The sequence below is a fragment of the Pristiophorus japonicus genome, unplaced genomic scaffold (assembly GCF_044704955.1).
Source record: "Pristiophorus japonicus isolate sPriJap1 unplaced genomic scaffold, sPriJap1.hap1 HAP1_SCAFFOLD_910, whole genome shotgun sequence".
Lineage (NCBI taxonomy): Eukaryota > Metazoa > Chordata > Chondrichthyes > Pristiophoridae > Pristiophorus > Pristiophorus japonicus.
Genome location: NW_027254836.1, coordinates 61,792 through 132,605, shown reverse-complemented (window position 1 = coordinate 132,605; position 70,814 = coordinate 61,792). Strand labels below are relative to the sequence as shown.

Below are 70,814 nucleotides of genomic sequence, written 5' to 3'. Positions count from 1 at the left end.
GACAATTACACTAAAATGGCGGCCGCGGCGGACGCCCTCCCCTTTAAGAGCGGACTGGGGTTTTATTGAGCCTTGTGAACGTCACATGACTGGCTACGCCGGGAAAAGCTGTCAGGGGGTGACCAAGCGGCGGCAGCTCCGCTTCCGCGGGGCAATTTTCCTTGCGGGGGCGGTAAGGGGTCGGATAGCCGTTTCCGTCGCCCCCCCCATCACATGGATGAACTTCAGCAATTGTACATCGCTGTCTGGAGTAAAAAGAAAACGGGGAAGGTGGCTCAACCGTGGCTAAAAAGGGAAATGAAGGATAGTGTTAAATCCAAGGAAGAGGCCAGAAAAAGCAGCAGACCTGAGGACTGGGAGAAATTTAGAATTCAGCAGAGGAGGACTAAGGGTTTAATTAGGAGGGGTAAAATAGAGTACGAGATGAAGCTTGCCGGGAACATAAAAACTGACTGCAAAAGCTTCTATAGATATGTGAAGAGAAAAAGATTAGTGAAAACAAACGTAGGTCCCCTGCAGTCAGATTCAGGTGAATTTATAATGGGGAACAAAGAAATGGCAGACCAATTGAACAAATACTTTGGTTCTGTCTTCACGAAGGAAGACACAAATAACCTTCCGGATGTACTAGGGGACAGTGGGTCTAGTGAGAAAGAGGAACTGAAGGATATCCTTATTAGGCGGGAAATTGTGTTAGGGAAATTGATGGGATTGAAGGCCAATAAATCCCCGGGGCCTGATAGTCTGCATCCCAGAGTACTTAAGGAAGTGGCCCTAGAAATAGTGGATGCATTGGTGATCATTTTCCAACTGTCTATCGACTCGGGATCAGTTCCTATGGACTGGATGGTAGCTAATGTAACACCACTTTTTAAAAAGGGAGGGAGAGAGAAAGCATGGTAATTAAAGACCAGTTAGCCTGACATCAGTAGTGGGGAAAATGTTGGAATCATTTATTAAAGATGAAATAGCAGCACATTTGGAAAGCAGTGACAGGATCGGTCCAAGTCAGCATGGATTTATGAAGAGATTGGTGTGCAAAATCAAAGCACATGGTATTGGGGGTAATATACTGACGTGGATAGAGAACTGGTTGGCAGACAGGAAACAGAGAGTCAGGATAAACGGTTCCTTTTCAGAATGGCAGGCAGTGACTAGTGGAGTGCCGCAGGGCTCAGTGCTGGGACCCCAGCTCTTTACAATATACATTAACGATTTGGAAGAAGGAATTAAATGTAATATCTCCACGTTTGCAGATGACACTAAACTGGGTGGCAGTGTGAGCTGTGAGGGGGACACTAAGAGGCTGCAGGGTGACTTAGACAGGTTAGGTGATTGGGCAAATGCATGGCAGATGCAGTATAATGTGGATAAATGTGAGGTTATCCACTTTGGGGGCAAAAACGCAAAGACAGAATATTATCTGAATAGTGACAGATTAGGAAAAGGGGAGGTGCAACGAGACCTGGGTGTCATGGTTCATCAGTCACTGAAAGTTGGCTTGCAGGTACAGCAGGCGGTAAAGAAGGCAAATGGTATGTTGGCCTTCATAGCTAGGGGATTTGAGTATAGGAGCAGGGAGGTCTTACTGCAGTTGTACAGGGCCTCGGTGAGGCCTCACCTGGAATATTGTGATCAGTTTTGGTCTCCTAATCTGAGGAAGGACATTCTTGCTATTGAGGGAGTGCAGCGAAGGTTCACAAGACTGATTCCAGAAATGGCTGGACTGACATATGAGGAGAGACTGGATCAACTGGGCTTTTAAACATTGGAGTATAGAAGGATGAGAGAGGATCTCATAGAAACGTATAAGATTCTGACGGGACGGGACAGGTTAGATGCGGGTAGATTGTTCCCGATGTTGGGGAAGTCCAGAACCAGGGGACACAGACTTAGGATAAGGGGTAGGCCATTTAGGACTGAGATGAGGAGAAACTTCTTCACTCAGAGAGTTGTCAACCTGCAGAGAGTTGTTGATGCCAGTTCATTGAATATATTCAAGAGGGAGTTAGATATGGTCCTTACGGCTAAGGGAATCAAGGAGTAAGGAGAGAAAGCAGGAAAGGGGTACTGAGGGAATGATCAGCCATGATCTTATTGAATGGTGGTGCAGGCTCGAAGGGCCTATTTTCTATGTTTCTATGAACTCGGCGGCAAATTCTGATGGGCCGGACCATCCACCTGCCCCCAGTCTGAAAGGACTCTTAGAAGTGGTAATGGACCTTAAGAGGGGAGCAATTTTAGCCCCCAGGAGTTTCATCATCATAGGCGGTCCCTCGAAACAAGGATGACTTGCTTCCACGCCAAAAAGGGATGAGTTCACAGGTGTTTCAATGAAGGACCTAATATTCCAGATCCCGAACAGCATCCTGAAGGGTGGAAGAAGCCTGTGGGTGGATTTTTTTAACATGGGGTGACCGTTGCACACCAGTCAACACACGGGGCTTGACAGAGCGAGGTCTTGGTCCAGTGGCAAGGGTTACCCAGTGTCATGTATTCAACTATCAGTATAACCCATGTATAAGCTGACCTAAGTTGTACACCTTGAAAACACTGACCACAAGGGGGCGAACTTGTGGGAGACACTCCTAACCTGGATTTCCCGGTATAAAAGGGGAAGCTCCACCCACAGTCTGCCTCAGGAGTTCTTCGTAATAAAGGTAACTGGCCACAGAGTGACCTTCTCTCAAGTATGGGCCTCGTGTGCATTTATACTGTATAGTAAGGACGTATCATTGGCGATGAGAAACTGGGATTTAAACCACACGAGCATGGCCACTAGCAGCACAGACGAGAGGTACTGTGTTGGTGATGATTGGGACGACTTTATTGAGAACTACAGCAAAGTTTTGTCACTAAGGAATGGTTGGGACAGGATTCGGCCGACAAACGCAGGGCTCATCTCCTGACGGTTTGTGGATCCAGAATGTACTCCCTGATGAAGGACCTTCTAGTGCCAGAGAAGCCGGTGGACAAGACGTTCGAAGAGCTCAGTAAGTTGATCGGGGAACACCTTAAACCGGCGAGCAGCATGCACATGGCGAGACACCGGTTTTACACGCACCGGCAGCGAAAAGGGCAAAGCGTTCCAGACTTTGTGGCAGATCTCCGGCGACTGGCGAGGCTATGTAAGTTCCCAGATGCAGAGCGGAGATGCTGCGAGACTTTTTTATTGAGGGCATCGGGCACGCTGGGGTTTTCAGGAAACTGATTGAGACCAAAGACTTGACCTTGGAAGCGACGGCTCTGATAGTCCAGACATTTATCTCAGGGGAAGAAGAGACCAGAATGATTTATGACAAAAGTCTTGGCTCAAATGCGGCAAACGACCAGGGAGTCAACATTGTTAACGCGGCACTCAGTTCTCTAGGCAGACAAGGGCAATCGGACATGCCCCAGCATGTAGTCGAGCCCAAAGGGGGAATTCAACAGAGACAATGGCTAGCTGAACAGCGATTCATGCCATCGCAATGGACAATGTGGCCAGTAATGGGACCCATCAACACCTGTTAATGGTGCGCTTAAGAACAGTTACAGAGACAGTCAGAGATGATCAACTGGTAATGGACCTTTTGTTTCCAACAATGGGGCCTCCAGCTCATGCTGGAGGTGTGGAGACAAACACACAGCCAGAGCTTGCAGGTATCAGCAATATACCTGCAGAAACTGCAACGTCAGCGGTCACTTGGCGCGTATGTGCAGGAAGCCTACAGCCAGGTTGATGTACGAGTAGGACGGGCCCGATGTAAGCCATACGAGGCCAAATGAATACTGGGGAAAATCGCTGGAAGCTGAAGTTCAGCGAGTTCATGTGGAGCACATATACAGTTCATATACCAGGATGCCACCGATAATGATGAAAGTGCTCCTCAATGGCATCCCAGTATTAATGGAGCTAGACACGTGGGCCAGCCAGTCCCTGATGAGTATCAAACAGTTCAAAATGTTGTGGGTGTCCAAGGCCAGGAGGCCACAATTATTGCCGATTGACGCACAGCTACGGACATATACAAAGGAGATCATTCCGGTGCTAGGCAGCGCCACGGTAGTCGTGACCCACAAAGATTCAGAGAACAGGTTGCCACTCTGGGTTGTCCCGGGGGACGGTCCCGCACTACTGGGGAGGAGTTAGCTTGCTGTCATGAACTGGAAATGGGACGATGTCAATGCAATTTCTTCTGTGAAGTGAATATCATGCTCACAGGTCCTGGACAAATTTGACTCATTATTTCAACCCGCCATCGGCACTTTCATGGGGGCCAAGGTAGTGATTCACATAAACCCGGACGCCAGACCAGTACACCACAAGGTCAGAGCGGTGCCTTACGTGATGTGGGAAAGATAGAAGGCGAATTGGACCACCTGCTGAGGGAAGGCATCATCTCGCCAGTCGAATTCAGTGACTGGGCGAGCCCGATCGTGCCGGTGCTCAAGGCGGATGGGTTGGTCAGGATATGTGGCGATTACAAGGCCACCATCAATCGGGTGTCACTCCAAGACCAGTACCCGCTACCGAGAGCGGAGGACCTCTTTGCGACGCTATCCGGTGGCAAACTTTTTTCAAAATTGGACCTGACCTCAGCTTACATGACCCAGGAGCTGGCGAGTGAGTCGAAGAAGCTGACCACCATCACGACACACAAGGGGTTGTTTGAGTATAACAGATGTCCGTTCGGGATTCGCTCGGCCGCCGCGATCTTTCAGCGAAATATGGAAAGCCTCCACAAATCAATTCCAAGGACGGTGGTTTTTCAGGACAACATCCTCATCACGGGTCGCGATACTGAAGAACACCTCCACAACCTGGAGGAGGTGCTACGCAGACTGGACCGGGTAGGGCTGCGACTGAAAAAGGTGAAGTGCATCTTCTTGGCTCCAGAGGTAGAATTCCTGGGGAGGAGGGTAGCAGCAGACGGGATCAGCCCTACTACTCTGGAAGCGATCCAGAGAGAACCCAGACCCCGTAACACGACGGAGCTGCGTTCGTTCCTGGGGCTCCTGAACTATTTTGGCAACTTTCTTCCCAAATTGAGCACGCTGCTAGAGCCGCTACACGTACTCCGACGCAAAGGTCGCGAATGGGTCTGGGGGGACAGCCAGGAAAGGGCTTTTGATAGAGCAGGCAATTTGTTATGTTCCAACAATCTGTTAACGCTATATGACCCATGTAAGAAATTAGTTTTAATGTGCGATGTGTCGTCCTATGGGGTCGGGTGTGTGTTGCAGCATGTTAATGCCAATGGTCAGTTACAGCCGGTAGCTTATGCCTCCAGAAGTCTGTCCCAGGCAGAAAGGGGCTACAGGATGGTAGAAAAGGAGGCGCTCGCATGTGTATATGCACCAGTACCTGTTTGGCAGGAAATTTGAGCTGGAGACAGATCACAAACCCCTAATGTCCCTTTTGGCCGACAACAAGGCCATAAATGCGAATGCATCGGCCCGCATACAGAGGTGGGCACTCACATTAGCTGCCTATGACTACACAATTCGGCACAGACCGGGCACTGAAAACTGCGCCGATCCACTCAGCAGGCTCCCACTAGCCACCACTGAGAGGGCAACTGAGCATGATGCTGAGATGGTCATGGCTGTTGAAGCTTTCGAAAGCGAAGGCTCACCTGTGACAGCCCGCCAGATTAAAGTCTGGACAAATAAAGACCCGCTACTGTCTTTAGTTAAGAAATGTGTCCTGAATGGGGACTGGGCAGCCACGTACAGGGCATGCCCTGAGGAATTTAAACCGTTTCATAGGCGCAAGGATGAACTCTCAATTCAGGCCGATTGCCTACTGAGGGGAAACCGAGTAGTCATGCCCCAGATGGGCAGAGAGGTGTTTATCAGAGAACTTCACAATGAACACCCGGGCATTGCCCCCTGATGAAGGCAATTGCCAGGTCACACGTTTGGTGACCAGGGATAGATGCAGACCTGGAACTTTGTGTTCGCAGGTGCAACACATGTGCTCAGCTGGGCAATGCGCCCAGGGAAGCCCCCCTTAGCTCCTGGTCCTGGCCGCTAAGCCATGGTCACGCATCCATGTGGACTACGCAGGTCCTTTCATGGGAAAAATATTTTTGGTTGTAGTAGATGCCTACTCCAAATGTGCCATTTTAAATTCAAGCACATCCTCTCCACAGTAGAAAGTCTACGGGCAATGTTCGCCGCCCATGGTCTACCAGATGTCTTGGTCAGCGACAATGGCCCGTGCTTCACAAGCACTGAATTCCAGGACTTCACGGCAGGCAATGGGATCAACCATGTCAGAACGGCACCGTTCAAGCCGGCCTCAAACGGCCAGGCAGAACGAGCAGTGCAGATAATCAAACAGGGGATGCTCAGAATCCAAGGGGGTTCCCTACAAAGCCGCTTATCACGCCTCCTGTTGGCCTATAGATCCCGACCACATTCGCTCACAGGGGTTCCACCCGCAGAGCTACTAATGAAAAGGACGCTCAAAACCAGGTTATCCCTTATACACCCTACTATGAAAGAAATTGTTGAGAGCAGGCGTCAGTCACAATGTGATTACCATGACAGGAATGCGAGGGCGCGATGTATTGATGTCAATGACCCTGTTTTTTCCTTAATTACACTGCAGGGCCCAAATGGCTCGCAGGCACTGTGATTGCCAAAGAGGGGAATAGGGTTTTGGTAGTTAAACTTACCAATGGACAAATCTGTTGCAAACACGTGGATCAAACTAAAAGGAGGTTCAGCAACCCCATCGAAGAAGCAGAGGAAGAACACGATGTAGAGTTTACTCCACCACAGGTGACCGAACACCGGAACCAAAGGGAGGAGAGCCCAGTCACTGTGGGCAGTCCGGACAGGCCTGAGGCACCACAAACAGCAGACACTCAGGCCAGCGCCCAACAACCGGAGCCCCAACTCAGGCGCTCTGCAAGGGAGCGTAAACCACCAGAGAGACTCAACCTGTGATCCCAATAAGACTTTGGGGGGGGAAGGTGATGTCATGTATTCAACCAGCATTGTAACCCATGTATAAGCTGACCTAAGTTGTACACCGTGAGAACACTGACCACAAGGGGGTGAACTTGTGGGAGACACTCCTAACCTGGACTTTCCGGTATAAAAGGGGAAGCTCCACCCACCTTCATCACTCGAGGCCTTGGTAATAAAGGTAACTGGTCGCAGAGTGACCTTCTCTCAAGCATGGGCCTCGTGTGCATTGATACTGTATAGTAAGGACGTATCACCCAGGACGACTGGAGACCAGCTCTGCTGCACGGACCTAGTGCACGCACATATCGCACAGTGTGGGCTGGGCCCGTGCTGCCCCTGGGTCCCTCGGCTCTTCTGGGCCCCGAACTCGCGCCTCTCCTGGGCCCCGGTCACATCCCTCTACGGTCTCTCGCCGCCCCTCCGCCCCGACCTGCAGGGCCATGATGGCCGAGCTCTGGAAGCGCAGGTCGGGTCTTGAAACCCTGAGCGATCTCCCGCACCGGACGCTGGAAGGGCAGCTTGCGGGCCAGCAGCTCGGTGGATTTCTGCTGGTGGCGGATCTCCCGTAGCGGTGAGGCTTCTTCACTTCCTCCCGGCCTGCTTTGGCCGCCAGCTGTTGGCGAGGAGCTTTCCCTCCGGTGGATTTGCCCGCTGCCTGCTTGGTCCTGGCCACTCTCTGAATGGATCTCAGCACAACCCTGGGGCACACGGACTGTTAATCCCCAGGAGTTTAGACCTCCACTGTCTTACCAATAAGTCCACTCTACATCTTCATCCCGGCCTGTGAGGAACTTCAGGCCTGAGGCTACCCCTCGCCCTGTGCTCCTTTTTTTTTTCTTTTTTTTTTCCGTTGCCAATCTTTCCAATTCTTTGTCAGATCACAAACGTCAGAGGTCACCCTGCACACATCAAGGATCACCCTGCGCCAATGCTCTTAGCCAAAAGGCCTAGAGCCCAAGCACCATTCCTGGAAGTACTGCAATACCAGGTTCGTGCCATGGAGGTGGATGGGTCAGGCCCCCCACACACCTCCGTGGAGGTGGATGGGTCAAGCCACCCCACCCACCTCCTATTTCCAAAAAACATAGGAGAACCACCTTCCTGGTCCAGGGAGAACCGCGTTGGGGTCATGGTTACTCCCCTGTCAGGTCAGTTACGCATGATCTTAGCCAAAAGGCCAAGAAGTGATCTCCCTTGCCACGGTTTGCCTAGTCGAAAGGTTGTAGACTCCCCCTGGCGATGTACCTCCACGAGCAGACAGTAACTGCGCGCTGTGCGCGTCACACCACCCACTCTATGCTTTGGCAAGGCAGAGTTGAAGTGATGGAGCAGGTATCTGCCAATGACAGCGTTGGGTGAAGATACACTTGGCACGTAGCAGATGGTCTGTGAAACCTCGTACCCTCTCAACTAACTCATTAACTTTCACTGCCCTTGCCTCAATGAGACGCAGCTTTATCCCACAGACATTTGTCACCCGAGCTGTGGATTTAATCTGCAAAATACTCCACAATTACACAACGACTCGCCAAGGCTTCTTCGGCAGCACCTCCCAATCGCGCCACCTCTACCCGCCTAGAAGGACAAGGGCAGCAGGCGCATGGGAACACCACCACCTCCACGTTCCCCTCCCAGTCACACACCGGCAACTTGCATTTATATAGCGTCTCTAACGTAGTGAAATGTACCATGGTGCCTCACTTTTTCCCCCTTGGTCCCATTGGATAGCGATAAAAAAATTTGACACCGAGCAGCTTAAGTAGAAACTAGCGCAGGTGGCCAAAAGCTGGGTCTGAGCGGTAGGTTTTTAAGGAGCGTCTTGAAGGAGGAAAGAGAGGTAGAGAGGTTTAGGGAGGGAGTACCAGAGCTTGGGGCCCAGGCAACAGAAGGCACGGCCACCGATACTGGAGCGATTATAATCAGGGATGGTCAGGAGGGCAGAATTAGAGGAGCCCAGACATCTCGGGGGGTTATGGGACTGGAGGAGATTACAGAGACAGGGAGGGGTGAGGGCCATGGAGGGATTTAAAAATAAAGATGAGAAATTTGAAACTGGGACATTGCTTAACCGGGAGCCAATGTAGGTCGGCGAGCACAGGGGGTGATGGGTGAGCGGGACTTGGTGCAAGTTAGGACACGGGGCCCCGAGCACAGGGGGTGATGGGTGAGCGGGACTCGGTGCGAGTTAGGACACGGGGCAGCGAGCACAGGGGGTGATGGGTGAGCGGGACTCGGTGCGAGTTAGGACACGGGGCAGCGAGCACAGGGGGTGATGGGTGAGTGGGACTCGGTGCGAGTTAGAACACGGGGCAGCGAGCACAAGGGGTGATGGGTGAGCGGGACTCGGTGCGAGTTGGAACACGGGGCAGCGAGCACAAGGGGTGATGGGTGAGCGGGACTCGGTGCAAGTTAGGACACGAGGCAGCGAGCACAGGGGGTGATGGGTGAGCGGGACTTGGTGCAAGTTAGGACACGGGGCAGTGAGCACAGGGGGTGATGGGTGAGTGGGACTTGGTGCGAGTTAGGACACGGGGCAGCGAGCACAGGGGGTGATGGGTGAGCGGGGCTTGGTGCGAGTTAGGACACGGGGCAGCGAGCACAGGGGGTGATGGGTGAGTGGGACTTGGTGCGAGTTAGGACACGGGGCAGCCGAGTTTTGGATCACCTCCAGTTTACGTAGGGTAGAATGTGGGAGGCCAGCCAGGAGTGCATTGGAATAGTCAAGTCTGGAGGTAACAAATGAGGGCTTCAGCAGCGGATGAGCTGAGGCAGGGGTGGAGACGGACGATGTTACGGAGGGGGAAATAGGCAGGTTTAGTTATGCTGCGGATATGTGGTCGGAAGCTCATTTCAGGGTCAAATATGACCCCGAGGTTGCGAACAGTCTGGTTCAGCCTCAGACAGGAGCTGGGGAGAGGGATGGAGTCAGTGGCTGGGGAACGGAGTTTGTGGTGGGGACTGAAAACAATGGCTTCGGTCTTTGCAATATTCAGTTGGAGAACATTTCTGTTCATCCAGTACTGGATGTGGGACAAAGCAGTCTGACAATTTAGAGCCCGTGGAGGGGTCGGGAGCAGTGGGGGTGAGGTAGAGCTGGGTATCGTCAGCGTACAAGTGGAAACTGACGCCGTGTTTCCGGATGATGCCACCAAGGAGCAGCATGTAGATGGGAGATAGGAGGGGGCCGAGGATAGATCCTGGGGGGACACCAGAGGTAACGATGCGGGGGCGGGAAGAGAAGCCATTGCAGGAGGTTCTCGGGCTACGAGTCGATGGATAAGAATGGAACCAGGCGAGTGCAGTCCCACCCAGCTGGACGATGGAGGAGAGGCGTTGGAGGAGGATGGAGTGGTCAACGGGGTCAAAGGCTGCAGACAGGTCCAGGAGGACGAGGAGGGATAGTTTACCTTTGTCACAGTCACAGAGGATGTCATTTGTGACTTTGATGAGAGCCGTTTCGGTACTGTGGCAGGGGCGGAAATCTGATTGGAGGGTTTCAAACATGGAATTGCGGGCAATATATCGGCCGTTCCTTCATCGTCGCTGGGTCACAATCCTGGAACTCCCTCCCTAACAGCACTGTGGGAGCACCTTCACCACACGGGACTGCAGCGGTTCAAGAAGGCGGCTCACCACCACCTTCTCAAGGGGCAATTAGGGACGGGCAATAGGGATGTAGTTGCAAGTTCACCTCCATGTCATAAATCATCCCAACGTGGATGTATATCAACTACCTGCTCTGTGTCCAGTCTCCAGAGATCAACACACCTGGGGCGAACTTGCCCTGTTTTGTATAACCCCCATTAGCGACTCCGGAGGGGGGAAACTGCCCCGGAGATTTGAGGGTCGTTGTGTCGTTAGCGCCGTGCCCCATAATTTGCGCCCCCGGGCTGGCGCACGTAGAACGATGGACGCCATTGTCGTGCGCGCCGACCCCTCACCCTCCCCGTGCCGATACCTTTCCCCGAGGATGGTGCCGGCCGACGTCGCGGCCAACTTCGCCACTGGTGCGTCCGTTAAAGAGGAGGCCGTTTGCGCCATTTTCTGTCGGCCCAACAATGGCGGCCCTCTTGCCTCGACCGGGCGCTCTGTTATGGGTGCCGGCCTGTCGACCCGGTTGACGGTGGTTCAGTGGGACTGCAGAGCGCACAGAGGCCCTCCCCTTTAATTGAAGGCAAGGGGCTTTGTAACGTGTCAGCCACGTTTCCTACATTACAACAGTGACCACACTTCATTGGCTGTAAAAGGTTTTGGGACATCCTGAGGTCATAAAAGGCACGATATAAGTGCAAGCCGATCTTTCTTTCTCCAGAGATCAATAATCTGTGTATAGTGTCAGGGTCAGAGAGTGGGGAATAACAGAGAGAGAGAGAGAGAGAGAGTGTCGGGGTCAGAGAGTGGGGAATAACAGAGAGAGAGAGAGAGAGAGTATCAGGGTCAGAGAGTGGGGAATAACAGAGAGAGAGAGAGAGCGTCGGGGTCAGAGAGTGGGGAATAACAGAGAGAGAGAGAGAGAGAGAGCGTCGGGGTCAGAGAGTGGGGAATAACAGAGAGAGAGAGAGAGGGAGAGCGTCGGGGTCAGAGAGTGGGGAATAACAGAGAGAGAGAGAGAGAGAGAGAGAGAGAGAGCGTCGGGGTCAGAGAGTGGGGAATAACAGAGAGAGAGAGAGAGGGAGAGCGTCGGGGTCAGAGAGTGGGGAATAACAGAGAGAGAGAGAGAGAGAGAGAGAGAGCGTCGGGGTCAGAGAGTGGAGAATAACAGAGAGAGAGAGAGGGAGAGCGTTGGGTTCAGAGAGTGGGGAATAACAGAGAGAGAGAGAACAGAGAGAGAGAGAGAGAGAGTCGGGGTCAGAGAGTGGGGAATAACAGAGAGAGAGAGAGAGAGAGAGAGAGAGCGTCGGGGTCAGAGAGTGGGGAATAACAGAGAGAGAGAGAGAGAGAGCGTCGGGGTCAGAGAGTGGGGAATAACAGAGAGAGAGAGAGAGAGAGAGCGTCGGGGTCAGAGATTGGAGAATAACAGAGAGAGAGAGAGAGAGAGAGTGTCAGGGTCAGAGAGTGGGGAATAACAGAGAGAGAGAGAGAGAGAGAGAGAGAGCGTCGGGGTCAGAGAGTGGGGAATAACAGAGAGAGAGAGAGAGAGAGAGAGAGAGAGCGTCGGGGTCAGAGAGTGGGGAATAACAGAGAGAGAGAGAGAGGGAGAGCGTCGGGGTCAGAGAGTGGGGAATAACAGAGAGAGAGAGAGAGAGAGAGAGAGAGCGTCGGGGTCAGAGAGTGGAGAATAACAGAGAGAGAGAGAACAGAGAGAGAGAGAGAGAGAGTCGGGGTCAGAGAGTGGGGAATAACAGAGAGAGAGAGAGAGAGAGAGAGAGAGAGCGTCGGGGTCAGAGAGTGGAGAATAACAGAGAGAGAGAGAGAGAGAGAGCGTCGGGGTCAGAGAGTGGGGAATAACAGAGAGAGAGAGAGAGAGAGAGCGTCGGGGTCAGAGAGTGGAGAATAACAGAGAGAGAGAGAGGGAGAGCGTCGGGTTCAGAGAGTGGGGAATAACAGAGAGAGAGAGAACAGAGAGAGAGAGAGAGAGAGTCGGGGTCAGAGAGTGGGGAATAACAGAGAAAGAGAGAGAGAGAGAGAGCGTCGGGGTCAGAGAGTGGGGAATAAGAGAGAGAGAGAGAGAGAGTGTCGGGTTCAGAGAGTGGGGAATAAGAGAGAGAGAGAGAGAGTGTCAGGGTCAGAGAGTGGGGAATAACAGAGAGAGAGAGAGAGAGAGAGAGAGAGAGAGAGCGTCGGGGTCAGAGAGTGGGGAATAACAGAGAGAGAGAGAGAGAGAGAGTGTCAGGGTCAGAGAGTGGGGAATAACAGAGAGAGAGAGAGAGAGAGAGAGAGTGTCGGGGTCAGAGAGTGGGGAATAACAGAGAGAGAGAGAGAGAGAGAGAGAGAGCGTCGGGGTCAGAGAGTGGGGAATAACAGAGAGAGAGAGAGAGAGAGAGCGTCGGGGTCAGAGATTGGAGAATAACAGAGAGAGAGAGAGAGAGAGAGTGTCAGGGTCAGAGAGTGGGGAATAACAGAGAGAGAGAGAGAGAGAGAGAGAGAGAGAGAGCGTCGGGGTCAGAGAGTGGGGAATAACAGAGAGAGAGAGAGAGAGAGAGTGTCAGGGTCAGAGAGTGGGGAATAACAGAGAGAGAGAGAGAGAGAGAGAGAGTGTCGGGGTCAGAGAATGGGGAATAACAGAGAGAGAGAGAGAGAGAGAGAGAGAGTGTCGGGGTCAGAGAGTGGGGAATAACAGAGAGAGAGAGAGAGAGAGAGCGTCGGGGTCAGAGAGTGGGGAATAACAGAGAGAGAGAGAGAGAGAGAGAGAGTGTCGGGGTCAGAGAGTGGGGAATAACAGACAGAGAGAGAGAGAGAGAGAGAGAGAGAGAGCGTCGGGGTCAGAGAGTGGAGAATAACAGAGAGAGAGAGAACAGAGAGAGAGAGAGAGAGAGTCGGGGTCAGAGAGTGGGGAATAACAGAGAGAGAGAGAGAGAGAGAGAGAGCGTCGGGGTCAGAGAGTGGAGAATAACAGAGAGAGAGAGAGAGAGAGAGCGTCGGGGTCAGAGAGTGGGGAATAACAGAGAGAGAGAGAGAGAGAGAGAGAGAGAGCGTCGGGGTCAGAGAGTGGAGAATAACAGAGAGAGAGAGAGAGAGAGAGCGTCGGGGTCAGAGAGTGGGGAATAACAGAGAGAGAGAGAGAGAGAGAGCGTCGGGGTCAGAGAGTGGAGAATAACAGAGAGAGAGAGAGGGAGAGCGTCGGGTTCAGAGAGTGGGGAATAACAGAGAGAGAGAGAACAGAGAGAGAGAGAGAGAGAGTCGGGGTCAGAGAGTGGGGAATAACAGAGAAAGAGAGAGAGAGAGAGAGCGTCGGGGTCAGAGAGTGGGGAATAAGAGAGAGAGAGAGAGAGAGTGTCGGGTTCAGAGAGTGGGGAATAAGAGAGAGAGAGAGAGAGAGTGTCGGGTTCAGAGAGTGGGGAATAACAGAGAGAGAGAGAGAGAGAGCGTCGGGGTCAGAGAGTGGGGAATAACAGAGAGAGAGAGAGAGAGTGTCGGGTTCAGAGAGTGGGGAATAAGAGAGAGAGAGAGAGAGAGTGTCGGGTTCAGAGAGTGGGGAATAACAGAGAGAGAGAGAGAGAGAGCGTCGGGGTCAGAGAGTGGGGAATAACAGAGAGCAAGAGAGAGAGAGAGCGTCGGGGTCAGAGAGTGGGGAATAACAGAGAGAGAGAGAGAGAGAGAGCGTCGGGGTCAGAGAGTGGGGAATAACAGAGAGCAAGAGAGAGAGAGAGTGTCAGGTTCAGAGAGTGGGGAATAAGAGAGAGAGAGAGAGAGAGTGTCGGGTTCAGAGAGTGGGGAATAAGAGAGAGAGAGAGAGAGAGTGTCGGGTTCAGAGAGTGGGGAATAAGAAAGAGAGAGAGAGAGAGTGTCGGGTTCAGAGAGTGGGGAATAAGAGAGAGAGAGTGTCAGGGTCAGAGTGTGGGGAATACCAGAGAGAGAGAGTGTTGGGTTCAGAGTGTGGGGAATAACAGAGAGAGAGAGTGTCGGGTTCAGAGTGTGGGGAATAAGAGCGAGAGAGAGAGAGAGAGTGTCGGGTTCAGAGTGTGGGGAATAAGAGAGAGAGAGAGTGTCAGGTTCAGAGAGTGGGGAATAACAGAGAGAGAGAGAGGGAGTGTCAGGGTCAGAGAGTGGGGAATAAGAGAGAGAGAGAGTGTCGGGTTCAGAGAGTGGGGAATAACAGAGAGAGAGAGAGAGTGTCGGGTTCAGAGTGTGGGGAATAACAGAGAGAGAGAGTGTCGGGTTCAGAGTGTGGGGAATAACAGGGAGAGAGAGAGAGTGTCGGGTTCAGAGTGTGGGGAATAACAGAGAGAGAGAGAGAGTGTCGGGTTCAGAGTGTGGGGAATAACAGAGAGAGAGAGAGAGTGTCAGGGTCAGAGAGTGGGGAATAACAGAGAGAGAGAGTGTCGGGTTCAGAGTGTGGGGAATAACAGAGAGAGAGAGAGAGTGTCGGGTTCAGAATGTGGGGAATAACAGAGAGAGAGAGAGAGAGAGAGTGTCGGGTTCAGAGTGTGGGGAATACCAGAGAGAGAGAGAGAGAGAGAGTGTCGGGTTCAGAGTGTGGGGAATACCAGAGAGAGAGAGAGAGAGAGAGTGTCGGGTTCAGAGAGTGGGGAATACCAGAGAGAGAGAGAGAGAGAGAGAGTGTCGGGTTCAGAGAATGGGGAATACCAGAGAGAGAGAGAGAGAGAGAGTGTCGGGTTCAGAGTGTGGGGAATACCAGAGAGAGAGAGAGAGAGAGAGTGTCGGGTTCAGAGTGTGGGGAATACCAGAGAGAGAGAGAGAGAGAGAGTGTCGGGTTCAGAGTGTGGGGAATACCAGAGAGAGAGAGAGAGAGAGAGTGTCGGGTTCAGAGAGTGGGGAATACCAGAGAGAGAGAGAGAGAGTGTCGGGTTCAGAGTGTGGGGAATACCAGAGAGAGAGAGAGAGAGAGAGTGTCGGGTTCAGAGAGTGGGGAATACCAGAGAGAGAGAGAGAGAGTGTCGGGTTCAGAGTGTGGGGAATAACACAGAGAGAGAGAGAATGTCAGGGTCAGAGTGTGGGGAATACCAGAAAGAGAGTGTCGGGTTCAGAGTGTGGGGAATACCAGAGAGAGAGAGAGAGTGTCGGGTTCAGAGAGTGGGGAATAACAGAGAAAGAGAGAGAGTGTCGGGTTCAGAGACTGGGGAATAACAGAGAGAGAGAGAGAGAGAGTGTCGGGTTCAGAGTGTGGGGAATAACAGAGAGAGAGAGAGAGAGTGTCGGGTTCAGAGTGTGGGGAATACCAGAGAGAGAGAGTGTTGGGTTCAGAGTGTGGGGAATACCAGAGAGAGAGAGAGAGTGTCAGGGTCAGAGTGTGGGGAATAACAGAGAGAGAGAGAGAGAGTGTCGGGTTCAGAGAGTGGGGAATAACAGAGAAAGAGAGAGAGTGTCGGGTTCAGAGACTGGGGAATAACAGAGAGAGAGAGAGAGAGTGTCGGGTTCAGAGACTGGGGAATAACAGAGAGAGAGAGAAAGTGTCGGGTTCAGAGTGTGGGGAATAACAGAGAGAGAGAGAGAGAGTCGGGTTCAGAGTGTGGGGAATACCAGAGAGAGAGTGTCGGGTTCAGAGTGTGGGGAATAACAGAGAGAGAGAGTGTCGGGTTCAGAGTGTGGGGAATACCAGAGAGAGAGAGAGAGAGAGTGTTGGGTTCAGAGTGTGGGGAATAACAGAGAGAGAGAGAGAGTGTTGGGTTCAGAGTGTGGGGAATAACAGAGAGAGAGAGAGAGTGTCGGGTTCAGAGTGTGGGGAATAACAGAGGAGAGAGAGAGAGAGAGAGTGTTGGGTTCAGAGTGTGGGGAATACCAGAGAGAGAGAGTGTCGGGTTCAGAGTGTGGGGAATAACAGAGAGAGAGAGTGTCAGGGTTAGAGAGTTTGAAAATAACAGAGAGAGAGAGTGTCGGGTTCAGAGTGTGGGGAATAACAGAGAGAGAGAGTTTCAGGTTCAGAGAGTGGGGAATACCAGAGAGAGCGAGTGTCAGGATTAGAGAGTTTGAAAATAACAGAGAGTCGATAACCTTTATTCGACAGTATTGGAGTCGCTTGAACTCTTTGCCCTTGGGGTGATAGAGGTTTACCTAGAATATATTCAAAATCTCACACCTGCGTGCACTTCCTATCAACTTTTTACAGTGTAACTTCCTGTGTCAACTTATAGGGCTAACTTTCTATGTAAACTTGTCACGCTGTAATGACACCCTCCCGCCAGTAAGGGTGCTGTGGACACACGGGTTTATAATGGCAGGATGTTCTTGCTTCCTTCATACGGTAGTGCTGTAATGTGTTAAAGTCCACAGCGGGTGGGTGGGACATTGGACAGCACTGCGCCTGATTTCCGTCCGTAAAACAGATGCAAAGATGTCCAAAATAGGGGGCCAAAGTCCTGCACCTGAATAGCATCAGAAACGCGTCTGCCGCCCATATGGGTTCAGGCGCTGTAGAGGCATCTCTGGCAGGTGCCTAAAACAGGCAACCTTGGGCGCGCTAATAAGGGGCTTAGTGCCTGATTTAGGACCCAGACCTGAAATTGGTTTAGGCTGAACGAAACAGGCATTGGGCCTACTGGGCCCTGGATCGCCAGGGCGACATGCAGCCTCAGCAGGGAGAGCTCCTCCGGGCTCCACGTTAAAACCATGGGCCACCGCCGGCCCACAGCTCCCCTCCTCACCCCCGCCCTCCCAATTCCTCCTCCCACCCCCTCCTGCTCTTCGGGAGGCTGGGACCTTGCACAACTCTGCCCCACCCCAGCCCCCGATCACCAGTAATGAGTAAAAGCCAGTCCATCAGGATGTCGCAGTTCTGTTGCCACCTTCGCTCTCTAGGCCTGTTCTTGTTTTTACCAGCGGTATCACTGTACCTCCCCTCACCCTGTTACCGCAAGCACAGCTACAAAGAACACAGGCCGAAAGTTCCTCTGAAAGAAAGAAAGACTTGCATTTATATAGCGCCTTTCACGACCACCGGATGTCTCAAAGCTGCTTCACAGCCAATGAAGTACTTTTGGAGTGTAGTCACTGTTGTAATGTGGGAAACGCAGCAGCCAATTTGTGCACAGCAAGCTCCCACAAACAGCCATGTGATAATGACCCAGATAATCTGTTTTTGTTATGTTGATTGAGAGATTGGCCCAAGAAACCGGGAAGAACTCCCCTGCTCTTCCTTGAAATAGTGGCCATGGGATCTTTTACGTCCACCTGAGAGAGCAGACGGGGCCTCGGTTTAACGTCTCATCCGAAAGACGGCACCTTCAACAGTGCGGTACTCCCTCAGTACTGCACTGGAGTATCAGCCTAGATTTTTGTGTCCAAGTCTCTGGATTGGGACTTGAACCCACAACCTTCTGACTCAGAGGCAAGAATACTACTCACTGAGCCAAGCTGTCAGGGTAATGTAGAGGGAGCTCCGTACTGTCAGGGTAATGTAGAGGGAGCTCTGTACTGTCAGGGTAATGTAGAGGGAGCTCTGTACTGTCAGGGTAATGTAGAGGGAGCTCTGTACTGTCAGGGTAATGTAGAGGGAGCTCTGTACTGTCAGGGTAATGTAGAGGGAGCTCCGTACTGTCAGGGTAATGTAGAGGGAGCTCTGTACTGTCAGGGTAATGTAGAGGGAGCTCTGTACTGTCAGGGTAATGTAGAGGGAGCTCTGTACTGTCAGGGTAATGTAGAGGGAGCTCCGTACTGTCAGGGTAATGTAGAGGGAGCTCTGTACTGTCAGGGTAATGTAGAGGGAGCTCTGTACTATCAGGGTAATGTAGAGGGAGCTCTGTACTGTCAGGGTAATGTAGAGGGAGCTCTGTACTGTCAGGGTAATGTACAGGGAGCTCTGTACTGTCAGGGTAATGTAGAGGGAGCTCTGTACTGTCAGGGTAATGTAGAGGGAGCTCTGTACTGTCAGGGTAATGTAGAGCGAGCTCTGTACGGTCAGGGTAATGTACAGGGAGCTCTGTACTGTCAGGGTAATGTAGAGGGAGCTCTGTACTATCAGGGTAATGTAGAGGGAGCTCTGTACTGTCAGGGTAATGTAGAGGGAGCTCTGTACTGTCAGGGTAATGTAGAGCGAGCTCTGTACGGTCAGGGTAATGTACAGGGAGCTCTGTACTGTCAGGGTAATGTAGAGGGAGCTCTGTACTATCAGGGTAATGTAGAGGGAGCTCTGTACTGTCAGGGTAATGTAGAGGGAGCTCCGTACTATCAGGGTAATGTAGAGGGAGCTCTGTACTGTCAGGGTAATGTAGAGGGAGCTCTGTACTATCGGGATAATGTAGAGGGAGCTCTGTACTGTCAGGGTAATGTAGAGGGAGCTCCGTACTATCAGGGTAATGTAGAGGGAGCTCTGTACTGTCAGGGTAATGTAGAGGGAGCTCTGTACTGTCAGGGTAATGTAAAGGGAGCTCTGTACTGTCAGGGTAATGTAGAGGGAGCTCTGTACTATCGGGATAATGTACAGGGAGCCCCGTACTGTCAGGTTAATGCAGAGTGTAAGTGGATTTGATCCTAGCCCAATTGTTGGACGGACGCTTTGAATCGTCCCTGCCTTACGAAAGTTCTAGACGCGGGAATTATTATTTAGAGTGTAAATGAAACGAGTCACAGACAGGAATGCTTTGGTGAAAAATCGCACTTATATTTATTTGGTCTAACATACACTGGCTAAAACATGCACTACTAAACGAAATCACTGTCTCTGTGGAGAAAAAAAACCCAGGTTACAAACAGCATACATACCGAACAGAAATGAGACCGAGTGACATGCAGTAATTCCCCCACCCCAACCAACGAATTACCCTCCCCAGAATAGCCCTGAAAAGCCTCACTTCTGAGAAAACCCTGAGCCCTTGTCCAGCTGGCCTGGGATATCTGGTTACAGGCTTGGGACACTCGCGACCATGCTCACCACCACTCCCACAGGTGGTGTCCTCGCTCAGCTCGGCTGTGGGAAGTCACAGCCATTGCTGGTCTTCAGTCTCGGTGGTTTCTTCTGTAGCTCCTTCCCACTCGTACATCGACGTTGGTGGAGCGAGAGCGCGAGGGAGAGAGGGCTCTCTCGAGCTGCAAACTCCACCCCAAGCTACAAGCTACAAGCTAAAAATAAAGTGGGAAGACCCTGTCTTTATGGGAGTCTTGCCAGCCCTACCTTTCCCGCCAAACTTTACTTCATCATCGTCATTAGGCAGTCCCTCGGAATCGAGGAAGACTTGCTTCCACTGTAAAAGTGAGTTCTCAGGTGACTGAACAGTCCAATACGGGAATTACAGTCCCTGTCACAGGTGGGACAGACAGTGGTTGAGGGAAGGGGAGTGTGGGACTGGTTTGCCGCACGCTCCTTCCGCTGCCTGCGCTTGCTTTCTGCGCGCTCTCGGCGACGAGACTCGAGGTGCTCAGCGCCCTCCCGGATGCTCTTCCTGCCATTAGGGCGGTCTGGTCTTTGGCCCAGGGACTCCCAGGTGTCGGTGGGGATGTTGCACTTTATCAGGGAGGCTTTGAGGGTGGTCCCTTGTAACGTTTCCTCTGCCCACCTGGGGCTCGCTTGCCGTGTAGGAGTTCCAAGTAGAGCACTTGCTTTGGGAGTCTCGTGTCGGGGCATGTGGCCCACCCAGCGGAGCTGACTGAGTGTGGTCAGTGCTTCAATGCTGGGGATGTTGGCCTGGACGAGGACGCTGATGTTTGTGCGTCTGTCCTCCCAGGGGATTTGTAGGATCTTGCGGAGACATCGTTGGTGGTATTTCTCCAGCGAATTGAGGTGTCCACTGTACATGGTCCATGTCTCAGAGCCACACAGGAGGGCGGGTATCACTACAGCCCTGTAGACCATGAGCTTGGTGGCAGTTTTGAGGGCCTGGTCTTCGAACACTCTCTTCCTCAGGCGGCCGAAGGCTGCACTGGCGCGCTGGAGGCGGTGTTGGATATCATCAGTGCCTGCTCTTGTTGATGGGAGGCTCCCGAGACAGGGGAAGTGGTCTACATTGTCCAGGGCCGCGCCGTGGATCTTGATGACTGGGGGGCAGTGCTGTGCGGTGAGGACAGGCTGGTGGAGGACCTTTGTCTTACGGATGTTGAGCGTAAGGCCCATGCTTTCATACACCTCGGTAAATACGTCGACTATGTCCTTTACTTAGTCAGTGATGGCCCATCCAACCCATGTGTATTGAAGTAATGGCCCTTAGTCTCAGCATCTATCTGAGTCTTTGTGTTGGGAAAGACCCAGCACCTCCTTGGCTGTCCAGGCCAGTGGGGTCATTGTTCTGTTTTCCGTCTGAGATGGAGGTGAGAGGAGCTTTGGCCTATTAAAGAGGCTTTGTCAGTGGCCCCCCTTCCTGGCCGACAGCTCTTTTGTCAATGGATGACTGACAGGTCTTTTGTCACAGCTAATTGCCAGGTGGTCTCCGGAGTTTTAACAAAACCAGTTTTTTTCACATATCTGCGCAGGGTGACCCCATCAAATCCACAAAATATTTTCGGCTGGGTCCGTTCTTTCAACAGAAACTTTGCGATCTCTTCAAGAGGGAGCTCTATACTGTCAGGGTAATGTAGAGGGAGCTCCGTACTGTCAGGGTAATGTAGAGGGAGCTCCGTACTATCAGGGTAATGTAGAGGGAGCTCTGTACTGTCAGGGTAATGTAGAGGGAGCTCTGTACTGTCAGGGTAATGTAGAGGGAGCTCTGTACTGTCAGGGTAATGTAGAGGGAGCTCTGTACTGTCAGGGTAATGTAGAGGGAGCTCTGTACTGTCACGGTAATGTAGAGGGAGCTCTGTACTGTCAGGGTAACATAGAGGGAGCCCTGTACTGTCAGGGTAATGTAGAGGGAGCCCTGTACTGTCAGGGTAATGTAGAGGGAGCCCTGTACTGTCAGGGTAATGTAGAGGGAGCTCTGTACTGTCAGGATAATGTAGAGGGAGCTCTGTACTGTCAGGGTAATGTAGAGGGAGCCCTGTACTGTCAGGGTAATGTAGAGGGAGCTCTGTACTGTCAGGGTAATGTAGAGGGAGCTCTGTACTGTCAGGGTAATGTAGAGGGAGCCCCGTACTGTCAGGGTAATGTAGAGGGAGCTCTGTACTGTCAGGGTAATGTAGAGGGAGCTCTGTACTGTCAGGGTAATGTAGAGGGAGCTCTGTACTGTCAGGGTAATGTAGAGGGAGCTCTGTACTGTCAGGGTAATGTAGAGGGAGCTCTGTACTGTCAGGGTAATGTAGAGGGAGCCCTGTACTGTCAGGGTAATGTAGAGGGAGCTCTGTACTGTCAGGGTAATGTAGAGGGAGCTCTGTACTGTCAGGGTAATGTAGAGGGAGCTCTGTACTGTCAGGGTAATGTAGAGGGAGCTCTGTACTGTCAGGGTAATGTAGAGGGAGCTCTGTACTGTCACGGTAATGTAGAGGGAGCTCTGTACTGTCAGGGTAACATAGAGGGAGCCCTGTACTGTCAGGGTAATGTAGAGGGAGCCCTGTACTGTCAGGGTAATGTAGAGGGAGCTCTGTACTGTCAGGATAATGTAGAGGGAGCTCTGTACTGTCAGGGTAATGTAGAGGGAGCCCTGTACTGTCAGGGTAATGTAGAGGGAGCTCTGTACTGTCAGGGTAATGTAGAGGGAGCTCTGTACTGTCAGGGTAATGTAGAGGGAGCCCCGTACTGTCAGGGTAATGTAGAGGGAGCTCTGTACTGTCAGGGTAATGTAGAGGGAGCTCTGTACTGTCAGGGTAATGTAGAGGGAGCTCCGTACTGTCAGGGTAATGTAGAGGGAGCTCCGTACTGTCAGGGTAATGTAGAGGGAGCCCTATACTATCAGGGTAATGTATAGGGAGCTCCATACTATCAGGATATTCTCAGGAAGGCTCCTGACCCAGATTTTAGCAGCCCGAGAATGTTTTGTGCCTTCTCTGCATGGAAAGACCCCGTGGGGACCTCCCTCTGCCTGAGAAACACAGACAGAGCGTCTGTCAGCATCGGTGTGTGTTAGTATTCCCAGAGTGTTCCCCACCAGCCGGCTGCAGAGGGAAGATCCATCGGCGGAGACTTGCAAGAGGGCGATAAATGGTCTGAGCAACACTGGCACGTGGAAGGGGAGGGAGTGGGGTAGGTTCACTGTCACACAACGCTGAAACATTCCACGGTGATGTTGGTGCAATACCTATAATATGGCAAGGTCTGGGCGCAAGAGCGGCCAAAGATTGCAGAGCGATGCGATTGGGGACCCAGGAGAGGCGCGAGTTCGGGACCCAGAAGAGCCGAGGGCCCAGGGCCCAGCCCACACTGTGATATGTGTGCGCACTGGGTCCGTGCAGCAGAGCTGGTCTCCAGTCGTCCTGGTTAACCGTTGCCACTGGACCAAGACCTCGCTCTGTCAAGCCCCGTGTGGTGGCTGGTGTGCAACGGCCACCCCACGTTAAAAAAATCCACCCACAGGCATCTTCCACCCTTCAGGATGTAGTTCGGGATCCGGAATATCATTGAAACACCTGTGAACTCATCCTGTTTGGCGTGGAAGCAAGTCATCCTCGATACGAGGGACTGCCTATGATGATGACGATGTTAATGATCGCGGTGAGGGTGTTTTAGGGGCACATTCCCCTCCGCCCCGCCCCCTCATTAAAAGAGGATCTGTGTATTCAAATCTAAAGACACTTCGAACTGTCGCACTTTCGATTAGGAGCCGGTCACCTTGCAAACAATACACAAAAGGAAAATGCGGGTAATTATAGAGCGGTTAGCCTGACATCAGTGGTGGGGAAAATGTTGGAATCAATTATTAAGGATGTAATAGCAGCGCATTTGGAAAGCAGTGACAGGATCGGTCCAAGTCAGCATGGATTTATAAAAGGGAAATCATGCTTGACAAATCTTCTGGAATTTTTTGAGGATGCAACTAGTAGAGTGGACAAGGGAGAACCAGTGGATGTGGTGTATTTGGACTTTCAAAAGGCTTTTGACAAGGTCCCACACAAGAGATTGGTGTGCAAAATTAAAGCACATGGTATTGGGGGTAATGTACTGACGTGGATAGAGAACTGGTTGGCAGAGAGTTGGGATAAACGGGTCCTTTTCAGAATGGCAGGCAGTGACTAATGGGGTGCCGCAGGGCTCAGTGCTGGGACTCCAGCTATTTACAATGTACATCAATGATTTAGATGAAGGAATTGAGTGTAATATCTCCAAGCTTGCAAATGACACTAAACTGGGTGGCGGTGTGAGCTGTGAGGGGGACGCTAAGAGGCTGCAGGGTGACTTAGACAGGTTAGGTGAGTGGGCAAATGCATGGCAGATGCAGTTTAATGTGGATAAATGTGAGGTTATCCACTTTGGGGGCAAAAACGCAAAGACAGAATATTATCTGAATGGTGACAGATTAGGAAAAGAGGAGGTGCAACGAGACCTGGGTGTCATGGTACATCAGTCATTGAAAGCTGGAATGCAGGTACAGCAGGCGGTGAAGAAGGCAAATGCTATGTTGGCCTTCATAGCTAGGGAATTTGAGTATAGGAGCAGGGAGGTCTTACGGCAGTTGTACAGGGCCTTGGTGAGGCCTCACCTGGAATATTGTGTTCAGTTTTGGTCTCCTAATCTGAGGAAGGACGTTCTTGCTATTGAGGGAGTGCAGCGAAGGTTCACCAGACTGATTCCCGGGATAGCTGGACTGATTCCCGGGATGAGGAGAGACTGGATCAACTGGGCCTTTATACATTGGAGTTTAGAAGGATGAGAGGGGATCTCATAGAAACATACAAGATTCTGACGGGACGGGACAGGTTAGATGCAGGAAGAATGTTCCCGATGTTGGGGAAGTCCAGAACCAGGGGACACAGTCTAAGGATAAGGGGTAGGCCATTTAGGACCGAGATGAGGAGAAACTTCTTCACTCAGAGAATTGTGAACCTGTGGAATTCTCTACCGCAGAGAGTTGTTGGGGCCAGTTCGTTAGATATATTCAAGAGGGAGTTAGATATGGCCCTTACGGCTAAAGGGACCAAGGGGTATGGAGAGAAAGCCGGAAAGGGGTACTGAGGGAATGATCAGCCATGAACTCATTGAATGGTGGTGCAGACTAGAAGGGCCGAATGGCCTACTTTCTATGTTTCTATTGTTTCCCGCTGGTTTTCTGACCCGCGGCTCAAAGTATGAATTGCATTTCTATAGCGCCTTTCATCACCTCGGGGCGTCCCAAAGCCCCTCACAGCCAATGAAATACTTTGGGGGTGCAGTCACTGTTGTAAAATCGGACACACGGCAGCCAATTGGTGCACAGCAAGCTCCCACAAACAGGATAATGACCCAGATCATCTGTTTTTTAGTGTTGTTTGAGGAATCAACAGGACACCGGGGAGAACGGCCCCTGCTCTTCTTTGCAACGGTGGGCCCGAGATCTTTTAAGTCCACCTGCAGGGTGTAGGCGGGGCCCTCGGTTTAACGTGACATCCGAAAGACGGCACCTCCGACAGTGCAGCGCTCCCTCAGCACTGCAAGGGGAATCTTTCACTCCCACAAAGGACAGACCCCCAGTGTTGGGGAGGGGGGTCCTCTGAGAGTGGGACCCTCACTCCCACAGGACAGACCCCCCACTGTTGGGGGGAGGGGGTCTCTGAGAGTGGGACCCTCACTCCCACAGATCAGACCCCCCCACTGCTGGGGGGAGGGGGTCTCTGAGAGTGGTACCCTCACTCCCACAGGACAGACCCCCAACGTTGGGGAGGGGGAGTCCTTTGAGAGTGGGAGACCCTCACTCCCACAAGACAGACCCCCAGTGTTGGAGAGAGGGTCTCTGAGAGTGGGAGACCCTCACTCCCACAGGACAGATCCCCAGTGTTGGGGAGGGGGATTCCTCTGAGAGTGGGACCCTCACTCCCACAGGACAGACCCCCAACGTTGGGGAGGGGGAGTCCTTTGAGAGTGGGAGACCCTCACTCCCACAAGACAGACCCCCAGTGTTGAGGAGAGGGTCTCTGAGAGTGGGAGACCCTCACTCCCACAGGACAGACCCCCAGTGTTGGGGTGGCTCTGAGAGTGGGACCCTCACTCCCACAGGACAGACCCCCAGTGTTGGGGAGGGGGATTCCTCTGAGAGTGGGACCCTCACTCCCACAGGACAGACCCCCAGTGTTGGGGAGAGGGGCTCTGAGAGTGGGAGACCCTCACTCCCACATGACAGACCCCCAGTGTTGGGGTGGCTCTGAGAGTGGGACCCTCACTCCCACAGGACAGACCCCCAGTGTTGGGGAGAGGGCCTCTGAGAGTGGGAGACCCTCACTCCCACAGGACAGACCCCCAGTGTTGGGGTGGGGGTCTCGCTTCCGCTGATAGCGATACTCTGTCACAGCCTCTACCTGCCCTCAGCCTAATGCCGCGCGCCCGGCCTGTGATGCACAGTTCCCCATTCCGTAACAAGCCCCTTGTCAGATTGCCGCAGGCTATTAAACTTTCATTACCCTGGCAATGTTGTGCTTTCAGGAAAGCTTTTACAGGATGTGGTGAATGCTCTGCTGGCAATTACCTCTTAAAATCTGTGGATTCAATTAGTTACATATCAATTAGTGACCATTGTGTAATGAAGTGCTGGCACTGGCCGGCCGGATCAATAACGCTAACTGTGTGCTCAACCATCTCGGCCGCTCTGTCACTTTCCCCGCTGGTATTCCGGGGCTTTTACATTGATTGAAAGGTTGCAGCTTGAAAGACCCCTGACCCCGTGCCACTCGGCTCTGATTTACTGACGCAGAGCGCTCACGCAAAGCAGGAAAGAATATGCGTCATCCACAACGCTACCCATCCCACGTCCCAAAGTGCCTCGCAGGCAATGAAGTCCTTGTGCAGCGCGACTGTTGTGGGAAAGGTGGTTTGACCTGGAGGGTGATGCACGGGGCAGTCCCGTGCAATCGGGTTTTTAAACCGGTTCATGGACTCCCAGGCCGCCTGCAATTTCTGCGGTCTGGAGCAGTCCGTGTTCCACGTCTATGTTCAGTGTGTCAGGTTGCAGCCCCTCTTCCAATATTTGAAGGGGCTGCTACCTCAAATTCTGGCTGCACTTCAGTCCCGCGCTCCTGATCTTTGGGCACCCTGTGCGGAGGGGAGCGGGGCAGGTCTGAGGGCCTCCTCGTAGGACTGCTCCTGGGGCCTGGCCAAGGGGGCCATCAGCCGGTCCAGGCAGCGGGCGGTCGAGGGGGTCGTTCAGCCCGACTGCCTGCCTCTCTTCCGCGGTTACATCCGAGCCGGGGTGTCCCTGGAGATGGAGCACGCGGTGTCCACCGGTACGCTCGCGGCCTTCCGCGAGAGGTGGGCGCCGGAGGGACTGGAGTGCATCATCACCCCCGGCAACCAAATTTTAATTTGATTTAAGTTATGGTTAAAAAGTTCATTTGTTTATTTGTCTGTTTTAGTGCCCCCAAATTAATAAGAGGGCACTAGATTTATGGTTTTACAAAATAGTTGTATTAAAGTGTTATGTATGCAGACTATAGATATACTCTCTGTGCAGTCACTGTATAGTTGCATAAGATGGAGACTTGTTACCTGATGTACAATCAATAAGGTTTACACTGTGTATATACCATACTGGCACCACTAGAGGGTGCAACTGGTGGAGACCGGGGTTTCCTGCCCCTGTGGAAGAGGCTGTTCACTAGAGGGCACTGCGGTGGGAGACCTGAGGGCCACCTGCATAGGTGAGCAGGGCCCAGTATAAGAGGCTGCCCACCCTGCTTGTGCCTCACTCTGGAGGTACGAATAAAGGACCAAGGTCACTACAGTTTGAGCACAACACATTGCCTCGTGGTGTCCATTCATAAGTGCGTTACAGACATAACAGAAAGGTGGCAGCCAATTTGCGCACAGCAAGGCTCTCACCAACAGAAAAGTGATAATGGCCAGCTCACCGGATCTTAGGTGTTGGTTGAGTGATAAATATTGGCCCAGGACACCGGGGAGAACTCCCCCTGCTCATCTTCCAATCGTGGCCGTGAGGTCTTCTACGCCCACCCGAGGGAGCAGACGGTTCCTCGGTTTAACGTCTCATCCAAACTACGGCCCCTCCGACAGCGCAGTGCTCCCTCGGTACTGGCACTGGGAGTGCCGGCCTGGATTGTGGGCTCGAGTCCCTGGAGTGGGGCATCACCCACGGCCTTGTGACACAATTGAAACATGGCTGGCACCCAATCAGGCGGGCTTTTGGTGCCCCAATGTTTCTAGGCTACACACGTTCGCTCGCTCAGCACTCGTTGGACCAGGTCGCATTTTCATTGGGGGGGGGCAGGGGGGGGGCATTTTGAACGTGACGATATTCAGGCAGATATTCTCGCTCTCCGCCCTCTCGCCCTAGGTCACCGTTCAACGGGTGAGGGCACAAGTTATACCCCTGGTGCCCCGTTAGCCGTCTCTCAGGTCCTGCTGACCCCACAGCGTGAAATCTGTTTTTCTTAAAACGCAGTAACTGTGACGGCAGCAAACGCAACCGCCAGTTTACACACAGCAAGATCCCACACACAGCGCTGAGATGGATGACCAGTTAGTGAATCTGTTTCAGTAGCGTGGTCAGAGGTCAGCCTGGAGCGTTTGATGGGACAGTGTAGAGGGAGCTTTACTCTGTATCTAACCCCGTGCTGTACCTGCCCTGGGAGTGTTTGATGGGACAGTGTAGAGGGAGCTTTACTCTGTATCTAACCCCCTGTACCTGCCCTGGGAGTGTTTGATGGGACAGTGTCGAGGGAGTTTTACTCTGTATCTAACCCTCTGTACCTGCCCTGGGAGTGTGTGATGGGACAGTGTAGAGGGAGCTTTACTCTGTATCTAACCCTCTGTACCTGCCCTGGGAGTGTGTGATGGGGCAGTGTAGAGGGAGCTTTACTCTGTACCTAACCCCATGCTGTACCTGCCCTGGGAGTGTTTGATGGGACAGTGTCGAGGGAGTTTTACTCTGTATCTAACCCCGTGCTGTACCTGCCCTGGGAGTGTTTAATGGGACAGTGTAGAGGGAGCTTTACTCTGTATCTAACCCCCTGTACCTGCCCTGGGAGTGTTTAATGGGACAGTGTAGAGGGAGCTTTACTCTGTATCTAACCCCCTGTACCTGCCCTGGGAGTGTTTGATGGGACAGTGTAGAGGGAGCTTTACTCTGTATCTAACCCCCTGTACCTGCCCTGGGAGTGTTTGATGGGACAGTGTAGAGGGAGCTTTACTCTGTATCTAACCCCGTGCTGTACCTGCTCTGGGAGTGTTTGATGGGACAGTGTAGAGGGAGCTTTACTCTGTATCTAACCCCGTGCTGTACCTGCCCTGGGAGTGTTTGATGGGACAGTGTAGAGGGAGCTTTACTCTGTATCTAACCCCGTGCTGTACCTGCCCTGGGAGTGTTTGATGGGACAGCGTAGAGGGAGCTTTACTCTGTATCTAACCCATGCTGTACCTGCCCTGGGGGTGTTTGATGGGACAGTGTAGCGGGAGCTTTACTCTTTATCGAACTGTTTATTAATTCCCCTCCCTCCAAAAAAAGATCGATGTTCTGTCTCGGGCTCCCTCCCCTCCCCTCCCCCACGTGTATCCATGCTGCGATGGTGATGAACGGTTCCGGAAGCTTCCCGACAGTCTGCATTATCGATCGGCCGGGTTCATGCCAGCATTGCGTTAAGCAATGGTCACTAATTAATATGTAGCTAATTGAATGCTCACATTCAGGAGGTAATTGGTAATTCATCAAGCCTGTAAAAGCACTTTTAAAAGCGTCAGTCCATGGAGGTAATGAAAGTTTAATAGGTTCAGGCACTGGTGGAGGAGATTTGTCAGTGTTACAGACAGAAAGCGAGAGAGAGAGGGAGGTGCAAGGCTTGCGCGGAGCAGGCTTAAGACTTTTGCTTGCCCACAGTCTCTGGGCCAAAAAGCCCAGTCGACCTTGCAAAGTCCTCCTGGCTAACACGGGGGACCGACGCCAAGGTTTCGGAGCGCTGTCCCGCAGACTTGCCAGGCAAGAGCCTGACCCGCTCATGGCTGACCGACTCAGGGCCTGCCAGGCCCAGGCCCCCAGTCCCCTCCGCCACCCTCCCTGGGGGCGGGGGGGTGGGGGGGCCGGGCCGTGAGAGGACGCGTACACGCATAGGGCGGGCGTGGGCGGCTTGCTCGGCAACTTGGAACATCGCCCCCCCCCCACCCCCGGCCCCACCCCGGGTATGTCCTGTCCGCAAGATTGCGAACCAGGAAACCGCCTGCCGTCAGGGTGAGCGAGGTGGTTTGGGCCAAAGCTCACACCCTCCCAGCGGCCAAACTGCGCGGCAGGCAAACGTTATGGTGTTCGGAATAACTCCACAAGGCTGTGTTGTAAGCTCAAACCATTGGCACCGTGGTCTCTTTAATGTAACTCCAAACAGCATGGTGAATCACCTGCTCGCCCCGGGGTGCACAGGTGACCCTAAGGTCTCCCACAGGTGTGCCCCCTGGTGGCAAGTCTTACATTTGGGTAAGGTCTACAGACATCATCATCATGGGCGGTCCCTCGTATCGAGGATGACTTGCTTCCCGCCCAAAAGGGATGAGCTCACAGATGTTTCAATGAAGGACCTAATATTCCAGATCCTGAAGGGTGGAAGATGCCTGTGGGTGGATTTTTTTAACGTGGGGTGGCCGTTGCACACCAGCCACCACACGGGCTTGACAGAGCGAGGTCTTGGCCCAGTGGCAAGGGTTAACCAGGACGACTGGAGACCAGGCTCTGCTGCACGGACCCAGTGCGCCCACACATATCGCAGTGTGGGCTGGGCCCGTGCTGCCCCTGAGCCCCTCGCCTCTTCTGGGTCCCCAAACTCACGCCTCTCCTGGGCCCCGAACTCGCGCCTCTCCTGGGCCCCGAACTCTCGCCTCTCCTGGGCCCCGAACTCACCCCTCCTGGGCCCCGAACTCTCACCCCTCCTGGGCCCCGAACTCTCGCCTCTCCTGGGCCCCGAACTCTCACCTCTCCTGGGCCCCGAACTCACCCCTCCTGGGCCCCGAACTCACGCCTCTCCTGGGCCCCGAACTCTCACCCCTCCTGGGCCCCGAACTCGCGCCTCTCCTGGGCCCCGAACTCACCCCTCCTGGGCCCCGAACTCACCCCTCCTGGGCCCCGAACTCTCGCCTCTCCTGGGCCCCGAACTCACCCCTCCTGGGCCCCGAACTCTCGCCTCTCCTGGGCCCCGAACTCACCCCTCCTGGGCCCTGAACTCGCGCCTCTCCTGGGCCCTGAACTCACCCCTCCTGGGCCCCGAACTTGCGCCTCTCCTGGGCCCCGAACTCACCCCTCCTGGGCCCCGAACTCACCCCTCCTGGGCCCCGAACTCTCGCCTCTCCTGGGCCCTGAACTCACGCCTCTCCTGGGCCCCGAATTCTCGTCTCTCCCTGGGCCCCGAACTCTCACCCCTCCTAGGCCCCGAACTCTCACCCCTCCTGGGCCCCGAACTCGCGCCTCTCCTGGGCCCCGAACTCTTGTCTCTCCCTGGGCCCCGAACTCTCATCCCTCCTGGGCCCCGAACTCTCACCCCTCCTGGGCCCCAAACTCACGCCTCTCCTGGGCCCCGAACTGACCCCTCCTGGGCCCCAAACTCATGCCTCTCCTGGGCCCCGAACTCACCCCTCCTGGGCCCCAAACTCTCACCTCTCCTGGGCCCTGAACTCTCGCCCCTCCTGGGCCCCGAACTCACCCCTCCTGGGCCCCGAACTCACCCCTCCTGGGCCCCGAACTCTCGCCTCTCCTGGGCCCCGAACTCACCCCTCATGGGCCCCGAACTCTCGCCTCTCCTGGGCCCTGAACTCACCCCTCCTGGGCCCCGAACTCGCGCCTCTCCTGGGCCCCGAACTCACCCCTCCTGGGCCCCGAACTCACCCCTCCTGGGCCCCAAACTCTCGCCTCTCCTGGGCCCTGAACTCACGCCTCTCCTGGGCCCCGAATTCTCGTCTCTCCCTGGGCCCCGAACTCTCACCCCTCCTAGGCCCCGAACTCTCACCCCTCCTGGGCCCCGAACTCGCGCCTCTCCTGGGCCCCGAACTCTCGTCTCTCCCTGGGCCCCGAACTCACACCCCTCCTGGGCCCCGAACTCTCACCCCTCCTGGGCCCCAAACTCTCGCCTCTCCTGGGCCCCGAACTCGCCCCTCTCCTGGGCCCTGAACTCACGCCCCTCCTGGGCCCCGAACTCTCACCTCTCCTGGGCCCTGAACTCTCGCCCCTCCTGGGCCCCGAACTCTCACCTCTCCTGGGCCCCGAACTCACGCCTCTCCTGGGCCCCGAACTCTCACCTCTCCTGGGCCCCGAACTCTCGCCCCTCCTGGGCCCTGAACTAGCGCCTCTCCTGGGCCCCGAACTCTCACCTCTCCTGGGCCCTGAACTCTCGCCCCTCCTGGGCCCCGAACTCTCACCTCTCCTGGGCCCCGAACTCTCACCTCTCCTGGGCCCTGAACTCGCGCCTCTCCTGGGCCCCGAACTCTCGCCCCTCCTGGGCCCCGAACTCTCACCTCTCCTGGGCCCTGAACTCACGCCTCTCCTGGGCCCCGAACTCTCGCCCCTCCCGGGCCCCGAACTCTCACCTCTCCTGGGCCCTGAATTCACGCCTCTCCTGGGCCCCGAACTCTCACCTCTCCTGGGCCCCGAACTCTCACCTCTCCTGGGCCCCGAACTCTCGCCCCTCCTGGGCCCCGAACTCTCACCTCTCCTGGGCCCTGAACTCACGCCTCTCCTGGGCCCCGAACTCGCGCCTCTCCTGGGCCCCGAACTCTCACCTCTCCTGGGCCCTGAACTCACGCCTCTCCTGGGCCCCGAACTCTCGCCCCTCCCGGGCCCCGAACTCTCACCTCTCCTGGGCCCTGAATTCACGCCTCTCCTGGGCCCCGAACTCTCACCTCTCCTGGGCCCCGAACTCTCACCTCTCCTGGGCCCCGAACTCTCGCCCCTCCTGGGCCCTGAACTAGCGCCTCTCCTGGGCCCCGAACTCTCACCTCTCCTGGGCCCTGAACTCTCGCCCCTCCTGGGCCCCGAACTCTCACCTCTCCTGGGCCCTGAACTCACGCCTCTCCTGGGCCCCGAACTCTCGCCCCTCCCGGGCCCCGAACTCTCACCTCTCCTGGGCCCTGAATTCACGCCTCTCCTGGGCCCCGAACTCTCACCTCTCCTGGGCCCCGAACTCTCGTCTCTCCCTGGGCCCCGAACTCACACCCCTCCTGGGCCCCGAACTCTCACCCCTCCTGGGCCCCAAACTCTCGCCTCTCCTGGGCCCCGAACTCGCCCCTCTCCTGGGCCCTGAACTCACGCCCCTCCTGGGCCCCGAACTCTCACCTCTCCTGGGCCCTGAACTCTCGCCCCTCCTGGGCCCCGAACTCTCACCCCTCCTGGGCCCCGAACTCGCGCCTCTCCTGGGCCCCGAACTCACCCCTCCTGGGCCCCGAACTCACCCCTCCTGGGCCCCAAACTCTCGCCTCTCCTGGGCCCTGAACTCACGCCTCTCCTGGGCCCCGAATTCTCGTCTCTCCCTGGGCCCCGAACTCTCACCCCTCCTAGGCCCCGAACTCTCACCCCTCCTGGGCCCCGAACTCGCGCCTCTCCTGGGCCCCGAACTCTCGTCTCTCCCTGGGCCCCGAACTCACACCCCTCCTGGGCCCCGAACTCTCACCCCTCCTGGGCCCCAAACTCTCGCCTCTCCTGGGCCCCGAACTCGCCCCTCTCCTGGGCCCTGAACTCACGCCCCTCCTGGGCCCCGAACTCTCACCTCTCCTGGGCCCTGAACTCTCGCCCCTCCTGGGCCCCGAACTCTCACCTCTCCTGGGCCCCGAACTCACGCCTCTCCTGGGCCCCGAACTCTCACCTCTCCTGGGCCCCGAACTCTCGCCCCTCCTGGGCCCTGAACTAGCGCCTCTCCTGGGCCCCGAACTCTCACCTCTCCTGGGCCCTGAACTCTCGCCCCTCCTGGGCCCCGAACTCTCACCTCTCCTGGGCCCCGAACTCTCACCTCTCCTGGGCCCTGAACTCGCGCCTCTCCTGGGCCCCGAACTCTCGCCCCTCCTGGGCCCCGAACTCTCACCTCTCCTGGGCCCTGAACTCACGCCTCTCCTGGGCCCCGAACTCTCGCCCCTCCCGGGCCCCGAACTCTCACCTCTCCTGGGCCCTGAATTCACGCCTCTCCTGGGCCCCGAACTCTCACCTCTCCTGGGCCCCGAACTCTCACCTCTCCTGGGCCCCGAACTCTCGCCCCTCCTGGGCCCCGAACTCTCACCTCTCCTGGGCCCTGAACTCACGCCTCTCCTGGGCCCCGAACTCGCGCCTCTCCTGGGCCCCGAACTCGCCCCTCTCCTGGGCCCTGAACTCACGCCCCTCCTGGGCCCCGAACTCTCACCTCTCCTGGGCCCTGAACTCTCGCCCCTCCTGGGCCCCGAACTCTCACCTCTCCTGGGCCCCGAACTCACGCCTCTCCTGGGCCCCGAACTCTCGCCCCTCCTGGGCCCTGAACTAGCGCCTCTCCTGGGCCCCGAACTCTCACCTCTCCTGGGCCCTGAACTCTCGCCCCTCCTGGGCCCCGAACTCTCACCTCTCCTGGGCCCCGAACTCTCACCTCTCCTGGGCCCTGAACTCACGCCTCTCCTGGGCCCCGAACTCTCGCCCCTCCCGGGCCCCGAACTCTCACCTCTCCTGGGCCCTGAATTCACGCCTCTCCTGGGCCCCGAACTCTCACCTCTCCTGGGCCCCGAACTCTCACCTCTCCTGGGCCCCGAACTCTCGCCCCTCCTGGGCCCCGAACTCTCACCTCTCCTGGGCCCTGAACTCACGCCTCTCCTGGGCCCCGAACTCGCGCCTCTCCTGGGCCCCGAACTCGCGCCTCTCCTGGGCCCCGAACTCTCACCTCTCCTGGGCCCCGAACTCTCGCCCCTCCTGGGCCCCGAACTCTCACCTCTCCTGGGCCCTGAACTCACGCCTCTCCTGGGCCCCGAACTCTCACCTGTCCTGGGCCCTGAACTCTCGCCCCTCCTGGGCCCCGAACTCTCGCCTCTCCTGGGCCCCGATCACATCGCTCTGCGGTCTCTCGCCACGCCTTCGCCCCGACCTCGCCATATTACAGTCATACTGGGGAAATCTAACTTCTGGTGGTCTCTGCAGACACACATAACACTGTCTGGGATGGATTCGGGCCGAGGTCCCCGGAGACGACGAGAGCATAAATTTCGATTTGGGCCTAAGCCGCAGATGTGAGTGGATACAGGGCTTGGATTTGGGCCCAGGCCCCAGAGGTGAGTGGATACCGGGCTGGATTTTACAGATGGTACCTGCAAGGGAGTTCTGCAACCTCTTGTGCAGCCCTGATTTCCATCGCCCTACTGCATTGGTGGCCGTGCCTTCAGCTGCCTGGGCCCCAAGCCCTGGGATTCTCTCCTCAAACCTCTCCGCCTCTCGCTCCTACTTGGAGACGCTCCTTAAAACCGACCAAGCTTTTGGTCACCTGTCCCAAAATCTCCTTTTTGCGGGTCGCTGTCAGATTTTTGTCTGATTGAGCGCCTTGGAGGACATTTTATTACCTTAAAGGCGCTGTTGTTTTGGGGTACGACCGGCCAGCGGAAATAGTTCGCTGCTCCAATGAAAAGAGGCCCAGCTCCCACTCACAAATAGAGCCCATCGTCCCCGGGTACCAGACCACCCGAGTGCGGGGATGAGGGGGCGGGAAGGGGCAGGGAGTGTGGTGCTCGTAGCGGCTGCCCGCAGCCTGGAATTTAGGCCCCGATTCCCGCTCCCGCACTGCCCCTGACAAGAGGACACGCTGGCTCGGTCCAACGTCGACGAAAGATTGACGTAAGAATACTTCACTGCAGCCGTCACTTCCTTTGGAACAGCTCGTGAATAACGTCATATTTAATATTTTGCCGACCATCGGCCTGATGGACTGCCCTGTCAGGCTCCGGCCGTGAATCAAGCCCGCTGTCTCCCAGTAAAAGCTTCCTGATCCACTTGAAGTGACTTTTACAGTTTTGGCACCACGGGTCCAGCTGATTAATGGAAACATGGCGTCACTTGGCAACGAGAACTGTTTTAACCCTTCAAAAGTAAAAGAGAGAACTTGCATTTATGTAGCACCTGTCGCCAGCTCAGGACGTCCCAAAGCGCCTCACAGCCAATGAGCTGCTCGTTCTGTGAAGTGTGGGTCACTACTGTTGGAGGCACAGCAGCTAATTTTGCGCACAGCAAGCTCCCACAATCATTAATGTGATAAAGAGCAGATAATCGGTTTTATTGATGTTAGTTGCGTGTGTGTGCGTGTGTGCGTATGTGCGTGTACACGTGCGTGTGTGTGCGTCTGTGTGTGGAAACACGGAACATCGGGCTCAGCTGTGATGCTCCTTGAAGTTGAATAGCCCCGCTGGCACTGACTGATTTAAGACACCTGCGCACTTGGGCAAAGTAATGAAGGACGCCGATTGCCATGGTTACCGTGCCCAAGGAAGGTCGTCAAAACTTTCAGGGGAGTAGAAATTGCATTTATATAGCGCCTTTCACGACCTCAGGACGTCCCAACGCGCTTTGCAGCCAATTAAGTACTTTTGCAGTGTGGTCACTGTTGTATTGTGGGGATCGCCAATTTGCACACAGCAAGCTCCCACAAACAGCAATCTGATAATGACCCGGATAATCTGTTTCAGTGATGTTGATTTAAGGAATACATTTTGGCCCCAGGACACGGAGGAGAACTTCCCCTGCTCTTCTTCCAATAGTTGCCGAGGTATCATTTCTGTCCACCCGATAGAGCAGACGGGGCCTGGATTTAACGTCTCATCCGAAAGATGGCCCCTCCGACAGTGCGCCGCTCCCTCAGTACCGCCCCTCCGACAGTGCGGCGCTCCCTCAGTACTGCCCCTCCGACAGTGCGGCGCTCCCTCAGCACTGCCCCTCCGACAGTGCGGCGCTTCCTCAGCACTGCCCCTCCGACAGTGCGGCGCTCCCTCAGTACTGCCTCTCCGACAGTGCGCCGCTCCCTCAGTACCGCCCCTCCGACAGTGCGGCGCTCCCTCAGCACCGCCCCTCCGACAGTGCGGCGCTCCCTCAGCACCGCCCCTCCGACAGTGCGCCGCTCCCTCAGTACCGCCCCTCCAACAGTGCGGCGCTCCCTCAGCACTGCCCCTCCGACAGTGCGGCGCTCCCTCAGCACTGCCCCTCCGACAGTGCGGCGCTCCCTCAGCACTGCCCCTCCGACAGTGCGGTGCTCCCTCAGCACTGCCCCTCCGACAGTGTGGCGCTCCCTCAGTACTGCCCCTCCGACAGTGCGGTGCTCCCTCAGCACTGCCCCTCCGACAGTGCGGCGCTCCCTCAGTACTGCACTGGGAGTGTCGGCCTGGATTTATGTGCTCAAGTCCCTGGAGTGGGACTCGAACCCACAACCTTCTGGCTCAGAGGCGAAAGCGCTGCCCACTGACACCACGGGTGATGGGTGGCGCTCTTTATACAGGATGTGAAGTGGCAGCTATTGAATTCCTGCTTCCTCCCATCCCCTTTTGACCCTCAACCAACATCACTAAAACAGATTATCTGGGTCATTATCACACTGCAGGTTGTGGGACCTTGCTGTGCGCAAATTGGCGATTCCCACATTACAACAGTGACCACCCTCCAAAAGTACTTCATTGGCTGTAAAGCGCTTTGGGACGACCCGAGGTGGTGAACAGCGCTACAGAAATGTGAGTTCTTTCTTTCATCCGATGGTTGTTTCTCCTCCAGATCCCCAGCTGAAGGGAATCGTCACCCGGTTGTACTGCCAGCTCGGCTACTACCTGCGGCTAGTGCCAGGCGGCCGGCTCGACGGCACCGAGGATGAGATGAGCACCTACGGTAAGTCGCAGAACAACTGCGCGGGGAGGTGTGATGGTGGCCCCCTGTGACACTCTGTGACCCGCTGTGACCTGACCCTGTGTGACCCCCCCGTTACACTCTGTGACCCTCGTGACCCTTGTTACATGACCCCTTGTGACCCTTGTTACCTGACTCCCTGTGACCCTTGTTATCTGATCCCTTGTGACCTTTGTTACCTGGCCCCCTGTGACCTTTGTTACCTGACCCCTTGTGACCTTTGTTACCTGACCCCTTGTGACCTTTGTTACCTGACTCCCTGTGACCCCTGTTACCTGACCCCCTGTGACCCTTGTTACCTGGCCCCCTCTGACTTTTGTTACCTAACCCCTTGTGACCTTTGTTACCTGACCCCTTGTGACCATTGTTACCTGACCCCTTGTGACCCTTGTTACCTGACTCCTTGTGACCCTTGTTACCTGACCCCTTGTGACCTTTGTTACCTAACCCCCTGTGACGCTTGTTACCTGACCCCTTGTGACTCTTGTTACCTGACCCCTTGTGACCTTTGTTACCTGATGCCCTGTGACCATTGTTACCTAACCCCTTGTGACCCTTGTTACCTGAACCCCTGTGACCCATGTTACCTGACCCCTTGTGACCCTTGTTACCTGACCCCTTGTGACCCTTGTTACCTGACCCCCTGTGACCCTTGTTACCTGACCCCTTGTGACTCTTGTTACCTGACCCCTTGTGACCCTTATTACGTGACCCCGTGACCCAATCCCATGTGACCCCTGATACCTGACCCTCTGTGACCCCTGTTACCTGATCCCCTGTGACGCTCTGTGACCTCCCCTGACCGGAGCCTCGATGACCCCCCCCCCCGGTGACCCTCTGTGACCCGACTCTCCTGTGACCCCCCCCCCCGATCTCCTGTGACCGGAGCCTCAGTGACCCCCTGGTGACCCTCTGTGACCTGACTTCACCGCGACCCTGTGACCCCCCCTGACCTCCTGTGGCCGGAGCCTCAGTGACCCCCTGGCGACCCGACCGCCCCCCCCGTCACCCTGTGACCGTAGCCTCTGTGATTGAACCCGCCCAATATCTCCTCATGTGGCTCGGTGTCAAATTTTGTTCGATGATACAGCTGTGAAGCACCCTGGGATATTTTACTACGTTAAAGGTGTTGTATGAAGAAAGACAAGTTGTCATTGGTGTAAATCGGTATGGTCCCCTCAACTTCCTTGGCCTTAAATGTGCGAGACAGAGCAGGAAGGATTTGCTCCCCAGTCTGTTCTGACCGAACCCATCACAGCCCGGGCGATGTAACGATTGACCTCTTGCAGTGAGGTCGAGGGGATCGCTAGCCAGGGGAGAATCCTGCTGGAAGGCGAGTGTGTGTGCGCCTGTGTGTGTCTGTGTGTAAACACGGAGCATCGGACTCAGCTGTGATTCCCCCTGAAGTCGAATAGCCCCGCTATTACTGAATGATTTACGACACATGCACATGCACTTGGGCAAGATAATGAAGGATGCCCATCGCCACGGTTACCGTGCTCAAGGAAGGTCGTCAAAGCCTTCAGGGGAGTAGAGATTGCATTTCTATAGCGCCTTTCATGACGTCCCAAAGCGCTTTACAGCCAATGAAGTACATTTTGGAGTGTAGTTCCTGTTGTAATGTGGGAAACACAGCAGCCAATTTGCGCACAGCAAGCTCCCACAGACAGCAATGTGATAATGACCCTATAATCAGTTTTTAATTATGTTGATTGTGGGATAAATATTGGCCCAGGACACCGGGGGTAACTCCCCTGCCCTTCTTCCAATAGTGGCCGTGGGATTTTTTACGTCCACCCGAGGGAGCAGACGGGGCCTCAGTTTAACGTCTCATCTGAAAGATGGCACCTCCGACAGTGCGGCGCTCCCTCAGTACTGCCCCTCCGACAGTGTGGTGCTCCCTCAGTACTGCCCCTCCGACAGTGCGGCGCTCCCTCAGCACTGCCCCTCCGACAGTGCGGCGCTCCCTCAGTACTGCCCCTCCGACAGTGCGGCGCTCCCTCAGCACTGCCCCTCCGACAGTGCGGCGCTCCCTCAGCACTGCCCCTCCGACAGTGCGGCACTCCCTCAGCACTGCCCCTCCGACAGTGCGGCGCTCCCTCAGCACTGCCCCTCCGACAGTGCGGCGCTCCCTCAGCACTGCACTGGGAGTGTCGGCCTGGATTTATGTGCTCAAGTCCCTGGAGTGGGACTTGAACCCACAACCTTCTGACCCAGAGGCGAGAGAGAATGCTGCTCCCTGAGAGAACTGGTGATGGAAGACAATTTAAGCTGATTCCTGTTTATGAGAGAGGGTTGGTTGGGGTGACCTGTTTACAGCAATTGTTCGGCCTTGGCTCCTAGGTGAAGTTGCCCTCTGCCTTCATCCCACGATCTCCATCCTGTATTGGTGAGGCAGCACCTGGAATACTGCGTGCAGTTTTGGTCACCTTACTTAAGGAAGGAGGGGGTACAGAGGGGGTACTGGCTTTGGAGGGGGTACAGAGACGATTCACTAGGCTGATTCCGGAGATGAGGGGGTTACCTTATGATGATAGATTGAGTAGACTGGGTCTTTACTCGTTGGGAGTTCAGAAGGATGAGGGGGGATCTTATAGAAACATTTAAAATAATGAAAGGGATAGACAAGATAGAGGCGGAAAGGTTGTTTCCACTGGTCGGGGAGACTAGAACTAGGGGGCACAGCCTCAAAATACGGGGGAGCCAATTTAAAAGCGAGTTGAGAAGGAATTTCTTCTCCCAGAGGGTTATGAATCTGTGGAATTCTCTGCCCAGGGAAGCAGTTGAGGCTAGCTCATTGAATGTATTCAAGTCACAGATAGATAGATTTTTAACCAATAAGGGAATTAAGGGTTATGGGGAGCGGGCGGGTAAGTGGAGCTGAGTCCACGGCCAGATCAGCCATGATCTTGTTGAATGGCGGAGCAGGCTCGAGGGGCTAGATGGCCTACTCCTGTTCCTAATTCTTATGTTCTTATATGAGCCATTAATAAACTGAAGGAGCTCGCAGGACTGTTTGTGTCCGACGGTGAGCAATTGCGTCTGTCACGAGACTCCCTACGCCATCGTAATGCTCTCGGCTCAGGACAAACGTCCGTGCATTACTGGCGTGGAACGCACGGCTGTGAACATCCGCTCACATCAAAGAGCGAGAGCCGGGGCAATCCAGACTCGGGTTTCCACACCAACGCCTCGGGAGAAGCATGGTCTCCCGGAGAGTCGGGAGCGAGGCTCGGATCTCAGTCCTTGCGGCGTGGAGGCCAGGGAAGAAGGGACGAAGCCTAGGAGAGGACACGTGTTCAGCTCCTCCCTATCTCCGTAACCTCCTCCAGCCCCACAACCGCCCCGTCCTCCTCCTAGACTCTCAGCGCCTCCAGCTATGGCCTCTGTGTGCGTCCCGTGGAGCAGCTGCATGGTGACGGTCACAAGACTCAATAAAACCCCGGCCAGTTGAGTTCAGCTTCCCCACGATGAGGCTCGCAGTTGTGAGCCTGGTGGATGAACTGGTCGTGTTCAGTTTGATTGTCAAACCTTGGCTAATAAACCAGCTAGTTCTGTACGGCAAATGTGTAGCTGTGAATTCTTAAGCAAAGAACCCGTGAAGCAAATACATTACAATCCCCTACTTCCCTACAATCCCCTGCCATTGGCGGACGTGTCTTCAGCCGCTGAGACCTCCCACTCTGCAATTCCCTGCCTAAACCTCTTCCCCTCTCTCGCTCCTCCTTTAATACCCTTCTTAAAACCTACCTCCTTGACCAAGCTTTTGGTCAACCCGCTCCCAATGTTTACTTCTTTGGCTCACCGTCCATTGTTGTCCGATTGTGCTTCTCTGAAGCACCTTGGACCCAAGTGTCAGCCAATGGCTCACTGGGCAGCACACTCGCCTCTGAGTCAGAAGGTTGTGGGTTCAAGTCCCACTCCAGGGACTTGAGCACATAAATCCAGGCCGACACTCCCAGTGCAGTGCTGAGGGAGTGCGCACTGTCGGAGGGGCGGTACTGAGAGAGCGCCGCACTGTCGGAGAGGCAGTACTGAGAGAGCGCCGCACTGTCGGAGGGGCAGTACTGAGGGAGCGCCGCACTGTCGGAGGGGCAGTACTGAGGGAGTGCCGCACTGTCGGAGGGGCAGTACTGAGGGAGCGCCACACTGTCGGAGGGGCGGTACTGAGGGAGTGCCGCACTGTCGGAGGGGCGGTACTGAGGGAGCGCCGCACTGTCGGAGGGGCAGTACTGAGGGAGCGTCGTACTGTTGGAGGGGCAGTACTGAGGGTGTGCTGCACTGTCGGAGGGGCAGTACTGAGGGAGCGCCGCACTGTCGGAGGGGTGGTACTGAGGGAGTGCTGCACTGTCGGAGGGGCGGTACTGAGGGAGCGCCGCACTGTCGGAGGGGCAGTACTGAGGGAGCGTCGTACTGTTGGAGGGGCAGTACTGAGGGAGCGCCGCACTGTCGGAGGGGCCGTCTTTCGGATGAGACATTAAACCGAGGCCCCGTCTACCCTCTCAGATGGATGCAAAAGATCCCATGGCCACTCATTCGAAGAAGAGCATGGGAATTCTCCCCGGTGTCCTGGGGCCAATATTTATCCCTCGACCAACATAACAAAAACAGATAATCTGACCATGATCACATTGCTGTGTGTGGGAGCTTGCTGTGCACATGTTGCTGCCGCGTTTCCCACATTACAACAGTGACTGCACCCAAAAAGTGCTTCATTGGCTGTAAAGCGCTTTGGGACGTCCTGAGGTGGTGAAAGGCGCTACAGAAATGCAAGTCTTTCTTTATGGGATCATGGTGTGACCGAGACATGCTTGTGAATGTGAAGGTTCTGTCTCATCGATGCGAGTGAGAGTGACAGATTAGGGGGAGGGGGTGGGTTTTCTGTCGGCGGGGGACTTTGTGGGGTGGGACATTTCGGAAAACGCTGGTGCTCAGACCCTCTCAACTCTTCATTCCCTTGCAGCACTCTTCAATCTCATTCCTGTCGGGCTCAGAGTCGTGGCCATTCAGGGAGTGAAAACAGGTCTCTACGTTGCCATGAACGGCGATGGATACCTCTACACCTCAGTGAGTAACTGCGTCAGGCCATGGGTTAAACACGAGATGTCCAGCCTCCAAACCCCCGGCCCAGACTGATGGGACAACGTCTCACTGAGCTTCGTAAACCTGTCCCCACAAAACAACACTGGCCCCGACTACATGCTGGGACAGTGTAGAGGGAGCTTTACTCTGTATCTAACCCCGTGCTGTACCTGCCCTGGGAGTGTTTGATGGGACAGTGTAGAGGGAGCTTTACTCTGTATCTAACCCCGTGCTGTACCTGCCCTGGGAGTGTTTGGTGGGACAGTGTAGAGGGAGCTTTACTCTGTATCTAACCCCGTGCTATACCTGCCCTGGGAGTGTTTGATGGCACAGTGTAGAGGGAGCTTTACTCTGTATCTAACCCCGTGCTGAACCTGCCCTGTGAGTGTTTGATGGGACAGTGTAGAGGGAGCTTTACTCTGTATCTAACCCGCGCTGTACCTGGCCTGGGAGTGTTTGATGGGACAGTGTAGAGGGAGCTTTACTCTGTATCTAACCCCGTGCTGTACCTGCCCTGGGAGTGTTTGATGGGGCAGTGTAGAGGGAGCTTTACTCTGTATCTAACCCCGTGCTGTACCTGCCCTGGGAGTGTTTGATGGGACAGTGTAGAGGGAGCTTTACTCTGTATCTAACCCCGTGCTGTACCTGCCCTGGGAGTGTTTGATGGGACAGTGTAGAGGGAGCTTTACTCTGTATCTAACCCCGTGCTGTACCTGCCCTGTGAATTTTTAATGGGACAGTGTCGAGAGAGCTTTACTCTGTATCTAACCCCGTGCTGTACCTGCCCTGGGAATGTTTGACAGCACAGTGTAGAGGGAGCTTTACTCTGTATCTAACCCCGTGCTGTAGCTGCCCTGGGAGTGTTTGATGGGACAGTGTAGAGGGAGCTTTACTCTGTATCTAACCCCGTGCTGTACATGCCCTGGGAGTGTTTGATGGGACAGTGTAGAGGAAGCTTTACTCTGTATCTAACCCCGTGCTGTACCTGCCCTGGGAGTGTTTGATGGGACAGTGTAGAGGGAGCTATACTCTGTATCTAACCCCGTGCTGTACCTGCCCTGGGAGTGTGTGATGGCACAGTGTAGAGGGAGCTATACTCTGTATCTAACCCCGTGCTGTACTTGCCCTGGGAGTGTTTGATGGGACAGTGCAGAGGGAGCTTTACTCTGTATCTAACCCCGTGCTGTACCTGCCCTGGGAGTGTTTGATGGGACAGTGTAGAGGGAGCTTTACTCTGTATCTAACCCCGTGCTGTACCTGCCCTGGGAGTGTTTGATGGGACAGTGTAGAGGGAGCTTTACTCTGTATCTAACCCCGTGCTGTACCTGCCCTGGGAATTTTTAATGGGACAGTGTCGAGAGAGCTTTACTCTGTACCTAACCCCGTGCTGTACCTGCCCTGGGAGTGTTTGATGGCACAGTGTCGAGGGAGCTTTACTCTGTATCTAACCCCGTGCTGTACCTGCCCTGGGATTGTGTGATGGGACAGTGTAGAGGGAGCTTTACTCTGTATCTAACCCCGTGCTGTACCTGCCCTGGGAGTGTTTGATGGGACAGTGTAGAGGGAGCTTTACTCTATATCTAACCCCGTGCTGTACCTGCCCTGGGAGTGTTTGATGGGACAGTGTAGAGGAAGCTTTACTCTGTATCTAATCCCGTGCTGTACCTGCCCTGGGAATGTTTGATGGGGCAGTGTAGAGGGAGCTTTACTCTGTATCTAACCTCGTGCTGTACCTGCCCTGGGAGTGTGTGATGGGACAGTGTAGAGGGAGCTTTACTCTGTATCTAACCCCGTGCTGTACCTGCCCTGGGAGTGTTTGATGGGGCAGTGTAGAGGGAGCTTTACTCTGTATCTAACCCCGTGCTGTACCTGCCCTGGGAGTGTTTGATGGGACAGTGTAGAGGGAGCTTTACTCTGTATCTAACCCCGTGCTGTACCTGCCCTGGGAGTGTTTGATGGGACAGTGTAGAGGGAGCTTTACTCTGTATCTAACCCCGTGCTGTACCTGCCCTGTGAATTATTAATGGGACAGTGTCGAGAGAGCTTTACTCTGTATCTAACCCCGTGCTGTACCTGCCGTGGGAGTGTTTGATAGCATAGTGTAGAGGGAGCTTTACTCTGTATCTAACCCCGTGCTGTACCTGCCCTGGGAGTGTTTGATGGGACAGTGTAGAGGGAGCTTTACTCTGTATCTAACCCCGTGCTGTACCTGCCCTGTGAATTTTTAATGGGACAGTGTCGAGAGAGCTTTACTCTGTATCTAACCCCGTGCTGTACCTGCCCTGGGAATGTTTGACAGCACAGTGTAGAGGGAGCTTTACTCTGTATCTAACCCCGTGCTGTAGCTGCCCTGGGAGTGTTTGATGGGACAGTGTAGAGGGAGCTTTACTCTGTATCTAACCCCGTGCTGTACATGCCCTGGGAGTGTTTGATGGGACAGTGTAGAGGAAGCTTTACTCTGTATCTAACCCCGTGCTGTACCTGCCCTGGGAGTGTTTGATGGGACAGTGTAGAGGGAGCTATACTCTGTATCTAACCCCGTGCTGTACCTGCCCTGGGAGTGTGTGATGGCACAGTGTAGAGGGAGCTATACTCTGTATCTAACCCCGTGCTGTACTTGCCCTGGGAGTGTTTGATGGGACAGTGCAGAGGGAGCTTTACTCTGTATCTAACCCCGTGCTGTACCTGCCCTGGGAGTGTTTGATGGGACAGTGTAGAGGGAGCTTTACTCTGTATCTAACCCCGTGCTGTACCTGCCCTGGGAGTGTTTGATGGGACAGTGTAGAGGGAGCTTTACTCTGTATCTAACCCCGTGCTGTACCTGCCCTGGGAATTTTTAATGGGACAGTGTCGAGAGAGCTTTACTCTGTACCTAACCCCGTGCTGTACCTGCCCTGGGAGTGTTTGATGGCACAGTGTAGAGGGAGCTTTACTCTGTATCTAACCCCGTGCTGTACCTGCCCTGGGATTGTGTGATGGGACAGTGTAGAGGGAGCTTTACTCTGTATCTAACCCCGTGCTGTACCTGCCCTGGGAGTGTTTGATGGGACAGTGTAGAGGGAGCTTTACTCTATATCTAACCCCGTGCTGTACCTGCCCTGGGAGTGTTTGATGGGACAGTGTAGAGGAAGCTTTACTCTGTATCTAATCCCGTGCTGTACCTGCCCTGGGAATGTTTGATGGGGCAGTGTAGAGGGAGCTTTACTCTGTATCTAACCTCGTGCTGTACCTGCCCTGGGAGTGTGTGATGGGACAGTGTAGAGGGAGCTTTACTCTGTATCTAACCCCGTGCTGTACCTGCCCTGGGAGTGTTTGATGGGGCAGTGTAGAGGGAGCTTTACTCTGTATCTAACCCCGTGCTGTACCTGCCCTGGGAGTGTTTGATGGGACAGTGTAGAGGGAGCTTTACTCTGTATCTAACCCCGTGCTGTACCTGCCCTGGGAGTGTTTGATGGGACAGTGTAGAGGGAGCTTTACTCTGTATCTAACCCCGTGCTGTACCTGCCCTGTGAATTATTAATGGGACAGTGTCGAGAGAGCTTTACTCTGTATCTAACCCCGTGCTGTACCTGCCGTGGGAGTGTTTGATAGCATAGTGTAGAGGGAGCTTTACTCTGTATCTAACCCCGTGCTGTACCTGCCCTGGGAGTGTTTGATGGGACAGTGTAGAGGGAGCTTTACTCTGTATCTAACCCCGTGCTGTACCTGCCCTGGGAGTGTTTGATGGGACATTGTAGAGGAAGCTTTACTCTGTATCTAACCCCGTGCTGTACCTGCCCTGGGAGTGTTTGATGGGACAGTGTAGAGGGAGTTATACTCTGTATCTAACCCCGTGCTGTACCTGCCCTGGGAGTGTGTGATGGCACAGTGTAGAGGGAGCTATACTCTGTATCTAACCCCGTGCTGTACTTGCCCTGGGAGTGTTTGATGGGACAGTGTAGAGGGAGCTTTACTCTGTATCTAACCCCGTGCTGTACCTGCCCTGGGAGTGTTTGATGGGACAGTGTAGAGGGAGCTTTACTCTGTATCTAACCCCGTGCTGTACCTGCCCTGGGAGTGTTTGATGGGACAGTGCAGAGGGAGCTTTACTCTGTATCTAACCCCGTGATGTACCTGCCCTGGGAGTGTTTGATGGGACAGTGTAGAGGGAGCTTTACTCTGTATCTAACCCCGTGCTGTACCTGCCCTGGGAATCTTTAATGGGACAGTGTCGAGAGAGCTTTACTCTGTATCTAACCCCGTGCTGTACCTGCCCTGGGAGTGTTTGATGGCACAGTGTAGAGGGAGCTTTACTCTGTATCTAACCCCGTGCTGTACCTGCCCTGGGATTGTGTGATGGGACAGTGTAGAGGGAGCTTTACTCTGTATCTAACCCCGTGCTGTACCTGCCCTGGGAGTGTTTGATGGGACAGTGTAGAGGGAGCTTTATTCTATATCTAACCCCGTGCTGTACCTGCCCTGGGAATTTTTAATAGGACAGTGTCGAGAGAGCTTTACTCTGTATCTAACCCCGTGCTGTACCTGCCCTGGGAGTGTTTGATGGCACAGTGTAGAGGGAGCTTTACTCTGTATCTAACCCCGTGCTGTACCTGCCCTGGGAGTGTGTGATGGGACAGTGTAGAGGGAGCTTTACTCTGTATCTAACCCCGTGCTGTACCTGCCCTGGGAGTGTTTGATGGGACAGTGTAGAGGGAGCTTCACTCGATATCTAACCCCGTGCTGTACCTGCCCTGGGAGTGTTTGATGGGACAGTGTAGAGGGAGCTTTACTCTGTATCTAACCCCGTGCTGTACCTGCCCTGGGAGTGTTTGATGGGACAGTGTAGAGGGAGCTTTACTCTGTATCTAACCCCGTGCTGTACCTGCCCTGGGAGTGTTTGATGGGACAGTGTAGAGGGAGCTTTACTCTGTATCTAACCCCGTGCTGTACCTGCCCTGGGAATTTTTAATGGGACAGTGTCGAGAGAGCTTTACTCTGTACCTAACCCCGTGCTGTACCTGCCCTGGGAGTGTGTGATGGCACAGTGTAGAGGGAGCTATACTCTGTATCTAACCCCGTGCTGTACTTGCCCTGGGAGTGTTTGATGGGACAGTGCAGAGGGAGCTTTACTCTGTATCTAACCCCGTGCTGTACCTGCCCTGGGAGTGTTTGATGGCACAGTGTAGAGGGAGCTTTACTCTGTATCTAACCCCGTGCTGTACCTGCCCTGGGATTGTGTGATGGGACAGTGTAGAGGGAGCTTTACTCTGTATCTAACCCCGTGCTGTACCTGCCCTGGGAGTGTTTGATGGGACAGTGTAGAGGGAGCTTTACTCTATATCTAACCCCGTGCTGTACCTGCCCTGGGAGTGTTTGATGGGACAGTGTAGAGGAAGCTTTACTCTGTATCTAATCCCGTGCTGTACCTGCCCTGGGAATGTTTGATGGGGCAGTGTAGAGGGAGCTTTACTCTGTATCTAACCTCGTGCTGTACCTGCCCTGGGAGTGTGTGATGGGACAGTGTAGAGGGAGCTTTACTCTGTATCTAACCCCGTGCTGTACCTGCCCTGGGAGTGTTTGATGGGGCAGTGTAGAGGGAGCTTTACTCTGTATCTAACCCCGTGCTGTACCTGCCCTGGGAGTGTTTGATGGGACAGTGTAGAGGGAGCTTTACTCTGTATCTAACCCCGTGCTGTACCTGCCCTGGGAGTGTTTGATGGGACAGTGTAGAGGGAGCTTTACTCTGTATCTAACCCCGTGCTGTACCTGCCCTGTGAATTTTTAATGGGACAGTGTCGAGAGAGCTTTACTCTGTATCTAACCCCGTGCTGTACCTGCCCTGGGAGTGTGTGATGGCACAGTGTAGAGGGAGCTATACTCTGTATCCAACCCCGTGCTGTACTTGCCCTGGGAGTGTTTGATGGGACAGTGTAGAGGGAGCTTTACTCTGTATCTAACCCCGTGCTGTACCTGCCCTGGGAGTGTTTGATGGGACAGTGCAGAGGGAGCTTTACTCTGTATCTAACCCCGTGATGTACCTGCCCTGGGAGTGTTTGATGGGACAGTGTAGAGGGAGCTTTACTCTGTATCTAACCCCGTGCTGTGCCTGCCCTGGGAATCTTTAATGGGACAGTGTCGAGAGAGCTTTACTCTGTATCTAACCCCGTGCTGTACCTGCCCTGGGAGTGTTTGATGGCACAGTGTAGAGGGAGCTTTACTCTGTATCTAACCCCGTGCTGGACCTGCCCTGGGATTGTGTGATGGGACAGTGTAGAGGGAGCTTTACTCTGTATCTAACCCCGTGCTGTACCTGCCCTGGGAGTGTTTGATGGGACAGTGTAGAGGGAGCTTTATTCTATATCTAACCCCGTGCTGTACCTGCCCTGGGAATTTTTAATGGGACAGTGTCGAGAGAGCTTTACTCTGTATCTAACCCCGTGCTGTACCTGCCCTGGGAGTGTTTGATGGCACAGTGTAGAGGGAGCTTTACTCTGTATCTAACCCCGTGCTGTACCTGCCCTGGGAGTGTGTGATGGGACAGTGTAGAGGGAGCTTTACTCTGTATCTAACCCCGTGCTGTACCTGCCCTGGGAGTGTTTGATGGGACAGTGTAGAGGGAGCTTCACTCTATATCTAACCCCGTGCTGTACCTGCCCTGGGAGCGTTTGATGGGACAGTGTAGAGGGAGCTTTATTCTGTATCTAACCCCGTGCTGTACCTGCCCTGGGAGTGTTTGATGGGACAGTGTAGAGGGAGCTTTACTCTGTATCTAACCCCGTGCTGTACCTGCCCTGGGAATGTTTGATGGGACAGTGTAGAGGGAGATTTACTCTGTATCTAACCCCGTGCTGTACCTGCCCTGGGAATTTTTAATGGGACAGTGTCGAGAGAGCTTTACTCTGTACCTAACCCCGTGCTGTACCTGCCCTGGGAGTGTTTGATGGCACAGTGTAGAGGGAGCTATACTCTGTATCTAACCCCGTGCTGTACTTGCCCTGGGAGTGTTTGATGGGACAGTGCAGAGGGAGCTTTACTCTGTATCTAACCCCGTGCTGTACCTGCCCTGGGAGTGTTTGATGGGACAGTGTAGAGGGAGCTTTACTCTGTATCTAACCCCGTGCTGTACCTGCCCTGGGAGTGTTTGATGGGACAGTGTAGAGGGAGCTTTACTCTGTATCTAACCCCGTGCTGTACCTGCCGTGGGAATTTTTAATGGGACAGTGTCGAGAGAGCTTTACTCTGTACCTAACCCCGTGCTGTACCTGCCCTGGGAGTGTTTGATGGCACAGTGTCGAGGGAGCTTTACTCTGTATCTAACCCCGTGCTGTACCTGCCCTGGGATTGTGTGATGGGACAGTGTAGAGGGAGCTTTACTCTGTATCTAACCCCGTGCTGTACCTGCCCTGGGAGTGTTTGATGGGACAGTGTAGAGGGAGCTTTACTCTATATCTAACCCCGTGCTGTACCTGCCCTGTGAATTTTTAATGGGGCAGTGTAGAGGGAGCTTTACTCTGTATCTAACCCCGTGCTGTACCTGCCCTGGGAGTGTTTGATGGGACAGTGTAGAGGGAGCTTTACTCTGTATCTAACCCCGTGCTGTACCTGCCCTGGGAGTGTTTGATGGGACAGTGTAGAGGGAGCTTTACTCTGTATCTAACCCCGTGCTGTACCTGCCCTGTGAATTATTAATGGGACAGTGTCGAGAGAGCTTTACTCTGTATCTAACCCCGTGCTGTACCTGCCGTGGGAGTGTTTGATAGCATAGTGTAGAGGGAGCTTTACTCTGTATCTAACCCCGTGCTGTACCTGCCCTGGGAGTGTTTGATGGGACAGTGTAGAGGGAGCTTTACTCTGTATCTAACCCCGTGCTGTACCTGCCCTGGGAGTGTTTGATGGGACATTGTAGAGGAAGCTTTACTCTGTATCTAACCCCGTGCTGTACCTGCCCTGGGAGTGTTTGATGGGACAGTGTAGAGGGAGTTATACTCTGTATCTAACCCCGTGCTGTACCTGCCCTGGGAGTGTGTGATGGCACAGTGTAGAGGGAGCTATACTCTGTATCTAACCCCGTGCTGTACTTGCCCTGGGAGTGTTTGATGGGACAGTGTAGAGGGAGCTTTACTCTGTATCTAACCCCGTGCTGTACCTGCCCTGGGAGTGTTTGATGGGACAGTGTAGAGGGAGCTTTACTCTGTATCTAACCCCGTGCTGTACCTGCCCTGGGAGTGTTTGATGGGACAGTGCAGAGGGAGCTTTACTCTGTATCTAACCCCGTGATGTACCTGCCCTGGGAGTGTTTGATGGGACAGTGTAGAGGGAGCTTTACTCTGTATCTAACCCCGTGCTGTACCTGCCCTGGGAATCTTTAATGGGACAGTGTCGAGAGAGCTTTACTCTGTATCTAACCCCGTGCTGTACCTGCCCTGGGAGTGTTTGATGGCACAGTGTAGAGGGAGCTTTACTCTGTATCTAACCCCGTGCTGTACCTGCCCTGGGATTGTGTGATGGGACAGTGTAGAGGGAGCTTTACTCTGTATCTAACCCCGTGCTGTACCTGCCCTGGGAGTGTTTGATGGGACAGTGTAGAGGGAGCTTTATTCTATATCTAACCCCGTGCTGTACCTGCCCTGGGAATTTTTAATAGGACAGTGTCGAGAGAGCTTTACTCTGTATCTAACCCCGTGCTGTACCTGCCCTGGGAGTGTTTGATGGCACAGTGTAGAGGGAGCTTTACTCTGTATCTAACCCCGTGCTGTACCTGCCCTGGGAGTGTGTGATGGGACAGTGTAGAGGGAGCTTTACTCTGTATCTAACCCCGTGCTGTACCTGCCCTGGGAGTGTTTGATGGGACAGTGTAGAGGGAGCTTCACTCGATATCTAACCCCGTGCTGTACCTGCCCTGGGAGTGTTTGATGGGACAGTGTAGAGGGAGCTTTACTCTGTATCTAACCCCGTGCTGTACCTGCCCTGGGAGTGTTTGATGGGACAGTGTAGAGGGAGCTTTACTCTGTATCTAACCCCGTGCTGTACCTGCCCTGGGAGTGTTTGATGGGACAGTGTAGAGGGAGCTTTACTCTGTATCTAACCCCGTGCTGTACCTGCCCTGGGAATTTTTAATGGGACAGTGTCGAGAGAGCTTTACTCTGTACCTAACCCCGTGCTGTACCTGCCCTGGGAGTGTGTGATGGCACAGTGTAGAGGGAGCTATACTCTGTATCTAACCCCGTGCTGTACTTGCCCTGGGAGTGTTTGATGGGACAGTGCAGAGGGAGCTTTACTCTGTATCTAACCCCGTGCTGTACCTGCCCTGGGAGTGTTTGATGGCACAGTGTAGAGGGAGCTTTACTCTGTATCTAACCCCGTGCTGTACCTGCCCTGGGATTGTGTGATGGGACAGTGTAGAGGGAGCTTTACTCTGTATCTAACCCCGTGCTGTACCTGCCCTGGGAGTGTTTGATGGGACAGTGTAGAGGGAGCTTTACTCTATATCTAACCCCGTGCTGTACCTGCCCTGGGAGTGTTTGATGGGACAGTGTAGAGGAAGCTTTACTCTGTATCTAATCCCGTGCTGTACCTGCCCTGGGAATGTTTGATGGGGCAGTGTAGAGGGAGCTTTACTCTGTATCTAACCTCGTGCTGTACCTGCCCTGGGAGTGTGTGATGGGACAGTGTAGAGGGAGCTTTACTCTGTATCTAACCCCGTGCTGTACCTGCCCTGGGAGTGTTTGATGGGGCAGTGTAGAGGGAGCTTTACTCTGTATCTAACCCCGTGCTGTACCTGCCCTGGGAGTGTTTGATGGGACAGTGTAGAGGGAGCTTTACTCTGTATCTAACCCCGTGCTGTACCTGCCCTGGGAGTGTTTGATGGGACAGTGTAGAGGGAGCTTTACTCTGTATCTAACCCCGTGCTGTACCTGCCCTGTGAATTTTTAATGGGACAGTGTCGAGAGAGCTTTACTCTGTATCTAACCCCGTGCTGTACCTGCCCTGGGAGTGTGTGATGGCACAGTGTAGAGGGAGCTATACTCTGTATCCAACCCCGTGCTGTACTTGCCCTGGGAGTGTTTGATGGGACAGTGTAGAGGGAGCTTTACTCTGTATCTAACCCCGTGCTGTACCTGCCCTGGGAGTGTTTGATGGGACAGTGCAGAGGGAGCTTTACTCTGTATCTAACCCCGTGATGTACCTGCCCTGGGAGTGTTTGATGGGACAGTGTAGAGGGAGCTTTACTCTGTATCTAACCCCGTGCTGTGCCTGCCCTGGGAATCTTTAATGGGACAGTGTCGAGAGAGCTTTACTCTGTATCTAACCCCGTGCTGTACCTGCCCTGGGAGTGTTTGATGGCACAGTGTAGAGGGAGCTTTACTCTGTATCTAACCCCGTGCTGGACCTGCCCTGGGATTGTGTGATGGGACAGTGTAGAGGGAGCTTTACTCTGTATCTAACCCCGTGCTGTACCTGCCCTGGGAGTGTTTGATGGGACAGTGTAGAGGGAGCTTTATTCTATATCTAACCCCGTGCTGTACCTGCCCTGGGAATTTTTAATGGGACAGTGTCGAGAGAGCTTTACTCTGTATCTAACCCCGTGCTGTACCTGCCCTGGGAGTGTTTGATGGCACAGTGTAGAGGGAGCTTTACTCTGTATCTAACCCCGTGCTGTACCTGCCCTGGGAGTGTGTGATGGGACAGTGTAGAGGGAGCTTTACTCTGTATCTAACCCCGTGCTGTACCTGCCCTGGGAGTGTTTGATGGGACAGTGTAGAGGGAGCTTCACTCTATATCTAACCCCGTGCTGTACCTGCCCTGGGAGCGTTTGATGGGACAGTGTAGAGGGAGCTTTATTCTGTATCTAACCCCGTGCTGTACCTGCCCTGGGAGTGTTTGATGGGACAGTGTAGAGGGAGCTTTACTCTGTATCTAACCCCGTGCTGTACCTGCCCTGGGAATGTTTGATGGGACAGTGTAGAGGGAGATTTACTCTGTATCTAACCCCGTGCTGTACCTGCCCTGGGAATTTTTAATGGGACAGTGTCGAGAGAGCTTTACTCTGTACCTAACCCCGTGCTGTACCTGCCCTGGGAGTGTTTGATGGCACAGTGTAGAGGGAGCTATACTCTGTATCTAACCCCGTGCTGTACTTGCCCTGGGAGTGTTTGATGGGACAGTGCAGAGGGAGCTTTACTCTGTATCTAACCCCGTGCTGTACCTGCCCTGGGAGTGTTTGATGGGACAGTGTAGAGGGAGCTTTACTCTGTATCTAACCCCGTGCTGTACCTGCCCTGGGAGTGTTTGATGGGACAGTGTAGAGGGAGCTTTACTCTGTATCTAACCCCGTGCTGTACCTGCCGTGGGAATTTTTAATGGGACAGTGTCGAGAGAGCTTTACTCTGTACCTAACCCCGTGCTGTACCTGCCCTGGGAGTGTTTGATGGCACAGTGTCGAGGGAGCTTTACTCTGTATCTAACCCCGTGCTGTACCTGCCCTGGGATTGTGTGATGGGACAGTGTAGAGGGAGCTTTACTCTGTATCTAACCCCGTGCTGTACCTGCCCTGGGAGTGTTTGATGGGACAGTGTAGAGGGAGCTTTACTCTATATCTAACCCCGTGCTGTACCTGCCCTGGGAGTGTTTGATGGGACAGTGTAGAGGAAGCTTTACTCTGTATCTAACCCCGTGCTGTACCTGCCCTGGGAATGTTTGATGGGGCAGTGTAGAGGGAGCTTTACTCTGTATCTAACCTCATGCTGTACCTGCCCTGGGAGTGTGTGATGGGACAGTGTAGAGGGAGCTTTACTCTGTATCTAACCCCGTGCTGTACCTGCCCTGGGAGTGTTTGATGGGGCAGTGTAGAGGGAGCTTTACTCTGTATCTAACCCCGTGCTGTACCTGCCCTGGGAGTGTTTGATGGGACAGTGTAGAGGGAGCTTTACTCTGTATCTAACCCCGTGCTGTACCTGCCCTGGGAGTGTTTGATGGCACAGTGTAGAGGGAGCTTTACTCTGTATCTAACCCCGTGCTGTACCTGCCCTGGGAGTGTTTGATGGGACAGTGTAGAGGAAGCTTTACTCTGTATCTAACCCCGTGCTGTACCTGCCCTGGGAGTGTTTGATGGGACAGTGTAGAGGGAGTTATACTCTGTATCTAACCCCGTGCTGTACCTGCCCTGGGAGTGTGTGATGGCACAGTGTAGAGGGAGCTATACTCTGTATCTAACCCCGTGCTGTACTTGCCCTGGGAGTGTTTGATGGGACAGTGTAGAGGGAGCTTTACTCTGTATCTAACCCCGTGCTGTACCTGCCCTGGGAGTGTTTGATGGGACAGTGTAGAGGGAGCTTTACTCTGTATCTAACCCCGTGCTGTACCTGCCCTGGAAGTGTTTGATGGGACAGTGCAGAGGGAGCTTTACTCTGTATCTAACCCCGTGATGTACCTGCCCTGGGAGTGTTTGATGGGACAGTGTAGAGGGAGCTTTACTCTGTATCTAACCCCGTGCTGTACCTGCCCTGGGAATCTTTAATGGGACAGTGTAGAGGGAGCTTTACTCTGTATCTAACCCCGTGCTGTACCTGCCCTGGGAGTGTTTGATGGCACAGTGTAGAGGGAGCTTTACTCTGTATCTAACCCCGTGCTGTACCTGCCCTGGGATTGTGTGATGGGACAGTGTAGAGGGAGCTTTACTCTGTATCTAACCCCGTGCTGTACCTGCCCTGGGAGTGTTTGATGGGACAGTGTAGAGGGAGCTTTACTCTATATCTAACCCCGTGCTGTACCTGCCCTGGGAATTTTTAATGGGACAGTGTCGAGAGAGCTTTACTCTGTATCTAACCCCGTGCTGTACCTGCCCTGGGAGTGTTTGATGGCACAGTGTAGAGGGAGCTTTACTCTGTATCTAACCCCGTGCTGTACCTGCCCTGGGAGTGTGTGATGGGACAGTGTAGAGGGAGCTTTACTCTGTATCTAACCCCGTGCTGTACCTGCCCTGGGAGTGTTTGATGGGACAGTGTAGAGGGAGCTTTACTCTATATCTAACCCCGTGCTGTACCTGCCCTGGGAGTGTTTGATGGGACAGTGTAGAGGGAGCTTTACTCTGTATCTAACCCCGTGCTGTACCTGCCCTGGGAGTGTTTGATGGGACAGTGTAGAGGGAGCTTTACTCTTTATCTAACCCCGTGCTGTACCTGCCCTGGGTGTGTTTGATGGGGCAGTGTAGAGGGAGCTTTACTCTGTATCTAACCCGTGCTGTACCTGCCCTGGGAGTGTTTCATGGGACAGGGTAGAGGGAGCTGTACTCTGTATCTAACCTCGTGCTGTGCCTGCCCTGGTAGTGTTTGATGGGACAGTGTAGAGGGAGCTTTACTCTGTATCTAACCCCGTGCTGTACCTGCCCTGGGAGTGTTTGATGGGACAGTGTAGAGGGAGCTTTACTCTGTATCTGACCCTGTGCTGTATCTGCCCTGGGAGCGTTTGATGGGACAGTGTCGAGGGAGCTTTACTCTGTATCTAACCCCGTGCTGTACCTGCCCTGGGAGTGTTTGATGGGACAGTGTAGAGGGAGCTTTACTCTGTATCTAACCCCGTGCTGTACCTGCCCTGGGAGTGTTTGATGGGACAGTGTAGAGGGAGCTTTACTCTGTATCTAACCCCGTGCTGTACCTGCCCTGGGAGTGTTTGATGGGACAGTGTAGAGGGAGCTTTACTCTGTAACTAACCCTGTGCTGTACCTGCCCTGGGAGTGTTTGATGCCGACACTGGAGCCTAGATTTTTGGCTGCTTTCGCCCCGGAGGGCCGTCAATGGTGGCAGTGAGCTCTTCCGGGCAGTTGGCCAGCATCACGCGTCCCACCGGGCTTTTCGGGGCCGGTTTCGGCCGGACGCGGAGCATTACCGCCCGGAAGAGGCGACCCAGACTGCAACGGCCCTGGGTTGCCATGCCATCGCAATTTTTGGCTGCCGCCCGAACCGTAGCGCCCGTACAGCGCCCCCTGCTGGGACCGCCTGTGAAAGCGGGCGGCCCGAGCTGTCGCGGCCACAGTGAGGTCAGTAATGTCGACCGCAGGTCAGTGTGCTCGGCTTTTATTTCATTTCTTGGGCGATTTATGTTGTGAGTTATTTATTGGGAATGTTTTGGGATTTTTTTTTCAGGTTTTTCACCCCCCACCCACCCTAGGCCTCTCACAGAGTTCCTTCGAGGCCAGCTGCTTAGCTCGGGATTTTCAGCCGCTCAGCTGGCCTTGCGCCCTGAGAGAGGTGTGTAACGCCACCTTTAGCACACCGCCCCACACTCAGGGCCCAGCTGACGAATTTTGCGGACTGAGGCGCAAACTGTTCCTGGGCGCAAATGTTACCGTCCTGCCTGCCATTACCGCCCGAAATGAGCAAAACCGACAATCCAGCAAGTGTCCATACTAACATAGAAACAGAGAAACATAGAAACATCGAAAATAGGTGCAGGAGTAGGCCATTCGACCCTTCGAGCCTGTACCACCATTCAATATGATCATGGCTGATCATTCACCTCAGTACCCCATTCCTGCTTTCTCCCCATACCCCTTGATCCCTTTAGCCGTAAGGGCCACATCTAACTCTCTTTTGAATGTATCCAACGAACTGGCCCCAACAACTCTCTGTGGTAGAGAATTCCACAGGTTCACAATTCTCTGAGTGAAGAAGTTTCTCCTCATCTCGGTCCTAAATGGCTTACCCCTTATCCTTAGACTGTGACCCCTGGTTCTGGACTTCCCCAACATTGGGAACATTCTTCCTGCATCTAACCTGTCCAATCCCGTCAGAATTTTAGACATTTCTGTCAGATTCCCCCTCATTCGTCTCAATTCCAGTGAGTATAAGCTTAGCCGATCCAGTCTTTCCTCATAGGTTAGTCCTGCCATCCCGGGAATCAGTCTGGTGAACCTTCGCTGCACTCCCTCAATAGCAAGAATGTCCTTCCTCAGATTAGGAGACCAAAACTACACACAAAACGCAAGGTGTAGTCTCACCAAGGCCCTTTACAACTGCAGCAAGACCTCCCTGTTCCTATACTCAAATCCTCTTGCTATGAAGGCCAGCATACCATTTGCTTTCTTTACTGCCTGCTGTACCTGCATGCCTACCTTCAATGACTGATGCACCATGACACCCAGGTCTCGTTGCACCTCCCCTTTTACTAATCTGTCACCATTCAGATAATAATCTCCTTCATGTTTTTGCCCCCAAAGTGGATAACCTCACATTTATCCACATTAAACTGCATCTGCCATGCATTTGCCCACTCACCTAACCTGTCCAAGTCACCCTGCAGCCTCTTAGCATCCTCCTCACAGCTCACACCGCCACCCAGCTTAGTGTCAGCTGCAAACCTGGAGATATTACATTCAATTCCTTCGACTAAATCATTAATGTATATTGTAAATAGCTGGGGTCCCAGCACTGAACCCTGCGGCACCCCACTGGTCACTGCCTCATGATTAAGACTTAAAGGATTATTACAAATAATTACATTGTTCAATAATATTACTTGGGTTTTTCTGCGATTGTTTCATCAATTGAAAGGTTGGGCAGGAAATGAACAGTCTCAATTTATTTATTCAGATCAAAATGTCGCTCAGCGATATATTGATAATTTAATTTGCACATTTGGTTTGTGTATATATTATATGTTCACGATGGAAACTATTGCTTTACCATCTCTCCCTTCGATCAGTATAAATTAAACCTCGCGGTGTGTGTGTGTGTGTGTGTGTGTGTGTGTATGGGGGGCAGTCTGGGCTCACACTGCACACCAGAAGGTTTCGACACTTGAGTGTGAGCCCGGTGTGCTGTCAGAAACACGCACCCCCCCCGCTACTGAGGGGCAAAGAGTTAAGCGGTTTGGGGCGGAGCGGTGGAACTGCCCTCATTCTGTCTCAGCCCGCAGGACAACTTCCTGACTGATGCCTTCGTCTCTCACCTGCAGCTCGCAGTCCCCGATGGGCCCTCAGAACTGGGTCAGGCACAGCAGGGAAAGCTGCGAATAAACGCGTGAGAGGAACCCGTCTCTCCTCCCACAGAGGCCGCTGGCTCAGCGAAGGCCTGCCGTCTCTCTCCCCCTGCTTCACGTTCTTATTTTCCTTCTGACAAGAAAAGCCTAGGGTTCCCGCCGAGAGATGCAGGGGTTGTCTTATGAGGAAAGGTTGAACAGGTTGGGCCTCCACTCATTGGAGTTTAGAAGGCAGAGAGGTGATCTTATTGAAAGGTATAAGATTCTGAGGGGGCTCGACAGGGTAGAGGCAGAGAGGATGTTTCCCCTCGTGGGGGGAATCTAGAACGAGGGGGCATAGTCTCAGAATAAGGGGTCGCCCATTTAAGATGGAGATGAGAAGGAATTTCTTCTCTCAGAGGGTCGTGAATCTTTGGAGTTCTCTGCCCCAGAGAGCTGTGGAGGCTGGGTCATTGAATATATTTAAGGCGGAGATAAAGAGATTTTTGAGCGATAGGGGAGTGAAGGGTTATGGGGAGTGGGCGGTGAAGTGGAGCTGAGTCCATGATCAGATCAGACCATGATCTTATTGAATGGCGGAGCAGGCTCGAGGGGCCGAATGGCCGACTCCTGCTCCCATTTCTTATGTTCTTATGGGAGCCACTGGCGTGGCTCAGATTCAACTTAAACCACGCTGTGCGATCACTCGCATCTCCCAGGTGTCCGCTTCTTTTTTTTTTCGGTCATGGGATGTGGGCGTCGCTGGCAAGGCCGGCATTTATTGCCCATCCCCTAATTGCCCCTCGAGAAGGTGGTGGTGAGCCGCCTTCTTGAACCGCTGCAGTCCGTGTGGTGAAGGTGCTCCCACAGTGCTGTTAGGGAGGGAGTTCCAGGATTGTGACCCAGAGACGATGAAGGAATGGCCGATATATTTCCAAGTCGGGATGGTGTGTGACTGGGAGGGGAACGTGGAGGTGGTGGTGTTCCCATGTGCCTGCTGCCCTTGTCCTTCTAGGAGGTAGAGGTGGCGGGTTTGGGAGGTGCTGCCGAAGAAGCCTTGGCGAGTTGCTGCAGTGCATCTTGTAGACGGTACACACTGCAGCCAGGGGGCGCCGGTGGTGGAGGGAGTGAGTGTTGAAGGTGGTGGGTAGCGTGCCCATCGAGCGGGCTGCTTTGTCCTGGATGGTGTCGAGCTTCTCGAGTGTTGTTGGAGCTGCACTCATCCAGGCAAGTGGAGAGTGTTCCCTCACACTCCTGACTTGTGCCTTGTAGATGGTGGAGGGGCTTTGGGGAGTCAGGAGGTGAGACACTGGCCGCAGAATACCCAGCCTCTGACACGCTCTTGTTGCCACAGTATTTATGTGGCTGGTCCAGTTAAGTTTCTGGTCAATGGTGACCCCCAGGATGTTGATGGTGGGAGATACGGCGATGGTAATGCTGTTGAATTTCGCTGACCTTTCAACCATTAAACACTCGCAGGCAGGGACACAAAACATACAAAGGCTAATGGAATGATGGCCATAACCAGAAGGGGGGCCTGAATACAAAGGGATGCTTCAGTTGTACAGAGACTTGCTCAGACCCCCATCTGGAGTAACTGCGTTCAGTTCTGCGCCCCGCATCACAAGAAGGATATATTCGCCTTCAATGGGAGCGAGCCATAGATTGCCCAGAATGACAGTGTCAGCTGTGGCTCACTGGGCAGCACACACGCCTCTGAGTCAGAAGGTTGTGGGTTCAAGTCCCACTCCAGAGACTTGAGCACATAAATCCAGGCTGACACTCCCAGTGCAGTACTGAGGGAGCGCCGCACTGTCGGAGGTGCGGTGCTGAGGGAGCGCCGCACTGTCGGAGGGGCAGTACTGAGGGAGCGCCGCACTGTCGGAGGGGCAGTACTGAGGGAGCGCCGCACTGTCGGAGGGGCAGTACTGAGGGAGCGCCGCACTGTCGGAGGGGCAGTACTGAGGGAGCGCCGCACTGTCGGAGGTGCGGTGCTGAGGGAGCGCCGCACTGTCGGAGGGGCAGTACTGAGGGAGCGCCGCACTGTCGGAGGGGCAGTGCTGAGGGAACGCCGCACTATCGGAGGGGCAGCGCTGAGGGAGCGCCGCACTGTCGGAGGGGCGGTACTGAGGGAGTGCCACACTGTCGGAGGGGCAGTACTGAGGGAGCGCCGCACTGTCGGAGGGGCGGTACTGAGGGAGTGCCACACTGTCGGAGGAGAGGTACTGAGGGAGCGCCGCACTGTCGGAGGGGCAGCGCTGAGGGAGCGCCGCACTGTCGGAGGGGCAGCGCTGAGGGAGCGCCGCACTGTCGGAGGGGCAGCGCTAATTGTCGGAGGGACAGTGCTGAGGGAGTGCCGCACTGTCGGAGGGGCAGTGCCAAGGGAGCGCCGCACTGTCGGAGGGGCAGTGCTGAGGGAGTGCCGCACTGTCGGAGGGGCACTGCTGAGGGAGCGCCGCACTGTCGGAGGTGCCATCTTTTGAATGAGACATTAAACTGAGATCTGCTCTCTCAGGTGGGTGTGAAAGACCCCAGTGTTATACAGTGACAGGGGAGTTCTCCACGGTGTCCTGGGACCAATATTTATCTCTCAACCAACATCACTAAAACAGATGATCTGCATCATTATCACATTGCTGTTTGTGGGAGCTTGCTGTGCGCATTTTGACTGGCGCGTTTCCCATATTGCAAGAGTGACTACACTCCAAAAAGTACTTCATTGGTTGTAAAGCGCTTTGAGATGACCAACAGAGCCTCCGACAGTGCAGCGCACCTTCAGTACTGCACTGGGACAGTCAGCCTGGATTATGGGCTCAAGTTTCTTGACTGGGTCTTGACCCCACGACCTCCTGACTCAGACAAGAAAACGCAACCTGCTGACATTGCTCCCTTTCATCTCCTTTGTGGCTGGGAAAACATAGTTTCACAGGCGACGAGGAGAGGAATATCGGGAGCTGTCATTTCAAATCCCAGCTACCACCACATCCCACGTATCACAAGCCAATAACGTATCTTGGAACTCTGATGCAGCAATGAGAGAACAGTGCTATGAACAGCCCATTACAAATCTCCAGGCAACGACATTCAAATGGGAAAAACAAGCCAGTAAGGGCAAATAGAGCCAGGGTACAGTACTGGGGGCTACAGGTGTGTCACTGTAAAACACTGGGGTACAGTACTGGGGGGTACAGGTCTGTCACTGTATAACACTGGGGTACAGTACTGGTGGGTACAGGTCTGTCACTGTATAACACTGGGGTACAGTACTGGGGGTACAGGTCTGTCACTGTGTAACACTGGGGTACAGTACTGGTGGGTACAGGTCTGTCACTGTATAACACTGGGGTACAGTACTGGTGGGTACAGGTCTTTCACTGTATAACACTGGAGTACAGTACTGGTGGTACAGGTCTGTCACTGTATAACACTGGGGTACAGTACTGGTGGGTACAGGTCTGTCACTGTATAACACTGGGGTACAGTACTGGTGGTACAGGTCTGTCACTATAACACTGGGGTACAGTACTGGGGGGTACAGGTCTGTCACTGTATAACACTGGGGTACAGGACTGGTGGGTACAGGTCTGTCACTGTATAACACTGGGGTACAGTACTGGTGGGTACAGGTCTGTCACTGTATAACACTGGGGTAAAGTACTGGTGGGTACGGGTCTGTCACTGTATAACACTGGGGTACAGTACTGGTGGGTACAGGTCTGTCACTGTATAACACTGGAGTACAGTACTGGTGATACAGGTCTGTCACTGTATAACACTGGGGTACAGTACTGATGGGTACAGGTCTGTCACTGTGTAACACTGGGGTACAGTACTGGTGGGTACAGGTCTGTCACTGTATAACACTGGGGTACAGTACTGGTGGTACAGGTCTGTCACTGTATAACACTGGGGTACAGTACTGGTGGTACAGGTCTGTCACTATAACACTGGGGTACAGTACTGGGGGGTACAGGTCTGTCACTGTATAACACTGCGGTACAGTACTGGTGGGTACAGGTCTGTCACTGTATAACACTGGGATACAGTACTGGTGGATACAGGTCTGTCACTGTATAACACTGGGGTACAGTACTGGTGGGTACAGGTCTGTCACTGTATAACACTGGGGTACAGTACTGGTGGGTACAGGTCTGTCACTGTATAACACTGGGGTACAGTACTGGTGGGTACAGGTCTGTCACTGTATAACACGGGTACAGTACTGGTGGGTACAGGTCTGCCACTGTATAACACTGGGGTACCGTACTGGTGGGTACAGGTCTGTCACTGTATAACACTGGGGTACAGTACTGGTAGGTACAGGTCTGTCACTGTATAACACTGGGGTACAGTACTGGTGGATACAGGTCTGTCACTGTATAACACTGCGGTACAGTACAGGTGGGTACAGGTCTGGCACTGTATAACACTGGGGTACAGTACTGGTGGGTACAGGTCTGTCACTGTATAACACTGGGGTACAGTACTGGTGGGTACGGGTCTGTCACTGTATAACACTGGGGTACAGTACTGGTGGGTACAGGTCTGTCACTGTATAACGCTGGGGTACAGTACTGGTGGGTACGGGTCTGTCACTGTATAACACTGGTGTACAGTACTGGTGGGTACAGGTCTGTCACTGTATAACACTGGGGTACAGTACTGGTGGGTACAGGTCTGTCACTGTATAACACTGGGGTACAGTACTGGTGGGTACGGTTCTGTCACTGTATAACACTGGGGTACAGTACTGGTGGGTACGGTTCTGTCACTGTATAACACTGGGGTACAGTACTGGTGGGTACAGGTCTGTCACTGTATAACACTGGGGTACAGTACTGGTGGGTACAGGCCTGTCACTGTATAACACTGGGGTATAGTACTGGTGGGTACAGGTCTGTCACTGTATAACACTGGGGTACAGTACTGGTGGGTACAGGCCTGTCACTATATAACACTGGGGTATAGTACTGGTGGGTACAGGTATGTCACTGTATAACACTGGGGTACAGCACAGGTGGGTACAGGTCTGTCACTGTATAACACTGGGGTACAGCACTGGTGGGTACAGGTCTGTCACTGTATAACACTGGGGTACAGTACTGGTGGGTACAGGTCTGTCACTGTATAACACTGGTGTACAGTACTGGTGGGTACAGGTCTGTCACTGTATAACACTGGTGTACAGTACTGGAGGGTACAGGTCTGTCACTATATAACACTGGGGTACAGTACTGGTGGGTACAGGTCTGTCACTGTATAACACTGGGGTACAGTACTGGTGGGTACGGTTCTGTCACTGTATAACACTGGGGTACAGTACTGGTGGGTACGGTTCTGTCACTGTATAACACTGGGGTACAGTACTGGTGGGTACAGGTCTGTCACTGTATAACACTGGGGTACAGTACTGGTGGGTACAGGCCTGTCACTATATAACACTGGGGTACAGTACTGGTGGGTACAGGTATGTCACTGTATAACACTGGGGTACAGTACAGGTGGGTACAGGTCTGTCACTGTATAACACTGGGGTACAGTACTGGTGGGTACAGGTTTGTCACTGTATAACACTGGGGTACAGTACTGGTGGGTACAGGCCTGTCACTGTATAACACTGGGGTATAGTACTGGTGGTTAAAGGTCTGTCACTGTATAACACTGGGGTACAGTACTGGTGGGTACAGGTCTGTCACTGTATAACACTGGGGTACTGTACTGGTGGGTACAGGCCTGTCACTATATAACACTGGGGTACAGTACTGGTGGATACAGGTCTATCACTGTATAACACTGGGGTATAGTACTGGGGGGTACAGGTCTGTCACTGTATAACACTGGGGTACAGTACTGGTGGGTACAGGTCTGTCGCTGTATAACACTGGGGTACAGTACTGGTGGGTACAGGTCTGTCGCTGTATAACACTGGGGTACAGTACTGGTGGGTACAGGTCTGTCACTGTATAACACTGGGGTACAGTACTGGTGGGTACAGGTCTGTCACTGTATAACACTGGGGTACAGTACTGGTGGGTACAGGTCTGTCACTGTATAACACTAGGGTACAGTACTGGTGGGTACAGGTCTGTCGCTGTATAACACTGGGGTACAGTACTGGTGGGTACAGGCCTGTCACTGTATAACACTGGGGTACAGTACTGGTGGGTACAGGTCTGTCACTGTATAACACTGGGGTACAGTACTGGTGGGTACAGGTCTGTCGCTGTATAACACTGGGGTACAGTACTGGTGGGTACAGGTCTGTCACTGTATAACACTGGGGTACAGTACTGGTGGGTACAGGTCTGTCACTGTATAACACTGGGGTACAGTACTGGTGGGTACAGGTCTGTCACTGTATAACACTAGGGTACAGTACTGGTGGGTACAGGTCTGTCGCTGTATAACACTGGGGTACAGTACTGGTGGGTACAGGCCTGTCACTGTATAACACTGGGGTACAGTACTGGTGGGTACAGGTCTGTCCCTGTATAACACTGGGGTACAGTACTGGTGGGTACAGGTCTGTCACTGTATAACACTGGGGTACAGTACTGGTGGTACAGGTCTGTCGCTGTATAACACTGGGGTACAGTACTGGTGGGTACAGGTCTGTCACTGTATAACACTGGGGTACGGTACTGGTGGTACAGGTCTGTCACTGTATAACACTGGGGTACAGTACTGGTGGGTACAGGTCTGTCGCTGTATAACACTGGGGTACAGTACTGGTGGGTACAGGTCTGTCACTGTATAACACTGGGGTACAGTACTGGTGGGTACAGGTCTGTCACTGTATAACACTGGGGTACAGTACTGGTGGGTACAGGTCTGTCACTGTATAACACTGCGGTACAGTACTGGTGGTACAGGTCTGTCACTGTATAACACTGGGGTACAGTACTGGTGGGTACAGGCCTGTCACTGTATAACACTGGTGTATAGTACTGGTGGGTACAGGTCTGTCGCTGTATAACACTGGGGTACAGTACTGGTGGGTACAGGTCTGTCACTGTATAACACTGGGGTACAGTACTGGTGGGTACAGGTCTGTCACTGTATAACACTGGGGTACAGTACTGGTGGGTACAGGTCTGTCGCTGTATAACACTGGGGTACAGTACTGGGGGGTACAGGTCTGTCACTGTATAACACTGGGGTACAGTACTGGTGGGTACAGGTCTGTCACTGTATAACACTGGGGTACAGTACTGGTGGGTACAGGTCTGTCACTGTATAACACTGGGGTACAGTACTGGTGGGTACAGGTCTGTCACAGTATAACACTGGGGTACAGTACTGGTGGGTACAGGTCTGTCACTGTATAACACTGGGGTACAGTACTGGTGGGTACAGGTCTGTCACAGTATAACACTGGGGTACAGTACTGGTGGGTACAGGTCTGTCACTGTATAACACTGGGGTACAGTACTGGTGGGTACAGGTCTGTCACAGTATAACACTGGGGTACAGTACTGGTGGGTACAGGCCTGTCACTGTATAACACTGGGGTACAGTACTGGTGGGTACAGGTCTGTCGCTGTATAACACTGGGGTACAGTACTGGTGGGTACAGGTCTGTCGCTGTATAACACTGGGGTACAGTACTGGTGGGTACAGGTCTGTCACTGTATAACACTGGGGTACAGTACTGGTGGGTACAGGTCTGTCACTGTATAACACTGGGGTACAGTACTGGGGGGTACAGGCCTGTCACTGTATAACACTGGTGTACAGTACTGGGGGGTACAGGCCTGTCACTGTATAACACTGGGGTCAGAAAGCATACTGAACCTGTTCTAAACTCCGCAGGAACATTTCACCCCGGAATGTAAGTTCAAGGAGTGTGTGTTTGAGAATTACTACGTGACCTACTCCTCAGTCGTGTACCGGCAGCGGGAATCTGGGAGGTCCTGGTACCTGGGCATCAATAAGGAAGGCCAGACCATGAAAGGCAACAGGGTGAAGAAGACAAAGCGAGCAGCGCATTTTCTACCCAAACTCATCGAAGGTAAAAAGAAAACGCGCTCGATTTGCACCTTCTCCGCATCCACCTTGATCCCGCCCTCTTGCAAAGGCCTTGGCTGTGATTGCAATTCAGTTCCATGGGTTCCCCATGAGGTATCCCAACCAAATGGTTGTAACCGTTTAAAAAATTCGTTCCTGGGATGTGGGCGTCGCTGGCAAGGCCGGCATTTATTGCCCATCCCTAATTGCTCCTTGAGAACTGGTAGTGAGCCACCATCTTGAACCGCTGCAGTCCTTGTGGTGAAAGTGCTCCCACAGTGCTGTTAGGAAAAATCCAAATCTTTCTTTTCTGTTACCTCTTTGACCAAGCTTTTAGTCTACTGCCCTAATATCTCCCAATGTGTCAAATTTTGACGGATAAAATTTTCACGGGTTGTCGGCATCGTTGACAAGACGAATTTAAATTCCCCAGCTACCCTGGTAGGATTTAAACGCACATCTCCGGATTGTTAGTGCAGACGTCTGCTTTACTAGAAAGAAAGGACTTGGATTTATATAGCGCCTTTCACAACCACTGGACGTCTCAAAGCGCTTTACAGCCAATGAAGTACTTTTGGAGTCACTGTTGTAATGTGGGAAACACAGCAGCCAATTTGCGCACAGCAAGATCCCACAAACAGCAATGTGATCATGACCCAGATAACCTGTTTTTGTTATGTTGATTAAGAGATAAATATTGGCCCCAGGACACCGGGGATAGCTCCCCTGCTCTTCTTCAAAATACCGCCCGTGGGATCTTTTACATCCACCTGAGAGGGCAGACCGGACCTCGGTTTAACGTCTCATCCGAAAGTGGCACCTCCGATAGTGCAGCACTCCCCCAGTACTGCCCATCCGACAGCGCAGCGCTCCCTCAGTACTGTCCCTCCAACAGTGCAGCACTCCCTCAGTACTGTCCCTCCAACAGTGCAGCACTCCCTCAGTACCGCCCCTCCGACACTCCCTCAGTAGTGCCTCTCCGACAGTGCGGCACTCCCTCAATACTGCCCCTCCGACAGTGCGGCGCTCCCTCAGTACTGCCCCTCCGACAGTGCGGCGCTCCCTCAGTACTGCCCCTCCGACAGTGCAGCGCTCCCTCAGTACTGCCCCTCCAACAGTACGGCGCTCCCTCAGTACTGCCCCTCCGACAGTGCAGCGCTCCCTCAGTACCGCCCCTCCGACAGTGCAGCGCTCCCTCAGTACTGCCCCTCCGACAGTGCGGCGCTCCCTCAGTACTACCCCTCCGACAGTGCGGCGCTCCCTCAGTACTGCCCCTCCGACAGTGCGGCGCTCCCTCAGTACTGCCCCTCCGACAGTGCGGCGCTCCCTCAGTACTACCCCTCCGACAGTACGGCGCTCCCTCAGTACTGCCCCTCCGACAGTGCGGCGCTCCCTCAGTACTGCCCCTCCGACAGTGCGGCGCTCCCTCAGCACTGCACTGGGAATGTCGGCCTGGATTTTTGTGCTCAAGTCCCTGGCGTGGGACTCGAACCCACAACCTTCTGACTCCGAGGCGAGAGAGAGAGAGAGTGCTGCCCACTGAGCCACGGCTGGCACTGTCCAGTGACATAACCACTGTGCTGCCGCGACTGCGGAGCGCCTCGTGTCGTTTTGCCACATTTAAAGTCGCTATGTCAATGCAAGTTCCCGCTGTTGGTGGTTGGCGTCTGACGATCCCGGTATCCCCGGACCATCTTGTCTTGCAGTCGCCCTGTACCGGGAACCCTCGCTGCACGAGCTGCTGGAGGAAGCTCCGGACGCCAAGAAGGCCGCTAAGCCGGAGGGCGGGGCCACGGCCATGAACGGCGGGAAGGGGGCACCCCGCAAGACGGAGACGTAGTCGGAAGACGGCGGCGGCGACAGCAACAAGAAGTGGGGGGGGGGGGGAGGGGAGGGGAGGGGAGGGGGCGGGGTGCCACGTAAGTTGGCGTGGCTTGCGGCGGTGGGGGAGTGGATGGGGGGGGGGGCGATTGTCCCGCGGTGCAGGGTGTGTGGGGGGGGGGGGGAACGTTCTGCGCGGAGTGGCGAATGCCTCGACGCAAACCGCCCCGCCCACGAGACGAGGGTCGCTATCGCCCATTGCACGCAACCAGAAGTAGATCGCGCGAACCCCTCCTCACTCCGCCCCCCACCCCCCCCCACCCCAGCACCCCGCGGGCGAACCCCACGGGGCACCAGCCCCCCCTGCCACGTGGCATTCTACCATCCTTTCTTTGATGCACAGGCGCCGACCTGGCTAGCTCTTCGCGGCCCACCGTGCCCGCCTCTCGCCAGGAGGGAGGATTCGGTGGGGGGGGGGGGGGGCGGGTGGTGAGGGGGGCGGAGCCGGGCACGAGACGGGTGGGGGGTGGGGTTGACCGAACACGCGGAGCGATTGGCGTACGCTTCTCCCCGCACCCCAACATCTCCCGCCAACGCTCGCAACCTGACACCGCCGACTCTGCCCCCCCGAGACCCCCCTCCCCCCACCGTCCGACGGCGGGTCCCACCTTTCAGCCTCGGAGACCGACCCTCTACCAGTGCCGCTCGAACGCCCCGCCCTCTTGGCGGTGGGCATCTCACCGCGCGGGCGTGCCGTGCCGGCGGTCAGCCTGGCCGGACCATGCCCGCCTTCGACACAGGAACCGCCATTCGGCCCCTCGAACCTGTTCTGCCCTTCAGTGAGAGCCTGGCTGATCTGTATCTTAACTCCACCTTACCCCCTTCGGGACCCCATAATCCCACAGAAAACAATCGCAGTTTTGACATTTTCAATTGACCCTTCCCCCCACACCCCCCGCCCCCCCCCCCCAGCCCTGACCTCAACAACTTTTTTTGGGGGGGAGACAGTTCCAGATTCCCACTGCCCTTTGTGTGATGACGTGTTTCCCGACATCACCCCTGAACGGCCTGGCTCGAATTTAAAGGTGACACCCCCCTCCCCCCTTGTTCTGGACTCTATCCCCGCATCAGAGGAAATCGTTTCTCACTCTCTACCCCTTAATCTTCTGTACGCGAGAGGATTCAAGCCCATATTGATCTCAGCTCCAGATACTCAGTTAGGTAGGTCCGCAGGTACTGGGCAGTCCAGTTTGTATTGATGTTGCTCCCCCATGGAACAAGGCATTGAGGGACTCTGCAACACGCTAACTGCCCGTTTGTAATATGTACGTCCTCAAATAGCACATGACTGCACAGAATCCCACTGCCCCACTCTCTCCCCATGGCCCTGTATCAATCCCCAAACTAATCCCACTGCCCCGCGCTCTCCTCATAACCCTGTATCAATCCCAAACTAATCTCACTGCCCCGCTCACTCCCCATAACCCTGTATCAATCCCCAAACTAATCCCACTGCCCCACTCTCTCCCCATGGCCCTGTATCAATCCCCAAACTAATCCCACTGTCCCACTCTCGCCCCACAGCCCTGTATCAATCCCCAAACTAATCCCACTGTCCCACTCTCGCCCCATAGTCCTGTATCAATCGCCAAACGAATCCCACTGCCCCGCTCTCTCCTCACAGCCCTGTATCAATCCCAAACTAATTCCACTGCCCCGCGCTCTCCTCATAACCCTGTATCAATCCCAAACTAATCTCACTGCCCCGCTCACTCCCCATAACCCTGTATCAATCCCAAACTAATCCCACTGCCCCGCTCGCTCCCCATTGACCTGTATCAATCCCAAACTAATTCCACTGTCCCGCGCTCTCCTCATAACCCTGTATCAATCCCAAACTAATTCCACTGCCCCGCTCTCTCCCCATAGCCCTGTATCAATCCCCAAACTAATCCCACTGCCCCGCTCTCTCCCCATGGCCCTGTATCAATCCCCAAACTAATCCCACTGCCCCGCTCTCTCCCCATAGTCCTGTATCAATCCACAAAATAATCCCACTGCCCCGCTCTCTCCCCATAGACCTGTATCAATCCCAAACTAATCCCACTGCCCCACTCTCTCCCCCCAGCCCTGTATCAATCCCAAACTAATCCCACTGCCCCGCTCTCTCCCCATAGCCCTGTATCAATCCCAAACTAATCCCACTGTCCCGCTCTCTCCCCATAGTCCTGTATCAATCCCAAACTAATCCCACTGCCCCACTCTCTCCCCATAGCCCTCTATCAATCCCCAAACTAATCCCACTGCCCCGCTCTCTCCCCATAGACCTGTATCAATCCCAAACTAATCCCACTGCCCCACTCTCTCCCCATAGTCCTGTATCAATCCCAAACTAATCCCACTGCCCCACTCTCTCCCCAGAGCCCTGTATCAATCCCAAACTAATCCCACTGCCCCGCTCACTCCCCATAGCCCTGTATCAATCCCAAACTAATCCCACTGCCCCACTCTCTCCCCATAGCCCTGTATCAATCCCAAACTAATCCCACTGCCCCGCTCACTCCCCATAGCCTGTATCAATCCCCAAACTAATCCCACTGCCCC

The 70,814-nt window shown here is 54.2% G+C and overlaps 1 protein-coding gene and 1 pseudogene across 1 annotated transcript; one reads left to right on the top strand and one right to left on the bottom strand.

Moving 5' to 3' along the window:
• Positions 1 to 7,914: 7,914 nt before the first annotated feature.
• LOC139257830 (U2 spliceosomal RNA) lies at positions 7,915 to 8,152 on the bottom strand (annotated as a pseudogene).
• Positions 8,153 to 37,219: 29,067 nt separating this feature from the next.
• Positions 37,220 to 68,229, top strand: LOC139257827 (fibroblast growth factor 14-like). Its single transcript, XM_070874629.1, has 4 exons — positions 37,220 to 37,349; positions 42,331 to 42,434; positions 66,195 to 66,393; positions 68,096 to 68,229. The coding sequence occupies exons 1-4, from the start codon at positions 37,220 to 37,222 to the stop codon at positions 68,227 to 68,229; spliced, it is 567 nt and encodes a 188-aa protein (XP_070730730.1).
• Positions 68,230 to 70,814: the final 2,585 nt, after the last annotated feature.

Excerpts from the sequence above, each read along its gene's own strand:
- LOC139257827 (XM_070874629.1), top strand. The coding sequence starts at position 37,220 with ATGGTTGTTTCTCCTCCAGATCCCCAGCTGAAGGGAATCGTCACCCGG. Across the intron at positions 42,435-66,194 it reads ATGGATACCTCTACACCTCA|GAACATTTCACCCCGGAATG; the intron begins GTGAGTAACTGC and ends TAAACTCCGCAG. Across the intron at positions 66,394-68,095 it reads TCTACCCAAACTCATCGAAG|TCGCCCTGTACCGGGAACCC; the intron begins GTAAAAAGAAAA and ends CTTGTCTTGCAG.